We start from the raw sequence: 72089 nt of genomic DNA, 5'->3' as shown, positions 1-72089 counted from the left end.
AAAATCAAGATTCTAGGCATTCATAGTCTTAGGTCAGTATAAATATCCACAGTGACTTCAAAATAAAAATTAAATATTAGGCTATGCCTGGGTTTGAGTATTTGGATATTTGTTCATATTCTGAGCACCGAAATCAAAAAATTCAAAAGCAAGAACAAGTCTGAAAGATTGAATTAACATCTAGCCTTTTAAGATTTAGGCTTATCAAAATTTAGAGATGAGAAAAATGAGCGTCCTCTTTATTCTTTAATTCAAGAGCTCTACCACAGCTGTGTTACGACAGAATTTTGTGTAGAGCAGCAAGAAAGGAGCAAGAGAGATGCTTCTGTCCTTTAAAAGATTGCTCCTTCTGAAATCCAGTGACAGCAATTTATCTGCCATAACAGATTTTTCCAATCAAAAAGATGTACAGAGGCCTGGAGATTGTAGTTTTCAGGCCCAAAATACCTTTTTTTTTTTTTTTTTTTTTTTTTTTTTAAACCCTGATCTAAGTCCCTGTTTGAATCAAAAAATTAAAATGTATGTTCTGGATAGTAATTACATTTCAAAGCCTGTTATACTAGCTAATGCTTTGATAGAGGTTATTGATGTTTTAACTTACTTAAATGTATGATGTCTAATGTCATAGTATCATTTAGGAAGTGTATTTTATTTCTCAGAAGGTAGACGGGACTTTTTACAAATCAAGTTGCAGATGCTCATAACCTCTTTGATGTGTTTATTTTGAAATCTACTAGTGTTAATAAAGTGAAGTCTGCAGAAGAAGAGACGTCTTATACAATCATAAGAAGATAAAAAAATATATTTTTATAGCATGAGTGAGTGCTCTCAATTAAAACAAGTTATTTTTCACACCTTCTCTGCAGTTTATTTTCAGTCATGCTTCCACTCAGATATTCATGCAGGTTACCCATTTGCTGGTGAGTGGTTGGCCATGTTGTCATTTTTCACTTTGAAGAATTATGGCCATCATGTGTTGTCTATAGGTGTCCATAGTTGTTTTGAAATTACTCCTTAATTGAAAATGCAGAAGTCCAGTGACCTTCTAAGATCATACAATTAATTTTAAACCATATAATTTAAAAAAGTTTCCAGGTAATCATAAATGAGGAGAAATGGAGGTTGAACCATGAGGAGTTCTGATGGCTTTTTAAAGCAACACATAGGTTAATAATTGCACTAATTTATCACAGATTTACAGTATATAACATTAGAATTAACCTTGAATTTGACTTCCATTTTGTTACTATTATTCTTTTGTTTCTGCAGACTAATCATGCCATTCTTAATTCTCAGACTGAGCATCAAATGACAGCTGGAATGCTCTGGCATGTCTGTCCATTGTAATTACTTTCTTAAGGTGTTTGTTTTTTGTATGTGTGTGAGAGATAGGTTGACCTTGTTAGGTTCCAGCTGTCATGTCATAATATACACTGCGATGGAGTAATATGCACTGCAATGACCTTGATCTTCTCATATATTATTGTCCTTCCTAGATAGTTTTCAGTTACTGTTTTAAAATTAGGAAGTTGACGCTGAAACTCTGTCACTTCTTGCAAATGTAATGTCTGACCTTCGTAGCTGTATTGTGCTACTGGGCCTAATGATAAACAACTCATCTTGATGGCATTTTTATTCCAGTGGACAGATGTACACTCATGAGATCATCAGGTTGGAAGGCTCTCTATGAGCTTTAACAGTTTAGCTGCTAATTAGCAAAGCATTAAAAACAAAACAGAAACAAAAGAATCCCCAACCCCAACTTATTGCTGTATTCAGGATAGTGTTGACTGGTGTTAAGCACTAGAAAAGCGTCAGTCCACTCTGAGGTCTAGCCCCTCATGGAAGTAGTCTGTGGACCATTTATGACAGTTGCCTACTATAGATACTGGGCTGATATTTACTATTAGCTGTTTCAGCAAGATCTTCATGTCTTCCATGGCTGAATGTTGCCTCAAATCCGGATGTGGTGATGTATGAAGTTTGCGGCTGTGTACCTCTCCAAGAGGCTGTTACGAGTTTCAGTATTATTGAAACCTTTGGTTATAGTCAGGTTTGTTCGGTGGTTTTGTGTGATCAGCATTTGGCAAAGGTTTCTGTCTTCAGAGGATTCTGGGTTTTTAGAGACTGGATAATTTTATGACCAGTAATAATACTTGTAGGTATGGAAACAATATCTAGGAGTAATGTTTTCATCTAAGTTAGGAAGAGGATTTTACAGTCAGCCAAGCATAGTATTAGACTTTTTGCCTCCAGAAATTACTTTGCTTTCTCTGGTTAACTTCAAATGATGGATCTAAACCAGGTTTTATTGCAGAGTTTGTCATGCATCTGATGTCACTTGTTGCTGTCATACCTGTTGCAATAGAAACCTGATGTTACTTACTTAAAAAATGATACTGAGGATATACAGTTAGGATGTCTGCTTTCTAAATGTTTGATACTGGGATCTTTTAGTAGAATAATAAAGCACTGCTCTTTGGAAAGTGGGGTGGGGTGAAAGAGCTGCAGTCAGTTGCATTGCACTGGATGGCCAGTTATATGGTCCAATGGACAGAGTGGAAACTGAGGAGTAAGGAGATGCAGTTTCCTACGTTAGATTTGTTATTGTGGTGTTATTTTTTAGGCCTTAGCTCAGCCACTTTTTCAGCGGGAATGGCAATGCTTCAGAGTTTGGGGAGTGAGCTAATGCCTCTGAATGAACGCCCTTAGAAATAAATAATCAAAAATCCAAATTTGCTCTGACACTGATAAGGAAATTAGGAAAAAAGAAAGTATGATGTCTAAATAAGCATTTGTATCATTTATTATACTTTCAAAAGGTGTAAAACTACAGGGTGTAGTTTTGTTCTTGTACTATTGTGCATATAGGGTCATGAATGGACAGGAAGTCAGATGCAGTATTTTTCATTACATCCAAAAGAGTCCCTGAAGGTTATGAGAAGAAAAAAATTGCACAAATGAGAAAAAATATGTATTAAAGCATTTTCAAGTTTATAATCTGGAATGTGAAAAATGACTTCTGAATTCCAAAACATGTTATTTACCACGCTCAAACTGGAACTCATGGGAACTTCTGAGGATGCAGCGTTAAAAATATTATTCAAAAGAAACTGTAATAAAAAAAATTAAAAATTAAAAGTTAGTCACAAATTATCAAAAACAAGACTTCCCTCAAAGCATCGTATGCTTTAATAATTAACCACACTCACATTTGATCTTGACACTTAATTCAAATGCAGGATAGACTCAAGAGCCAAGCTGAAAGGAAATACTGATATTTTTCCCCTCTCATTTGCAAGATCTGTACTCAGTGCCATATTGCTTGTTTACTTCTCTATGATGCTCCATTTATCTAGCTATGTTCCGTAACACGCATTTTAATATTTGATCATGAAAGCTGGGCTCCTGAGCAAAGACAAGGCTTGATCTCTCAAGACAGCCTGGATCATAGGTTGAAGAACTAAGACAGATAAGTTTTCTTTTAACTTAAATGGGAATTAATACTCCAAATTTAACTTCAATATCAAGTATTTACTCTACTATAGCTGCATGTTTCCTTTCTTTGACATTTTTATTTGGTCAATAATCTTATTTCAAACTTCTCATTCCCTCAAAAGATCATTTACTTAAGTCTTCAGCAAACTGTGCCTCTGTTTCCTTTGCTTCATTCCTTCTTTTCAGTTATCATCACATCTTCTTCAGCAGTGCTTATTGAATATATCTCCCTTAGACTATCAGTTTATCAGTTTTGATTTCCTCACCTTCTCTCTTGTGTTCTTTCCTGCTATCCCCACTTTGGCTTCTCCAAAAATCATTCCATGTCCTGTCCACAATCACTCTTGTTTTTCTTTTCCAGTTCTGTGCAAGGCCGTTTCCTATTCTACTCCTCTCCCTTATGCTCCTTGAAAGTGACTTTTACAATGACTTCCTACTTGCCTTCTTCCACGTTCTGTTTTTAGAGGTGGTAAGACTGACAGTATTTCATTTGGAAATCTAATCTGCTTTTATACATATGTCCACTACTGTACGTATTTCTCCTCATTGTATCCTTTGGTTTTATCTCATTATTTCTCTGATTTTTTTGATCCCTTCTCTTTATGAATGGTCTCTTAGTTGAATTATATTTGATAATTACCGCTATTTCTACACCTGAAAATGTTCTCTATTGTCAAGCAACCTTTTCTTTCCCCTCTTCCTGCCCAAAATCTGTTCCATTTTAGTGCTGCCTCTTCATGAACGTCCAGCCATTAGTTCAAGTTCCAAAAAGGGGTGTATGTGTAGCCTTTATATACAAAATTACATCTATAAAACCTATATGCAAATTTATAAAACATATAAGATAAAAAAGGATGACAATCCTTCCTTTCTTTTGTATACTGAGGAAATTACATCCCATTTTTTGTCTCTGAAGGCAACTTTGCTTTCTTATTTAATGCAGACTTATAAAGGTTTGTCTTTGGGTATTATCATTGCCTGTCTTCTGTGTTAGAGCTGACTATTGCAGATTTTTCTGTTATTTCCAAGAGAGATGGTCTTTTCAATCCATTCACACAGCTCCTAGTTTTTCTGTGCTGTTTATTATAACATCTTCTGTCGGGCCATGGGAGTTGCAGTCTTGTTCCACTAAAATGTGCAGAAAAAGTTTTTTTCTTGGGCTATTGCTTAGATTTTGTCACTTCTTCAGCATATCAAATGCAAGCTACATTTTGCAGTTCCTTCCCAGCCTACCCAACTTCTCTCTTTCACTGTGAATATGCTAACGTCTTCCTCTGAGCTAACCTAAAAAGTCAGTTTGTATCATTCATTTAATTTTTCAAAAAATGTCACTATACTTTTTCTTTTCTTGCTACTAGCTTGTTTCCCTGTCCTCCTTCAAACCCTCCATCTTCGTTATGGCTTGATAACGGGTTGGTCGGTGCTGTGGTCAGTAAGGTAGTTGCTGACCAGCAGCATCTCTCTTCCTTGTACTACCCCGTCACGAGGCGAGGGCCCTTTCCGCTGACCTCTGTACAGCTGCCTAGTTTAGGGTGGTTGTCCATAGGTCCTCTCTCTAATCCATGGTAAGAGATAAGGATGATTCTTTCCTATCTGTGATGTGAACCTAAGACAGCTGAGCTAAATTTCTTGCCATTGATATAAAGGATGATTTTATGGCCATTTGACTGATGAATGCCTGTGTGACTTTATTTTATTCTTCTGTTACATTATAAATTTGGCATGGTAAGGCAAGAATAGTGATGTTTTTCTTTTCTTTCTTCCCCCCGGCCCCGCTTCCCTGTGGGATTCTATAATGCCCTGCTGCATAAAGGACTTCTGGTCCATGACCAAGTCTCCTATATGCTGTTGTAACGCAAATAGAGCAGCTGTGTCAGTTTATAGATTAAAACTTGGTGTATTTCTTGGGAAACTATCTTGTTCTATTCAAAATCCTGTACTGCTCTGTAAATTACAACTTTTTTTTTAACCACAAAAGAAAGCCCCAAAGTCTTTTTTTGACAATATCGATGAGCTTTTGGGTAAAATAGAAAAAAATACTTTTTTTCCACATGGAAAAAATGTAACCAATTCCACAGCCGTGAGGGATGTTGGCTGTTGGGGCCCAGGGGAGTGAGTGCTGGTAACTGGATTTTCGGAACTGAATGTTTCTTTCTCATCAGTTAATCCCAAATAAATGCTTAGAAAAGCTCACTGCTTATGCTGTGATTTGTATTGATCAGCTGTCCCACCCTTTGGCTGCGGCATATCAAAAAACGCTTTCACTATACACACTTTTTGTAATTTATGTAGCACTCTGACACTCAAAAAGCTATGAGGAAGTACTGAAGATCTGTTATGTATTGCGGTGCCTCTCACAAGAGACTCCTCTGCACTTCATGGAAAGCCTAAATAGGCTAGTGAAAGAGAGAAAATATCACAGTATACTTACTTAACATTGTATTTTATTTTTGTTTCCTATTCTGATCATATAATTTCACAGTACAAAAAAGTAAAAGACAGTATTGTCCAATAGATCAGTACTTTTTGATGATATCTGTAGTTCCCAGCCAGGACAGTCAACTGGAGCTTTCATCGTCTTTAATGAAGGACTGCTTAAGACTTAATTTCCTAGTGGGGAGGAGAATACTTGTAAAAGGAGGGAAGTAATAACTCTTTGTTAGTGGTGCTGATGGAGCTAGTAGAAGCAGATGTGCCTCCGGCTTTGCCTCTATCGGTGTGTGAAGTCAGGGTGCCTTGCTGCAGCCCTGAACCTAGCGAGCACCTCTCCAAGCCTCGCTTCCTTTAATAGCTTTGTAACATCATAGTTAAACACTGCCACCATCTTAAAAAACAAACGAAAAAAAAATCCTGTTCGCCAGCAGATGGCAGTCGGTGTAGGACTTTGAGCGTAACAGTTAAAAAATAAAAATAAAAGCAAAACAAAAACCTGCTACAGCTGTTTACAGGCTGCTGTGTACTCAGTCTCTTAGAGCTGTGAAGGGTTTATCAAAATATTTCTCCTTGATCTGCATAAGTTGATCCTCTCATTAGCACTTCCTGATCAATTGGCATGTTTTTTGAAAGTGTGTTTCTGACAATTGCTCTTTCTAGTGTGTGAAATGGTACCAACTTGGGTATTAGTGAAAATGAATGCTTATACGTTACAGTGGAAGTACTTTTTACATAACATTTCCCTAGCGACGTAGGAGCATTGAGCTGCTTTGAGCATTATTTACTTTTAAAAATGACCAAGTGAATATTTTTCTATCTGTAAGTTATTTTCTTAATCCTGCTTGTTATGATGCGTGATTTGAAAACGGCTTTTTCAAACTTTCCTAATGATAAATAATTCTACATTTATGAGGTGTAGCTTTATTGGAGGGGGATATAACAAGAAGCTGTAACCCTTTGCTTGCATAAGCTGATATAGGTCTTACTTCCATCTCATGTGATGTGATCCTGACTGCACAGCCTCTTCACGCTCCAATCAAGGCTGTCAGGTGCCTGTTTACACAACATGCTCTACTGAAGAGTCATGCCTATCAGAACAGAGGTGCCAAAAAGTAGGTATTTCAGTCTCAAATGGTAACTGCCTACTGAGCTGCTTTCTAAACCTGAAGATACCTGCACTCTAAGATTTTCTTGATTTTTTTTTAAACGTATTATTTAAAATGATAAAATTTTAAAATGATAAAATTGTATTCAGTGCAAGACCAGAATTGCCTTATTCATGGAAGTGCTAAGCATCCCATACCTTGCTTGTACCTGAGCCTGTTCAAGATTCAGAAAATCAAGTGTTTCTCTACTTTGTGTCCCTCGAAGGCCTCGATCCAATAGGTGAGGTGTGAGACCAACTAGCATATAGTGATGGAATGGGATACCTCACAAACTCAGCTATGGCTTCTGCTTTTCTTTTAAATGCAGTGAAGGGCTGATGTTGTGATGACTCTTTTTATATAACACCCTGTTTCTTAAATGCACCAGGTATTTCTCAAAAGCTCTTGAAGGCATCAGCTCAGCTTTATCACACCTGTGTGAAGGAATATGTCCTTCCCTGGAGATATTCAAAAGCTATCTGGACACAATGCTGGGTAATGTGCTCTAGGTGAACCTGCTTGAGCAGGGGGGTTGGACTAGATGATCTCCAGAGGTGCCTTCCAGCCTCAACTGTTCTGTGATTCTGTGGTGGAACCTGCTTCCTCATCAATGGAGGAAACAGAAATAGGTTGTCTCTAGAGGACAATTCTGGTCTTAGGAATGATGGAATGTCTCTTGGATGATCTTTCATTTCTGTTGTCTAGAGAAACCTAAAACAGCTAGTCTCTATCCTACTGTATCTAGCCTTTCACTGTAGGCTTTTTGGTCATTTGGCTAAATTTAGATGAAAGTAATCTCAACGATAGCCAGGAGTTTGAGTGAAGAAAAGCAACCTGCATTGTTGAGTAGTGGTCCTTCAGCCTTTTGGAGGTAACTTAGAAAGAGCTGATTTGGGAAGGGATTTGAAAGTCAGGCAGTGGCCTAAATAATTGGCTCAAGTGAGTTTTGCACAGAATTATCAGCATGGATGAAAATGTGAAAGTGTCTGAGAAATGGATTAAAGCAGATGAGCTTGTGCCTTTATCACCAACAGTGTGGAAGGACGCACAAGAGAAGAAAAGAATAAAACAGTGTGAGAGGCAAGATAGAGAAGACATTTAAATGAGGGAACCAGGAGTTCAGCAGATGGTTGGTGAAGTAAAGACTGAATGAGTGTGATCAAAAGTTTGCAGGAAGGATGATTTTAGGAGCTGGGAAAAATGTTTGGGTTCACTAGGAGTGAGATGGTGAGTGATGGATGTTATCAGTGCAGTCAGGTAGGAAGGTGCTGTGATAACTAGTATTCTCTTTCCTATCTGTAGAAGATGACATACGTTATACATTCTTCCTTCACATGCCTAGAAAATATCTTGAGTCTTTATCTGAAAGGAAAAAGGTACTTGAAAAATTTCATGCCACACATTGCAAATGCACATTTTTTCTGTGGTAAATCCAATGGTACTCCTGTTTTTTGACTGACCTGTAGTAAGTTTATAAATATAATACACTTGTTAATGTAATTAAATATGAGATAAAATGCTTTTGAGGGAGTCCACATTAGACATGACAACCCGAACTTTACTATCTTTTCTTTATCCCCTAAGTTTGTTTCTCATGACAGTTCACATTATTGTACTGCTATGTGGCCACAGGATTTAAGCTGAGGGCAACCCACAAAAGCAGTGTATCGAATTATTGATCACTGCACCTACTCGTTATTGGCACCTGAAACTTAGTAGCTGTGGTTCCTTCTATTGTTTTTTTATTTTTTTTTATTTTTAAGCTTTTATCATCAGAGAGGCAGCAAAAAGTACCAACTGCTACCAAGAAAAAAAAAAGTTTTAGACTTAAATTCAGGATCTTTGGAGGAATAGAATTCCCATTAAAATTTTTGTATTCATTTTCCCAGGCAGTGAGAGGAACAGCACCAAACAGTCTTATTGCTGACTATCTCTTATCAGCTAAGGTTGAGTGTATTATTGCTCATGTGTGGTGAAACACATATAGACTACTAGCCTTTCCAAAATATGAAATAATCTGAAGAGCTAGCTATTGAAATATTTCACTTAGGAGCTGTGTGAAGGAATTCTGTCTTCCATTTGATAGTCTGCAGGTCATTTTGCACTTTAAAATAATTGAAAATATGTAGCAAAATGAAGACTTGTCAAAGATGAAATCAGTTCTTAAACGGAAAAAATCATGCTCAAATGCAGATCATTATATGGTGGTGTTTGTACAGCACTGAGTACACCAGGGCTCTGGGATGGAGATAGGCAATATTATTGCAATACAAATAAAGATTGCTAACACTTTAATGATTTAACACAGTACTCGTAGGGCTGACGAACTGTATCAGTCAGTGCTTTCTGTAATTCACATGAATGGTTTTCAGTATTTGCCAGCATGATTATGAAGCTCCAATATTGTTTGCTTTGTTCTGTGCCTTTTAATTTTTGATGGCACTGCCATTTTGAGATGGAATTTATATAGTATATTACAGAGAAGGAGGTACATTATGCTTATGGTGAAAATATGTTCACTGCATGCAGGGAAAAGTAAAAATATGAGTATCATTTCTCATTCATGGGTTTTGCTCATGAACATGAGTTTTAATGGTGAATAAGAAAAAAGGAAGTGTAAGTTCTCCCGCAGAAGCACATTTGCACGCCTCACAAATCTGCAGATATCGTTACCCTCTATTCCAGTCAATAGAATAATGATGAAAAAATACGTAATTTTTGCTTTCAGAGTCTTGTTAGATTAAAATGATACATAAGATTCAAATCCAAATGAGGACAGGAGTAACATGGATGGAAGAGGTGGGTGGAACACGGAAGAATAGCAAAGTATCTGTCTGCTTTCATGGGTGCTGCATCTGCTGCCTTTGAGACCTGGTGAGGTCTTGCTCCAACACAGTGAAGAGACTGACGGGGCAGGAGACAGCTGATGCTTTGTGAGCACAGAGACTGGGGCAGGGAAGCAGTGAGAGGGAAAAATCTTTAAAGTTGATAAAAGCATTAGCAGCCTGTCTGTCAAAAGCACTGTAAAAAGGAGTGAGTGACATCCCAGATGAACGCAGATGTGCTCACAGCAGCAGGCAATGATGTTTCTATGAAAAGAAATACCATTACACCAGCAGAACAGGAGTGATGTCTGTGACCTGTACGGGGCCAACACAGTATGCAGTGATCCTCCGAAAGAGAAGCCAATTTCATTTCAAGGTGTTATGTAAAAATAAAATATCTGCAGATAACAGTTGAAATTGTGTGCTTGTAATTCTGTTACGTTAATTGTCTCGCTTTTTCCTCTCCTTCACAAATTGTGAGTGAAGCTGAGTGGACAAAGCATGTTGCTACGCACTTTGTCCTTGTATCATGTTGATAGAAACCAGCTTTTTTATGAATCCAGTGTTGATTTGGAATATAGTAAACACTACTAGAGTATGTTCTTTGTCATTACCAAAAATGCCATAACATTTCAAGATACTTGCTTCTGAAGATAGATTTATTTGATTGAAAAGTCTTGAAGAGAGCAGATGTGAACACTGAAACCAAATGAGAGGATATATTTCTCACATCTGTCCCTTTAATTTTCTGTATCTCTTTAGCTCTGTCTGGAATCTTGGGATGCTATATCTGTCATATGCCAACAGATGGCAACATTATAAGTTCATTTTTAAAGATAGTTAGAAACAACTGACCTCTCAGCTCCTCCGAATTTAGTTAGGAAAAAAAAAAAAGAGAAAAATTAATTGCATATTTCCTTGGATAAGTGCTTGGGATGTAAGATGTTTTTGTGTGCCAGTGAAAGACATGCAGTCCCAAGTACAATTATTTGTTCCTTCCTTCTCTTTCAGTAACTCTTCTGACACTTCCTGCATTTTTCTCTTACACACTTTACATTAAATTTAATATTCAGCATTGTTTGACCTGGTTTATGTTGCCCTTTCACTGACACATATGAAACCATGTTCAGTGATGTTTCCTAAGCCTTTTGAGGTCCCAGAAGTAATAAAATTTTAACAGAGATAGACATCTCAGGTGTTTTCTATTAGCTTCCTTAATGTGTTTGTATAATATTTTTGTGAGAAGCAGCAATAGCAACACAGAAGTCACAGGGTGAATTTCCATTGTTTCACATTATTTAGAAATCAGATTACACAAATCATTGATCCTGCTGGCTGAAACTATGACATTTTATATTAATACTGAATGAAATTTAGACCAAGCCTTTACAATTTATGAATAAAGCAATTTGGCTTGCTGCAGCTCACTCATATTGCTGGGCCACTGCTGTGCAAGGTGCATTGATTGACTGGATGGGAGGCTCAGGCCTGCTCAGCAACTCAACTAGTGACACCAGGAGGCAGATCAACAATGCGGAGTGATGAAATGGGGTGGAAAGTGAAGATGACTATGTTGACATAGAAGTGCAGCCTAAATGTGCAATCCTTAGAGGATCACCATCTCACTTGAAATAATGTCTCTGCTTCAGAGTTTACTGTTTTTGTTTGTTTTGTTTTGTTTTGTTTTTCCCCTGCATGTGTAAAGTTTATATATGTACTTTGCATACTCGATGGACCTGCTTTTTAGGGTAAACGATTTATCTAATTTAAATAAGAAATATGAATCTCTACTAAAGCAAAATCTTTATATATATATAGCTTTCACCTATTTTCTGGAATTTCTGTTCTTTGAAATTAAATCTATGAACAATCTGTCCTCAGGGATAATGTACATAAAATCAGAAGCAAGGACGTTCAGAGAAGAGAGCAGTATTGAGAGCAGGGATAGGCTGTGGGGGATCAGGAGTAGGAGCATCATTGGTGGACAGGTGGTAGCCTCCAGGCTACACTTCCTTGTGTGTTACCCTACGTGACATCCCTTTGTCTTCAGATGATATGCGCACAAGATAGGCTTGCAGGTTTGAAGTCAAATTTTACAAAGTGATTTTGAATATTTAAGGATGAAAATTTTTTTTATAAATATAGGTGATTATTGATATCATTGTGCCTACTATTACTGTGTGCATAGGTGTCGATACCTTCTTGCAACCCTACAGTACAGTATCATTGAACTGAACAGTTCAAAGAACGTAGTTCAAGCAGGACTCTTGATTTTGTTGTGAAGCAGAGCCTAATGACACCACTATAATTTGGCTTTAGGCCAAAATCTATTGCCTTTCATAATTAATTAGCTTGTGAAGAAGAACGCACATAGGTTGTATTATGTGATGTCAAGTCAATCTTACAAGCAGGTGACATGGTATAACTTAAGGGTCTGCTCTTGAACTGTCTGTCATTAGCAGACAAGTTAGTGTAAGAAGTATGGGGTTTTTTGATTACTCCAGAGTCTGAGACAGCAGCTCCCTTACTTCCCAATAAATTCGAAATCCTTCTTGCTTTAGATATGAATCGTTGACAGAGATACTGCCCAAACAGTGTAGAAGACTCTGTAAATTTTATTACACATAGTAGTTGAGTGGTTCACCCACAGTACCTGAGTATAAGCTATGGAAAGAAGCTCTCTGTGGTGTGCCCCACGCTCCTTTCGAGGTCTACATTCCTGTCGTGTCCCAGCAGTTGAGGCTGGGGTGATCCTCTCCTGTTCTACTCCTGTAGTCCAGGTCTTTCCCACTGGAGGAACCACCGGAGCATACTGCATTTCCCTCCCCTCCCCTGCATCTGGATTACATTTAAAGAGGTGGGGTGATGCCTAGTCTGGTCTGATCTGCCCATATGATTGAGGAGCAAGATGGGGACAGCTCCACAGACTGCTGTGCCAGTCTGAACCCAGGAAACAGGGATCCCCAGCTTTATGCAAATTGTTTTGCATGCACCCATTTCTGTACATTGGTTATGTTTCTAGCAGTTGGGGAAAAGTTACTGCCACTGCCTTTAATGAGAAAGCTCCTTCCCTTGCATATTTCATGAACTGTTCACCAGACTTTATTTAGAAGTGTCAAGTCAGAGGATAGGCTCTGCCATTACTAAGGCTTAAAGCTGCTGTGCTCCACTCAGGATCTAGCTGTGGCTGTTGGGCAGAAGCAGGGTAACTTCTGCTGGGCAGCATGAGAGCTGTGAAGTTAGAGCCTAAAGAAATAATGCACCCCTCAAAAAAAGGTCCAGAGGTAGCAGTAGCTCGTGTGCTTATTGGCCTCAATCTTATGCAACCAGTTGTTTAACTTCTTCAGGAAACTGCTTCTGAATTATTTCTGGGTGCAATGTATGGTCTATATTTTGGTCTATGAAACCTTGAAGCACTTGGCCTTTTTAGAAAATATCCTGATCTACTGCTATCAAGATGGGACTGGAGCTGGGTAAGCTAGCAATCTATGAAATGTATAGGACTGAAGGGCATTGGTTTATCCTGGTAGATCTCAGGCATGAAATCTATTATCCGTGGCAGCTTCCAAAAGGCCTCTGTCTCTGATGTTGGGAGACAGTGTGGGGAAAGGGTGCCTAGGAGTGAGTGAGCTTGGCTGAGAGCTGAGCTCTGTGGCATTTCACTTAGAAACTGTCTAGTAAAGTAATCCACCCCGCTCTGCGTGTTATAGGATGTTTTACTAATGTATTTTCTCTGGCAGTTTTGGTGGCTTTCTGGGCCCAAATACTGTGTGATCTGGATGATGGAGATGCGCAGCCACATTGCTACTATGTCCTGTAACACACTACTTGCCCATGGGCCATGCTATGAATGAGCTACTATAAATCTGTGATAAATACACCTGATATTTCAGTTGCAGCACAGACTGTTTCAGAGTCTGTGTCTGGAACAGCCTGAGTCAGTTTTCTGACCTTTGATCAAGGCACTTTTTCTTGCTAACTCTTTCTGATCCCACTTCCTAGCCCTTCACCCTTGACAGAAGGAAGGTGTTTTATCTCATCAAGGTGTCCTGATAAAACAATAGATAACACCAAAGTGCACCAATCGCCACATAAAAAGACCTGTAAGCCATGGTAGCAATGTCACCTCAACTTGCGGGATTCAGACTGTAGATTTATGCAAGTATTTAATAGGGGCTTGCCAAGAGAATCGGTACTCTTTTCAAAAGGAATCTTTCTTTGTGTCTTTTGATATTTAAAGAGCTGTAATTACAATGGCAAAGCTTTGAATTCTTTTTTTTTTCTGTCCTCTTTTACACATTAATTTATGGACCAATCCAACATTACAGACAAGCTAATGAAAGAACCACACACTCCCTTTATAATTTTTTCTTCTTTTTACAGTTTCACTTGTGTGGATGAATGCAAAGTAGTTAATGCTATAAATAAGTTTAATGATGTATCTCTTCTCTCAATTGCTGGTTGTTGATGCTGCAGTCCTGCATAATAGGAAAAGAAAAGAATTGAATTTAAATCTTTGTCTCTCTCTTTCTCTCTCATACTCCGAAAGGTTCCTCCAGCTACTAAATACAAGTATTGCTCTCTTAGTTCTATTCTATATATTTAAAGCCCTCAACACGATTCCCTCATCACCTCCCTTCCCCTCCCTTTTTGTATTTTTAGCTTTGTGAAAAGATCAAAATTACATAAGCCAATTGCAGTAGCTTCAGCAAAATCAGCAAAATTTGGCAACCTCCTATGAAACAGTCTTTTCCTTCAGTTGGTCAGGGTTGGTGGTGAACAGCAGCAGGTATAAAGAGAGGGGAAATTCCTGCTGTGAAATTCCTACTGCTGCCTTATACAGCATCCTGTGATATATCTAACCACATGTGGGAAGCCTAGAACTTGCACTCTTCAGGCCTGATAGCCTTGGAAGCGAAGGTCAGGGATCTTAATAGCAATCTGACTGTAACCTCCCTGAGGAAGTCTGCTTGGTCGTTTGCAGGTCTCTTACAGAGCTTATTAGTCTGAGTGCAATTCCCTGCTAACATGACTACGCAGCTTCCAGTTGTTGAATTTAGTCAGGTTGGAGCACAGACAAAACAAGCCTAAGTCCGTCTTGAAACAGAACAAATAGGACATCCACAGTTCTGAAGCGGTATGGAAAGCTATAAATTAGTTTCAAAAAATGTAAGTTAGCAACACTCACTTGTAGCGGTGTTGATGAGATGTGCTGTCTTCACAGGGAATGAAATGCCTTATTTTGAAAGCATAGAAGGCTAACAAAGCAGTTGATCTTATCCATCTCATGTTTTTTCCACAGGTTTGGGAACTTTCTGCCTCTGAAGGTCATAGCTATCATGTGAGCGGAGAGATATTATCCGCATAAGGAGCATCTACAGAGTGAAGGGTCTAATTGTGTTCTTTTATCTAAGGAGGCACCAAAAACATAAAATATATCCCAGCATATCTTTGAGAACAATTAGCTCTTTTCACAGAGGACTACTTTACTGAAAGAACTATAAAGGATACAGATGTCCCAGGGACCCATCTGTCCAAAGTGCTGATGCAGTGGTGTAGCAGCCTGTATCCTGGAGGGTCAAGAAGAGTGTAAGCTTGGGGTTGGAGCTACAAGACGCTATGGGACCAGCCTTTTGCCTCATGGCAAATGCAAAGTCCTTCACCGTTGCAGTTGGGAGTGCAGAAGCTAGGTTTGACAGAAATGATCTGTGTCCCTTAGAAAGGGACCACATTCAGTTCCCTTGAGATACAAGTGGTGAGTTCTTGTTAATCTCATAAGAGAGACTGAAAAATATCAGGGTACTTCGATTAGAGAAAATTTTCCTTCTGAAAACTAAGTAAAATGTTTAAACAAGAACAGTAAGTGAAACTCAGAACTCCTTCCCTTGTAGAGGTCCAGGTGTGCGTCCTGAAGACTGTTGCACTTGATCAGCCTTACTGTCTTTCCCTCATTCTGTTACTATTTAATTCCCAAAAGTGAATCTGGGACTGCTGATCTTGGGTGAAGGGAGATACCAACAAAATGGCTTCCTTTTTTACCTGAAAAGGTGCGTATGTTTACCAAATTCATATGAGATGCAGTTCTTGTAGTTTTTTCTGGATATTCTATCATTTTCTGTTGATTATTGCAATTGTGATACTTAAATCTTCTTGTAAGTCAGAAATATTTTGGAATTAATGAAAATATTTAATCATCCTTTTTGCTGAAAAAGCAACTTATGGTTTATTTGTATGAGACCCTTCATGCAAAATATAAACTAGGGAAAGTTTTCATTTCATCTGCATAACTCTTACATTAAATTGCACATTAATTTTTACCTGGTCGTGTTTAAAATACTCCTGCTGCAGCCAGGGAACAATGGGAGAGAAGATAATTAAACACCTGCAGATTTTCATAGATTTTTAATGGAAAAGTGTGTAGTCTGCTAGATAATGTGTCTCTTAAGTTGTATAAGTAGAATATTTTAAATACTGTTAAAGCAGTACTTTTATTGACATTTTGAAGACTTTTTACATCAGTGCCTTTACAGATTAATTATTTTCAATTTTCTTAAGTGCCAAAAAACCCACATTAATCTGCAGCAGCTCACATGTTGGAAAAAATAAAGCTCTGAAACATCTATGCTCCTAGAAAGGTATATTAAGATAAATTTTAAATATTTAATCTTACCTGATCTTAAATGTATTTAAAGTTATCTGTTAATTTTTCATTAGTTGGTCATATTTTTTAATAAAAAATGTGAAGATTGATGGATAGATATTCATCTAAACAATGTTTTCATGAATCATTTTCCATAAATTGCATTTCTGTTTCTTTAGATATTTTTTTTTGAATTTCATCTTCTCCATGTGGAGAAAGAAGATATACATTTCAGAGAACTTTCTGAAATGAAAGGAGGTTAATTTGGAATTTTTTCATAACTTTTTTTTTCTATTTAAGCAGCTCTAATATTTAATCGTAAGGTCTGGAATTTTCTACGTTTCTAAGGGAACTAAGTGCCAAAATTCTATTGAAATTCAATTACGTTTGGGAGTCTCATCCCTCTATAATCACTTTAACATACTAGTCAAAATTACATTGATCAGTTGCGATAGCTGTTATGGTAATTCAGGAGAATTTGCTACCAGTGCATGTTATTTTAGGATCTGTCCTCAAGTTTAAAAAAGAGGGAAGAAAAGACTTTTCAGAATATTCAGAAAAAAAATGAAAAAAATCTAGAGGTACGTAAAAATGTGTCCATACAGCCCAGATCTTATCTTTTTGTATATCAGAGCAGGGTTTGAAGGAAGTTTTGTACTGAATAGCATATGCATCATCATTTTTAAGAGCCTATAACGGAAGAAAATTTTGTTTGTTTGTTTGTTTTTCCTATACCAGTGACAAGCCAAGTTGTTGGTCAGTAGTACAAAGCTGCTTGGGCTGAACAGGAGAATAACCCTGCTAGACTCTGTGCATTTAGTGGTTTAGAGGAAATGAACTCTCAGTCCACTAAAATTGCTAGTGGATAGAGAAATATATATGCACTTAAAACCCCAGCCAAGCCTAAAGCAGTGCCTTGAAGACAAAAGTCACTGTGAAGTCACAAGGTTTCCTGCTTTCCCCCTTTTTATTATTGTGCACTTCCATGCTTGCGTTAGTAATTTCAGCAAGGAGGTTTCACGTGCCTTGCAAAAGTCTTATTTTGAATGTTGCCAGACCAGCCCAAACCGGGAGATACTGGAAACTGCAGTGAATGATGAGGGCCGCAGCCAGCTGGGCAGACTTACTGCTTTGGATGATGGCCTGAGAATTAGCAGACCTAAACCAGTTGTTTGTGCCTCATAAGGGTCCAGGTAACAAACTTCCCGCCTATGATCAACATCCCTCTCTGCACCCACCCAAGTTTTAAGGAAAGCTGAATTTGGCTTTGGCTTTGAATCTCATTTTTATGTCTTGACTGCTGTCTCTAATCCTTGCACCACAAGCTTGTGGCAAACTACAGGGCAGCCGAGACCTTTCTGAGTTTGCAGTGAAAGCACCCTGGGTCTCAGTGTGCAAAACCTATGTGCAGCTGTTTGAAGTCTGCAGAGAGGTGGGCAAACTTTCTAAAATCCAGGCTTCAAGTAGGCACATTGCACTAGAAGTAAACCGGAGCTGGTCTTCACCTATTTGAGAGCTCATATGCATGAGTTAAGGGATTTGATCAGAGCAGAAAACCTTTTTTTGTTAGGAGAAATGCCAGATTTTGGGAAGAGAACCAATGAATTATATTCTAATGCTGATTTTCTTTTCTGTTTTTCTGTTGTGATGTGCCACTAGAGTCTGAAGTCTGAACAGTGCTTGGCAGTACAGGATTTCTGGGTGGAACAATTGCAAAACTCGTGACAGTTGTTGGCTTCAATAGACCCTGGGATCCAACATCCTTTCCTACATTTATAGCTGCTTGTTCTGAATAGCAGGCATATGGCCCTGCTACATTTTCACCTTTCTTGGGGTTTGCCTTCTTATTCCTGTGAGTATGCAGCAACGGCTAAATTAATGAGAACTTGGCTCTTCTGTGCAGCACTCTCCCCTTTACATTTCCCCTAAAGTCCAGGTATTTGTTGTTGTCGCTGTTTCATTAGCAAAGTGCTCAGAAAGAGTTAAATAAATTGGGCAGTGTGCATGTGACCATGGAATTATGAAAAGCTCTGGCTCCTCGAACTCAGCAGCCAACAGGGGATTCGGTGGGTGTGGGGTTGCAGATGGCAACGCGTTATTACAGCCGCAGGATTGACGAGCATTTGCTGCAGAATTCTCCTGCCCTTGCCACAGAGATTGACCTTGAAATACTGCAGAATTCCTGGGATGGGTTTTTGTATACCTGTACCAAACGCCCGAGTTTGCTGGGAATGTGTGTTTGCTCTGTCCAGTGACTGAACAGGTTACCTTGTCTGCTTGGAACTGAGTTGCTGAAGTGGACTGTTGCAGACTATCTGAGCCCTCCCAGCGTTTCTGAGTTGTCTAAGGAATATATTTGATTGCATGAGTCCATTTTTAGCTGTGGCTGTTCATATGATAGCCTTTCTTTCCTATGCTTAATGCTGCTTTTATGCTTCTGATATCTGTTCCTAAACCCACTAAAAATGCAGGATATCTGAGAGAGTTAGCAAAGAAAGAGGGAAAATGAGAATACTTGTTTCTACCCACTAAAATGATCCCTTATTGCACTGTTTCCCTGCTCATAATCATTCCTATTGCACAATGATTGAAAATATTAAACCTAGTTTTGATACAGCATGAAAAATTAATAAGTTTTTCTTGCAAACCAGGATTTTTTTTTCTTTTTGTCCATTGTGAATGAAGCAGTAATGTTCCACACACCAAAAAAAAAAAAAAAAAGCCATATTTATCACTGGAAAAACATTATAACAAAGTCTTTAAAAAATTAGTCGGTATTTCTTGGTGATTTATGATGCCCTCCTGCTTATGCAACCTGAAGCAACCTACAGAGGTAAGGCAAGGACGACATTGTCAACACAGAAAACTAATTGGTAAGCTTTAAGAGAAAATAAGCGTCGAGAAAATGTTACTCAAGAGAGATAGCAGACCTTTAAAGAAGTTACACTGAGGCCACAAGTGAAAACTGACCAGGGAATGGAAGGCTAAACAGGAAAAAGCCAGCCTGGCCAAGTCAGGAGTATTTAAATGACCTTGAGCAAAAGAAAGACATATGCAGAAAAGGAAACCAGGTCAGGTTACTAAACACGAGTAACAACAATAAGATTGTGCTATTCATACTATGGATGACATCAAGATCGGAAGATCTGGAAATGTCCTGGAAGAGCGAATTAGAATTTGAAATGAGCTCGGGAGTAAAAGTAGGATACAATTCAATTCTGAAAATTCTACTTTTAGGGAAGCATAATCAACTGCTAAAATACAAGGTGAAGAACAAGTTCATCCACAGAAGAGGATCCACAGGATACAGTGGGTGCAAATTGCATGAGTCAGCAAGCTACCTACAGTTGCAAAAAATGTAGATGTTCTGGGATGTATAAATCTTGTCTGTTAGATGTGGTCTTGCAAGATGAATAATGTATTTTAGTTTTGGTCACTACATTTTAAAAAGGTGTGGATTGACAAGACAGAGCTTAAAATAGAGCAGGGAATATCTTCTCTAGAAAATGTCTATACTGATATCCGAGAATAATTTGGGATTCCTTTATGACTTCATATATTAAAAATACCTTCAGAAGAGGGACTAGGGTTCCACGTGGCCATTCTTATGTAAATAGATCAAGAAGTAATGATCTTAAATTACAGTAAGGGAAACTTTAAGTAGGACTCAAGAAAAAAAAAAGGATTAGTCAAATCAGGAAAAAACTTTCTTAAAACAACTTTAGAAGTTATCATAGGAAGTCTGTAAGAGACTGGAAAAATATCTATCAATCAGGATCAATATAGAAGTAGTAGGCTAAGGAATGAACCAGATAAACTCTGGAGGTCTCTTCCAGGCCTTTTCTTCTAAGATTTTGTTTGCTGTTTGAAGAATGAGGTGTTTAGATACAAAGGCGATTCTTAAGGTCGGGTCTTCCCTTCCACAGGGTAGTACTGCTAGAGAGGTCACACAGGCTTTTTCCCAGGAACTGTTCCATAGCTGTCCTGTTTGATCAGACTGAAGAAATGGCTCAGCTTTGCCTGTTAATGAAAATTAATAGTTTCAATTAACCCCGTTAATCTTGCTTTTTATTGAGTAGGATTCATTAGAATGAGCCTAAACTTGGGCACATGCTAATATCGGTGACACAAGCCTTTAGCATCAGGGGTTTGGTCCTGATGAAATTTATAGATTTCTACTTGTTTCCTATAAAATAAGACTGAAGTTCCTCTCTCCTCACTGTGTGGCAGGTATTGATTGTTACCTCCAATATGTTTACTATATTATAGCAGGAGTCAATAAATATTAGAGCTTCCCTTCTCTCATGCTACAGTAAGAATTTGGGGAGGAGGATGGATGATGCTTATGAGTAGGTGAATTTGCAATTACGCCTCTAAAATTTTCTTAGGAATGCTTTGGATCTATGATTTTATTAAAATAGCTTAATATCTACCATTGTTGTTGCTATGCTGACTTAAAGTAATTTGATAGAGATTGAGCCCATTAGCATGGCTCTGTTTACAGCCTAACAGTTCAGCTGTAAGATTTTGTAAAGACATTGTGGATTAGATGTTTCTTTGCCTTTTAGTTATAAATAATAGATAATTTCTTTGAAAAGTACATTGCTTCTAATTTAATAGAAAATACTGCAGTAATTGAACTGGCTCTTTGAATTGGGAGGCTTGGGGAAAACAGTAATAGACTCTTCAGATAAAATAAATAAAGGTACATGTATCCAGCACGATGATTTCTATTACTATTTTTATTAATAATACCACTACTCCCAAGAAATAGTACAAGAAGGACACTGTTTGCCACAGTCTGATATGACTCCTTTCTACAGTCTTTTTCATATCTTGAAAGATTGTCTTGCAGAATAACAGCCATAGGCTTTAAATTAGAGCCCAGTGAAAGTGGTTATGCTGGGAAGTTCTGAGAGACAGAGGTACTCATTTGCAGAAAGATAATTAAAGAAAATCTGCATACTTCATGTCAACAGGTGAAAAATGAAGGCAGGGACTCTGTCATCTTACGTGTTTGGCTTATGTGGTAGGGCATGTGGCCGGATATCGGAGCCCGGGCTTTCCCTTCTCTTCTACGTTGCTAATTTTTTTATATAGGCTCTGAATTTGGGGTTTTAGATACCTGTAAGAATAGGTAGCACACATGTGGAAGACTATGCAGGCTTATTTTTAGAGGTAATCACATTAAAGGGCAGTATTCTCTCTGATCCATTGCTGTGCAGATGGGCTTTTTCTGGCAGACAGAAAAGTTTGAGCCAGTGGAGTTGAATGCAATCTACTTTCATTTCTGTAAATATTTAGTAAGCATTCTGCCTATGCGTTTCCTCTCTCCTATCCTCATTTACATTTGATCCCCCTAGAGACGAGGAAGGGAAGATGGGAGGAGAATGGTTTCTTATTTTTGATTTTGCAAAATGCTAAGCTTCCTGCAGCAGTACTGAGATGGTCACCAGAAGCATCCCACAGAAGGCAGTGCTCAGCAGATCAAATAATCAGCAGAAAGTATTAATGTATCTTTAAACTGTATGTTTCTTACCTTCATATGCATCTACTGCTGTGACAGGTCTTATGCCTAACTTCTATGGTGAGCTATTCAGATAAAGTAAGTACATATGCATATCCTGAATGATTGTTGCCATGCTTCTGTTTAATATGCGGCCAGGAAATGCTGCAAAAAGCTACTTTCTCTCTGGTAATCAGTTTTTTATTGATGGTCACAGGGCAAGTTATTGAGAGGTTATGTGTGCATTAACTCCTTGCAGGTTGGTTCCCATATGGTTAATACCTGTCTATGAGCTGTTAATGCTTCTTTCACTGAGAGTAAATTACCTCATATGACCCACGTGGTAGAACACACATATGGCCAGTGAACAAGCAAAAACTGGCAGAGAGTAAGTTTACACAGTAATGCTAACTTGTTCATCATGTAGTATAGTACTCATAATGTAGATGTTTTTTCTCAACAGAGCAACAACTTCATATTAAAGGCTCACTGAAGTCAGAAGGAAAATCTATGTGCCATAGAAACACCGAGGGTATGTGTATTGCGTTTCCTTTCATCTCCTAATAAGATGTTAGAATGGGAGGTGGTTACACTGCATTTCTTTTTCTCTTGGCACCAAAAAGGCAAATATTAATTTCATTACTGAACTTAGTCCACCATTGCTGAGCTTCTCCACTGTTTAAGCTGGACCGATACAAAAAGCCATAGGCTCTTCATATTTAACACCTGCGCAGGAGCCAGATTATCTCATTTAATTACTCTAAGTGGTTGGATTCTTGATGGCCTTTTAAGAATAGTACTGCTCCCTGTATTTACTGTATATTATGCAGATAAAGTATCAGAACCCATTTCCTCTGGAGCATCTATGTTGCCATATACTTTAAGTCAGCAGTTCAGATAATTCAAGGGAAAGTTTGTGCGGAACTATCACAAATATTTCCTAAGAAAGTGTTGATTGTTGGGATTTACTGCATGTGAAGGTGGTGCTAAAGAGCACACAATAGCCTTCTGGTTAAAGTAGCCCACATGCAAGTCTCTCCTTGGCTTAAGGGAGACTCTTTCCAAAGAAGTATTTTAAAGGAGCTATTAACTGCTCTTGGTTGGAGGTTTTCTCTGTTCTTTTCATTGACACCAGGCCACTGGATAGTCACTGGCAAGCCAGAATTACAGGACTGACAGATGGAGATATGTGAACCATCTGACTCATCAGCCCAGCAGCTTGGGTTCTGGTCATGTCTCCAGGGATGATTTTGGGGGGTATGTCCACATCATAGAGTCTCTTCCACCACGTGTGAACCTACGGAGTGGATATGCAGGCTGTGAGTCTATGTTTGCCACAAATGCCTGTCTCAGGGCTACAGGAGAGCTCTGAGGCTAGAAGTAGGTAGGCTTTACCATTGCCTTGCCACACAGCAATTTCCATCGCCTGTTTAGGTGTTCCTGTATTCTGCATGCTGGCTTTGGTTGCGTTCCTCGAGTTGTGGACATAATTTCTAGGCATGGTTTTAACTGTGGTAATGCTTCAATCCTTGTGTCACTGTGAATTTCAAAGATTAGTGTTATGTAGAAGAATATTTAGGCTCCTGGAAAAGTGGATGATTCTTGTTATTGTGTGGTAATGACAAAAGTAAATAACTTTAAACCCCTACTTAATTCTCAAAAGAGAAGAATGCTGTCCCCATGATAATTTTGATCTCACTCCCATCCTAGAAAACTCCCAATTTAAAAAAGAGTATCAAGTAAGAAATATCAAAAAAATCAAAATGATGTGTAACACAATCCCCTTTCCCCCCTCACCCTTGGAATCTGAAACTGAAAATGTAGTTTAAGGGGAGCTGTCAAGGTAAAAGCACTGTCATCTACATTCTTCTGGGAAGATATGAATTTCTATACTAAAACTACAAAAATCAGAGAAAATAACTGATCTGTCTTTTCTTTCTTTCAGAGTTTTTAGTTATATGCATCTGTCTTCATTACATATGTAATGTAGTTTCATATTTTGTATCCACAAAGGCAATTTGGCCCTGAGCCTGCAAAGTCGTATCACTCATACCTTTCCTGAGTGAATTTCTTAAAACAATAGGAATGCAGCACTACTGACATGAGGACACTTATTTAGGAGAAGAATGCTGAATGTCCCCTGAAAATCTTGATATTGATTTAAAGTTGAAAGGAATGTGTCTGCATTAAGCAGATTTATTAGGTTAGAGGTTAAGGTTGCATTCAGTGACCTGTATTCATGCAAAAAAAGTTGGCTAATGTATTTTACTTTAGCATTTTAAAGTAGCTAACTTTTTGGTTTTGGTTAAGATAAATGAATACTAAACAATAGCAACTCAAATGTCAGGAATATTGAGAACAAGCACTGTATATCATTCTTTCTTCCTGTGCGGAATTTAATAATAAAGTATTATTTTATTTTCATTTGGATTCTTTCCTAATTTTGTCATTACATTGTAGTAAGGACATGAATGATAACACAGCTTTTGAAATTTAATATCAAATTTAATTTCCTAGCAAGACAATTGCTGAATCTAGTGATTTTCCATTTCGCTTTGAAAGAACCTTAGTTGTTGTTTTCTTTTAATTTTCCTCAGGCTTTCTGATGTTTTGAACGGTTGTTACTGAAGTGCTTTTGTGCTTGATTAATTCAAGGTTATTCCTTCCTTTTGGAGGGATCTGATTATTGACTCTTCTTTCTTGTTGGTCTATCAGGTGACTTGACACCAGCTATATGGTGGGACTGTCCCAAGGCATCACCTTAAGATGCAAACCTCTAGTGACATTTTAGTGACTCGAGGAAGAGAGCGGATTAACCTGGCTATAATCTGGCCTGAGGTTTTGCATTTACTGCAGACCTTCTGTAGGTAAAACATACAGACTATGTCACTGCAATGCTTAAAATATTTTAATCCTTTCTATGGTGCATTTCTTTTATATTTCTAGTTTTTTTTGATCCAAATTAATTGTTATTCTGTTGCATTTTCTATAATCGTTAACTTTTTCGCTAAATCACAAATTAGTTTGGGTTGATACTGTTTTGTTATTGCTCTATTGCCATTAAGGAACTACAGTAAACAGCCAGACTCTTTCTCATACTGACATGGTTTATATTTTGTTAGAAGACAACTCTTTGTAGTAAATCCTCATCCTGTTAAGCACTGATTAACTTGAATGGAAACAGTCTTTGTCCATCTATTACTTTTTATATTAATTAGTACCTTAAGGCCTTGTCTGAGATGGGGCCCTTAATGCTAGTCAGTCTACAAACTCTTGTAAGTGACTGTCGTTACCTCTAAGAATTCACAGTCTGGAGAGGCAGAGAGAAATACGGAAGAGGCAGAAGAGGGATGCAGGGATGAATGGACCCACAGCACCTCACTGCTACCACCAGGGGCAGTGCTAATTAAGTACCACCAGGGGAGTCCTAATTTCCTCTTCTTTACCCCCAAACTCCATTGCCTGGGATGCTGTTTTAGTGCAGTAAGTTTTCAAAACTGAAGAATGGCTGTAAGCAAGGAACTAGATGTTCAAATGATTCTGGGAAGCTCCAACATGCTCACAACATATTCAGTTTTGCCCAAGCCACATGTTAAAATTACTTCTGCAGATCTCCGATTATAGTCAAAATCTTTATGCTAGATTCTGCCCAGAGTCCTGGAACCCCCAATTTTCATCTTAAATTTTTCCCTTGAAAAATTCATTTAGCTGCTGTATTCTTCACTAGATCTTAGATCCGGGGGCCTAAAATACTATTTGTAATTGGAACTGAGTGAAAGTTATCAATATTTGTATCCAAATACGCAAATTCCTTATAATGTGCTGCTTTTGTTGCTCTTTGTCATTATTTTGCTTGGTAATGATAGTTTTTCAAGGGCAAAGAGGTAAAATTAGGCCATGAAATGTACAGGAGAAATTGTGCCGCATGAAAGAGGGAAGAAAAAAAAATCACAAAGCCCTGGGTTTGCGAAAACTGCTCTCAATATATGTAGAAACAGTAAAAAATCTGTGATAAAATAGAGCTGACAGAAATGTGATTTTCTTCTTCCAGGTGGCCACGTGAATTTTTCTATACAGCTTTGTCGTCTAATTTATCTGGTACCACCAGACTTCTTAACACTCTCAGTTCACTTGTGAGACTAAACAGTTCCTTCACTAGACAATGCTGTACTTTTTGTAAGGATCACATCATTCTCATTAATTTTAATGAGCATTTAATGCATCTCAAGTGTGTTATTTTTACATCCTGAAATTTGTGACTGTTGAAGGATTAGAAGCGTGAATTTTTATTATTATTATTTGGCCTATGCTGCACTGTAGGACTCGCTGTTCCCAGCTAAGTGCTGGAGCAATACTGCATAAGGTATATCTTTATTCTTTCTGAGTGAAGAATTAAACGTCTGGCACATATGTACCCTAATAGAGATTAATGAAACATACAATTTTAAGGCAGTCAGAAGGCTTTTGCAGTAGTGTTGTCTTCGGTTTAATAGAACATTAGAAATTCACAGGGAAACAAAGAAACTCAAGTTGTCAGAAGAGTATCACTGTCCTGTCAAAGCATCCAGTTCCATTGACATTGTCTTTCCATTATGCAATATTTGCCTGTATTTAGTTACTGTTATTTATTTATATTTCAGAAAGATGGGCATCTTTCTCTTATCTCATGTCAAAGAATTTTACTGACAACATCAGTCTTTTTCCAGGCAGTTGACCACTTAATCAGAAAAAGCTACTTCCGTAAATTATACAGCTGGACTTAGTATCTATATATTAGATTGTATCAACTTGATTAAATTTTGTGTTTATGTATTTATATTGGCAGAGCTTTCTGTGAACAGAATAAAGATGTTTTGAATTTGCCTCCTGCTTGATCAGGACATGCTGTTCTTCTCTCGCATTTCCCATCCTTCCCACTCTGGATCACAGTATAGCCTACCAAATTAGGAGTAGTGACAAGCCAGCCAAAACCTAAATCTAATTAGCGATGCGGAAATTTAAAGATTTAGAGTAGGGACCAATATCTGGGGAGGAAAGGGGAAATCTTCCCTTCTTGCCACTTACAGCTTAGGACTGAGGTTGAGTAATTGCTACCGCAGGGTAATTTAAAACTATTTTATTGACACTGACTTACATCTCAGAAAGGAATTTGGGGATCCAGGAGGACATCCATTTTCTGTGAAACATTGCCCCATTTAAGGAAATTAAACAGTAATCTACAATTTAATTGCAACAGCATAAGAGAATAAGGATGGACTAGCATTTGATCGTGGAATAAAAAATAAGAATTCATTAACCTGGCTTTTTACTATTTTTTGTCTTGTTGCTGTGCTAATTCAGCTATCCTGTAGTTTGGTTGGTACATGGCTCTTCTGCCATTCTTCACTTGCCTATGTACTTTGCATGTCCCAGGTTAGTGGGATGGGTGGAGAAGAAAGTTTGCCAAAGGTTGATTGCCCCAGGGATTCTGCTGTGCCGGTGGAGTGAACTATGGAAGGACTCTGTAACAAAAACCCTCATCTGATGCAATGCTGTGCAACTTGTGACTGCAGCATCCAGTAAGGCTGGAGTTCACTAATGCAAGTGTTGTTGCACTTATGTAAGCAATATCCGAGTTTGAATCTTGTATCCAGGCAGCCACCCAGCTAGCAAAGCAGAACAACAGGAATATTACATGGTTCCAAATCAGGGAAATGCAAGGATTTTTTTGTACTTGACTTTTTCATTTTCCACTGATAATAATGTATCACTGGCATAAGAGTTATTTCAAAGTGATAATGCTTCCCAGCCACCACACCTTGCGTATGTCTATAGCAGACAAGGTTCAAGGCTGTTTCATATGCAATAAAGAGGCACACAGTGTTAAATGTGTGAAGTGCTGAGATTTACTGTAGTATTTATGAACCATTCAGAAAGGTTTATTTAGGTTTAAATAGTTGTTTGGGAAAAAGTAGTGGTCACAGACAAATTCAGTGATATGTTTTTTTAGGTAACTGAGAACAATGGATTTGTCCCTCTAACATTTTTCTCCAAATGATCTAATAAACAGAATACCTTTGTTTGTGTGGCTGACACTCAGGTACAAATGACTATATGAAAAGAGAATTCCCAAGGTCCTGAAAACAGGAGTGACAGGCAAAGATTATAAGCAATCAATTGGCTGAATTAGGGTTGCAGAAAATATTTGTTGAATCGTGTCAGGTAACGAGCAGCCTTGCGAGAATTGAAGTCGCTCAGCATTGAGCAGTGGCTATGTTCATTCAGCTGGGTCCAGCTGGCTACCCTCCGAACCAGAGGACCTTTCCATATGTCTGAAATTCGTCCTCACCCCTGACCCCAAATTTCATGAGGTTCATGGGTCTGAAATAATTTCTTAGGGCTTATGTGAGAGCTATTACTGGAGGAAAAGATCAAGATCTAAATGGCACAGTGAGCAGCAGTATTTTTCAAAAAGCTTAGGGTCTCTGCTGTGGAGAAGGAGGACCCAGGAAGTGCTTTGGAAAGGAGGGAGCAGCTTTTCCCTGGGCAGCACGGCTGCTGGGAGGGAGGTGCACACGTGCCCCCGCCAGCCTCTGCGGCTGCCCTGCTCATGGGCACCAGCTCCGCAAGCAAGGGGGTGCCAGGAGGAAGCACGAGGGGGAGGTTTGCTGTGCCTTCTCTTCCCAGCATAAGGTAGCCTCAAATTCTTGTATGAAAACTGGACTGTGAGTTTAAACCGTGATTATAATCACGAGACCGGAGGCTGGATTAAGGATCTACCAAGCCCCCAGCATTCTCTCTCCAGCAGCAGATGAGAGCAGATGCTTAGAGAAGAGCACAGGAATACAAAGAGCAATCCTTCCCCTGCCAAACCTGCTCAGCAATCAGCAATTTAGGGATTTATGCAGTACAGCACTCTACTCAGCTAAAGAATAAAATATCTAGGAAGATCCCACATATTGGACATCTGCACAGTCTTTGTGGAAATGAAGTGATTAATTTTGTTCTATCAGAGGTCAGTTCAGGCAAAGCAATAGTTTGTCATGGTCGGGAGTAAGAGGACTCGACTGGGTAGTAAATAACTCACTACTGTTGAATATTTGCAATGCAGCAATGTGTAGATACTTCAAGCTGAGAAAGGGGCCTTCTATTTTGGGCTGTATGTACACAGCTAATGAGAAAGCTATCCCGATTTCCAGTGTGCCCTTGTTTAATATTCACAGAGTGTACATATCAGCAACTGATTGCTCTTCAGTCATTCACAACAGAAGATATGGAAAATCAGAGCATGGCCATTCAACAAAGGGCCCATCATAAGGCTGTCCTCTTTAGCAAAATGACAGGAGAAAGTTGAAGGGGAGCGATGCTTTTAGCATTCGTGATAGTCACAGGCTCTTGCAATAGCTACGATTCTGTGTTATACCTTTAAACATATAGAGAAAGCAGGATGCAAAGCATCCTTGCAGCTATCGTTCTGTAAGGTGCAATTGATATAGGATGTTACTGGACATGTGAATATTTAGTTTTCTGCTCCTTTGTTCTGTTTGTGTGCGCATGTGTGGGAAGTTAGGTGTTCTTCAGGTGCAGGGAGAAATGTCTGCATCATAGTCAATGAGAGTTAGATCCTGGTTTTATTGCAATGGTTAAATCTAGAATGTAAAAAGCTGGTTTGGAAAAAAAGAGCAGAAATCCAGTTTGAGATTTCTTTTTGCTAACCATGTGCAAATATAATTCTTCTGTTCAAAGTATCTTCATATCATGTCTAAAGCAAGAGACTACTGGGATAGATTCCCCCAGAGCTCTGTCAGAATTTTTCATCAGCTGAATTTTATCAGTCACTGACATGTTTCTCATCCAGAATTTTTCTTCACCAGAGTCTGATAATTATGCTGACTGGTTTGGTGATGACTTCCATGGGGAGCTAATCTAAGAACACTGATATTCTTCTCACTTACAATGGCAATATATTGAGAACCTGTAACGGAAATATTGGTGCATTAAACTAATACATCTGTAGAGGGGCTAGGAGGGGGACCCTGGGCCAAGACATCAACTTTTTCCAGGTTATTTGGAGTCCGGTGTCATGAGTGAATTGGAACAGTGCCCTGGGGCTTGGGATGCAGGATAGCATATTGGAAATGATCTCTTAACATCCTGCCTTGCTGAGCTAGGATAATGTTAAAGCAATATGGACTTGAAGGAGAAAAGGCAGTTACTTCACTTTTTGGGATGAGAGCTATCAAGTGTTTGCCGGCTTCTGCTTCTGGAGACTGACCTTCTAATGACATCTATGCAATTTGGGAAGGAGAGGAATTGGAACATCCTTAGGAAATAGCACTGCTGTGCTTGAACAAAATGAGAGACAATGATTTTAATATGAAGTTTTCCTTGAAATTTCTTGAATCTCCTTTTGAGATTACTGCCCTTAACATCCTTACTTAGGGATTTTGTTCTTCAGTATTTTGAGCTCCTTTATGACTCTGCTTTTTTAGCCAGGCATCTTATTTCTAAATAGCTGAGTATTAAGGGCTTCTAATTATTAGAGGCAGGCAGTACCATAAAACAATAGGAAAATTAATTGTAAGAAAACATAAAGTAATTCAGTTAAGCATAATAGCCTTAGGAAGAGTGAGCACTGAAGTGCTAGTGGACATGCAGTGATTCATCTGCCTGCTTTAACAGCTACTATTCAAATTGAATTTAAGTACTGTAAACAAAAGTATTTGCGTTGTGTGCTTGGAACTGTAGTACAGCTGCAAAGTTCCAGAGGAAAATGCTGCATTGCAGCTCTCCTTCTGCTTCGCAGCAAATCTCTGCTGGCATGTAACATACAGAGGAGGAGCTTCCACAGAAGCAGGCTGTTTTCAGCTTCGTTATGCAGATCAGCCGTCTCTATCATCCATATTATAAAAACATCTTTAACCTCCTTTGGGGATGGAGGGGAGAGAGAGAGTAAGGGAGGAACTGCAGGGGGAGAGGTCAGACGGCTTATACACTGATTTCCCCTGGTATTATTGGTCCAATGTCTCCCAAAGTGCAATATTTTTGCCTTTGTACACATACAACAGATTTTGACATCCACACTACTTGATTTGAGCAATTGCTTATCACTAGGATTTAGTATTAGACTTTGTGACTGTGTTTTGGGTGAGTCTGAAAGGAATATTCTGTAATGCTTTAGCCAACAGGCAGCAGCCCTTACTACACTAGATGTTGAGATTCATGCCAGTTGCTGACACTAGAGAAAGTGAAGACCTTCCAAATAACCTTGAGAACAGAGCTGATCAGCAGGCTCTCACAGGCTTTTAAATATGGGAGGAGGGGAAAAGAGAGGAGGGGATTTAGGAATGCCATATTTACAGCATGCATGTTTAGTAACTTGCCTCTCAAAGAAAATTCCCTGGCTGTCTGTGGTTTCTTGGAATCCTTTTACAAAAGAAGGAAAGTAAATTCTGCAGTAAGCACCAAACTATGAGGAGAGCAGCCCTTGAATTGTCCCGGAGAAAGGATTTGTGTAAATGGAATGATTTAGTGCTGTGTCATATGATGTGAAAAATGGGATTCAGGGGAGAGTTCTGCGACCCTGTCAGTGGGACCAGACAAAGTGTTAGGGAGAACACCAGCAACCTACAGGGCAAGAAGTCATGTGGGCACTCCCAAGGTCCCATCCTATCCAGCAGAGACTGAAGAAGATTATCCCTTCCAGCAAGACCAGATTGAAAATGAAAACAGGAGAGCTGCAATAAATCTTTTTGCCATTGACATGCTATAAGCTAACAGAGAATATTTTACTGTCTTCCAGAAAGCTCAGATACCCCAAAAAGATGCAGAAAGGTCCTTCTCTCTGGATTTTAACAAAGCAGGGAGTGCAGAATGGGTATCTTTAGTTCTTATTGGGAATGGAAAACTTAAAAAAAACCCAGATACATGAACAAGACTGTGTTATCACTATTTGCCAGCAATATTATCAACCTCATCATGTGTCTTCCCCTCCTCCAAAATCACCTCTCACATTGAAACAGAATTAGGAAGCCATGGTATCCTGAAAAAAATGGTTTTCTTGCAAAAAGGAAAAATTTGCAGCAAGAAACAGTCTTTAAAGGTGGGGGAAGGAGATTTCTCATAGAACTTTTGTTCTTACCTGCTTTGCAACCCAGGCCTTTTGCAGGCCTATGCAAGTTCAGCTCTTGCATTTGAAGCCTAATGCTGAATCCATTACAAGGCTCTGGTGAGCCTGCAATGAATTCTGGTTGTTCCTAGGAGGATGCTCATGACTCAGTTAACAAGGTTGAAGTTGCCTGGCCCCAGGCTATGTCTCCTACGTTGAGGGGTAAATAGTACAAAGGTTGAAATCACTTTTTTTCTTTGTCTGTCTCTTAACTTTTCATCAAGGATGTATCATTTTTGCTACACTATTAAAATATTCACAGAATTGTTGGAAAACAGAAGAAATATTCGGACAAAATATTCATAATCTTCCCCATTAGATTCCACATCCAAAACCGTTGATAGTAGTGCATTAATTAATTAAAGTACCTTTCCTATTGTTTTTTAAAGTATTTGTTGTTGCTGGAGTGCATCTGTTATTGAAGCAGTAGCTCTGAAAAAGAGAGCACAGTTGTATAATATGTGTATTGTTTTAAAATTAAAAATAGAGAAAGAAACTGAATTTTAGCACTTTTGAGGATCAGCCTGCATGCTATAATTTTGGTACCCAAACTAAATAATGCCTCTTCCCACCTAAGATAAATGAAGAACATGGATCCATCAAGCTTTTGGCATTTATCATGTAGAAGCAGTGTTTGTTATACTTGATCGTGAGTGGGACCTCTTGTCCAGGTAAAAACAAAACTCATTGTTAAAATAGGATCAGAATTACAAAGATATATGTACATTAAACACTTTCATGTGGAAACTCTGGAGCCTAGCAATAACACTGTTCGGTAAGTGAATGCAAGAGGCAGCAAACATGGTTAATGGCTGACTAGTGTTCAGGAAGGAAGCACGGAAAAAAGGATATACATTTTTGCCAGAGGGTGATGGACGTCTTTTGCTTGAGTAATTTGTTCACTGCAAATATAAGTGCAGATCAGCTGAAACTTTTCCTAAGTTTGTAACAAGCTTGTTGAAATCTTTTGGCCAAAAAATAAAGGAGAGAGAGAGAAAGAAAAAAAATCCGGAAAATGTTTGAAAAGTTTGTCATCTTTTTAAATAGTTTTCCATTTTCTAGGAATGACTTCACCATTTCTGCAAAACCTGAAACAACTTATTTTTCCATTCAAAATTTACCCAGGGAGCCAAATTATGAGCTTTTTCACATTGCTTTAATTGATCCCCATCTGGTAGCACCTGATCTTTGCCAGAAGAGAAGACTGTGAATACTGTAAAATCTACCTCTAGTCTTCATTCTGCAACACTCAGAGGTCACTTTTTATTTGAGACTCAGTTGTTTTTGTACAAAAAAGCACTGGATTTCTGAATTGTAAAAGGTAAGAGTAAAGTCATTCTCGTTCATTTTAATGGGAATTTCAAACATATTAAGGTTTAAAATAGATCATTTTCAGATACCTTTAACTGGTCTATGTTGAGAAAGGTTACTTCTTGCCAAACAATTCTCTCTTCAATATTATTCAGATGGACAGATAAATCTAGTTCATGATGATTAGTTCCCTAACGTTTTGAAAAGACTCCATGTATTGTCTAGCACTAAAAGTGCAGCAGGCAGGACTGAAGGGTGGTGCGACTGGGAATAACATCAGAACTTTGAACAGAGCTGATCTTTAAGGAGTGTTTTGCACCCTGAAGCATTATTTTCTGAGGAAGTGTGGGTCTTAACGTGTCACAACTTAAAGTGGTGGAAGTGACAGAAACAGAACTTAGAAGAAATAGATATGATGACTAGGCTGAATATTTTTGTAAATTGCAATGGAAAAAAGAACAAGTTCATTTTACCTGGTAAATGTATGAGATATATAGACAAATAATGCCAATTTGATATGTTTTCTGGAAGATCTAGATAGATCTGGGAAGTATTAAGTCACTAAAATTGTTCTAATGAAGATATCTCAGGAGGCTGATTGTTCTCAATTGCTATTGAAAGGTTAAGAAAACTAGGTGTTATATCTTCTAGAGAGCTGATAATTTACCTCAGAACAGTTGTTCATGTTCATATTTGTATTTAAACATATCAAGACTGCATTCTTCTGATTTCCTACAATCTATTCCCTATTGTAATTTTGGTGGTCAATTGTCTAATCACTATTAGTGTCGGAGTCTGGGATCAAGCAAACAGTCAAACAGTTGTTACCAGGCCTTGATCCTAAAACTTGGCTCCTTCTGGGCACCCAGATCACCAGAGAAGCAGCTTAGTTGAAAGAGGAGACTTCCAAATCTAGTCAGTCTTCACCAGAATCTGCTCACACTGAAGTCAGTGGTAGAATTGCCAGGAAAAGTCAATATTTGTGAGATAGATCAAAATTAAGTGCTATTTAAAATCTCTTCTCCTAACTCCAATCCCATAATAAACCCTGAAAATAAGAGTAAAGGACAGATCTGGGGAATGCATAGCTAGAACCAATACACTTTCTCTTCCCTAGCAAATTATTTACAGAAACACGAACAACTGAAGGGTCACTTTAGGTTCAGGAGCCCACCTCTTACAGACATTTGAAAAAGAAAATGAATTTGACTTACAGTAAAAACCTTTTCATGGAGTGCCCAAAAGAAAAATTAAAGAAATGCAAACCTATCATCATGTTTCATAACAACATTGCCTCAGTGCCTCAGCATAGCATAACTGTAGAATGAGATTGATTAGTCTTCAAGCTCGTAGTGCAAATTCCCTAAATATATGATACAATTGCCAAAAATTTAAAACAAATTTTAAAAGTAGCACTTGAATAAAGTAGGTGAGTAACATCTTAAAGAGATTGTTTCTTTTCATTGTATATCTGCAAAAGTATGATTTTGGAGTTCTCTCCAATTGTAGTAAATTCTCAGCTAAATTTTTTAGGGATAGAGCTTTTCTTCAACATCCTTATATTAGACAAATAAAAAAAAGTCTTAGATATTGGCTTTGGAATTGAGAATAATCTACTTATATTTTCATTAGTATAGCGAGCTCTGTGCTGGTTGCTGTGGAATATTAAATATTGGAAATCAATAGAGTAGCTCTATATGTGGAGTAAGCTTTAAGAGTAATTACTGATATCTTACTGCTTTGCATGTCTACCTTCACCTGAGCAAATAATGCTGATTTCAGTGTCGATAAATGTGTAATATGAACCAGCTGGCCTAATTAAAACTGTTGGGATGGAAAGATGAATACTATGTGATGTTCTACCCAGAATTAGGGATGATGGTTCTGTAGAAGTTGGTGCAGGCCAGCTCCCCCTCCTCGCACTGGCAGTGCCCCAGGCCCTCCATGGGGCTGGGACCAGGCTCCCAGCTGGGCAGGGGTGCAGAAAGGGAAGAGGGAAGCTGCCCAACATGTACTCTGCATTATTTGGGGAGGATACTACCAGGAGAAGTCAGCTGGCTGCTGCTGCCGAGGATGACTAAAGTTAAAGATGGAAAAATTTAATTTGGCCTGCACTACTAAGCAGCTTTGGACTTGTCCTCATTTGCCCTTGTCGTACTTGTGTCTGTTCTTTTTATATTCACAGTTGTCACAGCATCAAAGTGCTTCACAAGCATAAATGAATTTTCCCTTAGAGAAAAATATTTTTAGGGGACAGAGGCACATCAGGATGTACTGGAATGGCCCACAGTGGAATTTCATTGACTTCAAACTTACAAACATTCAAGCAGATTCTGAGTCACTGTTACATCCTCGACCTAAAACACACATGAAAACTGCGATAAAGCCAGTGACTGTACCAAGAACTCCCTGAATATATGTAATCTGGGCAAAACACACTGTTAAAGTATCTATTGCCAAATGAATCCATGGCCAATACACATGATGTGAATTTTGTTAGGTAGGACAATTTTGGTTGGGGAAAAGTAATATTACTTAATGGACTTATTATTGTATATCCAAAATTAAATAATTTAATGTTTCCATGAATAGTCCCTCTACTTTTTCATGTGAATATTTGTTAAAGTTTCATTTTTATAAACCTGTGAAGCACAAATGCGGTGAACTGTTGCCCTTATGCATCAAATGAAATATATCGTACCTAGTAAGGGTCAGGCTTCTAGGCACAGAATATAGAAGGGAGAAAAAAATAAAGAAAGCAAAAACAATTGTTTTCTTCCTTTCTTTGTTGCTAATGCTTCTTCTGATTATATTTTAAAAGATTCCCCATTCAGCGTGCTTCAGACTCATGTGCACCTTTATTAAATTATGAAGCTCATTCATTTTATTGGCATTAAAACAGGCACCACTCTTGTAAGTTTTGGTATTAGGACATGAAGTATTTTTATAGCTGGTCTCTGTAGACATTCAGTGTGCCAGAATATAATGTATAATAAAATGGATTTCCTCTACTATGTCCTCCCAGGCTACTATTTAAAATCTGCACGTCCACTGAATCTCAATACCATTGTAAAGAAAATGCTGGCCAGAAACTAGCAACCCTAGTTATGCTGAAGGAGAGGTGGCAATGTTCTTATGGAAAAAACTGACCCCTCATTGAAAAGAGGTCACTTAAATTAGCTGAAAATTTTATTTAAAATAATTGTCTGAAATAATAGTGGAAAAAAGAGGAAGCGTGTGGTACTTGGGGGTGCTGTAGACTGGGATGGTGTCCGAAGGCTTTTGTGTTGAGATCCTGCAGGGGAGGCATGTGCTGAGCTTGTTCTGAGCTAATGTTAATGATAGTTTTCACTCTGCCTCTGGCATTATCCTTTTGATAGACACCCTAGGTGTGGTACCATTTTTGCAAATGGGTCATCAGCATCCAATTTCCCAAGACCCAGGTGCTGATTTCCTTCTAGGCAGCACTGGAGATATATGGAGTTCATCAAAATTTTTGCCATAATTTTTCTCACTATTTTTTAAAGCACTTTGGAATTAAGTAATAATTTTCACAGGAAACTGTGACATTCTCACTTCTTATTCTGGTCTCATCTTATAGTGGGATCCATGTTATAGTGTTATCTGAACTTTTCAGTTGCTTTTAAACTTTATCAGAGGATCAATTATTTGGTTTCTACTTAGGAGAACAGTGGGCTTTACCTTGCAACTGGTTTTTGTCCAAAGCTACCTGTATTTGAATGGCTGAATTTGAATGGCATCAGCATTTGTAAAAGTTTCTTCTTTGCTAGCTATTGGCTAAAAACAGTATACTGCGGACATCCGCATTTTATTTCAACTCAGCTTGAAGACTGCAAAGCTAAGGTAAAAGACCAGCTGTGTATTTAAAATGGTTTTCAGGAAAAAAAAAAAAAGAAGGAAGATTGTACTGACATATAAGACACATACAACACATACAGACATACTAAATAGTCACAGCTGATAGAGAGTAGCCCATCAATCCCTAGAGTCCCTTTCTGGCAACTGCTTTGTCCTGTATCTCTATGGAGGTGTCCAGCTCAAACATCATGTGCTATTATTTTTGCCAGAATTTAAGAAAAAAAGTAACTCCTCTGCCAGAGTTTTTCAAAGAAGAATGTAAAGCACCAGAATGTATTCTGTTACAAAACAAGAGCTCCTAGCTCTCCTGCCTTCCTGAACAATCACTGCAGTTTTTAAACAAAAGATTACAGAAAAATGCAGTGTTTTATTGCATTATTCCATACAGCCACAAGAGGGGGTTTGAAGAACATGATCTGTTTTGGGACTTTCTCCTTTCGGTTGGTGCATGACATGTTAGCTGTATTGTGAAACCGGTCATTTCGTGAAATGACTGAAATTTTCAGTCATTTTGCAAAATGACTCTTTCACTCACTCATTTGGTAAAATGACTAAAAGTTTCACATGTTCTACGAAGCGACTGACATGCTGGGTATTCTGCTGCACTATTTGACTTTGTTTCATTTGGTAACAGGCATATTGTGAAAAGGAGGTTTGTTGGATAAGGATCCTTTGCTGGTTCTGCAGTCACTGCTGGAGGTGGCTCTGGATTCTGCAAGTAGCTTCAGCAAACAACTTCACAAGAAGCATGAGAAGTGCCCAAAGTACATGATACTCAAAGAAGAGTACTGTGCAACTCTTACTGAGATCAAAAAGGCAAGCCGAAATTCCCAGTCAAAGCCAAGACATGAATACTATCTGCTTGCAAAGTCAGTTTTAAAAAACTTTTTGAAGAACTTTTTTTTTTCCTCTTTCTGCTCTCATCATCATTTGTCTCTTTCTTTAGACATGGAGTTGCCAGTTAGTTCTTTTACATTTTCTCCACTGCTCATAGGGATGAAATTCTATAGCATGGCTACAGTGAAGTTAATCAAGAAACGTCAGACTGAAGAAGCATCTCCTATATACTATGTGAGCATTGAAGACAAACATGAAATCCCCAGAAGAGCACATGTTGCTACAGGCCATGGTGGTTGTGATTGTATTATAAAGCATTTAGTGTCTAAACATGAAAACATCACAAGAGAGGCTGTTGAGCTCTCTAAATCTTTCTGTCTTGGCTGTCAGAAGAAGAGAAAGAGGCCCATGGCTGAAGGTGTTGATGTAAAACCCCTCTAAAGCAACGAATTTTCATCATGAGGGCAAACTGACCTCACTGATACGCAAGCTTGATTTCAAAGCAATTTGAAGTGGTTAATGGTGTACTAAGACGATCTCACCAAATGTTGTGTTCTCTGAGCCCTTACCCCAGCGAGAGCACCAGAAGTGGCATTTCAGCTTTCTGATATCTGTATCCTACTTCGTGCTCCTGAAAGTGACAATAAAATTGAGTTTACTGCTAAAGTCATCCAAGAACTAAAGCTTTTGTGGTCTTAGCTTAGCTTGTTGCATGGAAAAGTAAGACATCCACAAATTCAGGACTGTTCCAAGTGTGATATGATATTAAGGATATGCTCCTAGTGTGGATGGCAGACAATAATTCATAGGTCTGGACACTGTGAATTTGCTTTGTGCTGTTCTTAAAGACAGCTAGCTGTCATTCTGGAATAAACTGCAATCCATAAGCAGCTCTGTTCAGTTTTGATCCCAGATGTGAACTTCCCTCAAACTCTCTACTACCAAGGTTCATCAGCCACCTCTGGAGCGAGCAAGATTTGCTTTCAATGCTCAGCACTCTTTTTAGTTTCTCTGCTGCATCAACACATCCAGAAGACACACTAGCCCCTACATCTTATGTGGCTACAGGTAGCCAAGCTGAAACTACTGCTGAAGTAAAGGTTAGATGTCTTCCTACATTCTAAGCTCTATCTAAAAGGTTTCATGCCGACCTTCCAGATTCCCCATCCGCCATGACCCCTGAGCCAAGTGACCCTTCACTTCTAGAGCACCATCCCAACCAAGCCCTGCAAAATCCTGGCCTAGATTCTGCCCTCCATCTTTATCCGCACAGCCTCTCTGACCAGCAGAAAGGACCCTGCAGGCAGAGCACCCAGTAAAATGCAGTCAGCTAGAACTCCAGGTGGATGAAAAGTAGAACAGATATAGTCTTTTTCGGCTTTGAGTAACAAGAGGTTGAATAACTTTTGAATTTGAGTAACAAGTTAGGCATGTTACATGGTGCCTCCCTACAATTTTCACCAGCTTCATTAAAGGCCTGAAACTTTGTTATTTTACAAAATGACTGAATGAAACAACCATTTTGTGAAATGACTGAAAATTTTAATCACTTCCCAAAATGACTAGTTTCACCATATGACTAACATATATAACTCTGGAGTCGCCCATTGCCTTTTCAGTAACGTATACTTCCCAGCAAGGCACGAGGAACAGAAATATTACCCATAGCTTTTTTTTATTCATGCAGTGCTGGGAGAAGAGAAGAGAAAAGGAAAAGAGGCACGTGTTTTAAACCCATTAAAGCATTTTGTGCTGAATCAAGTGAAAAATGTTCTCTAATGATACAATATAACATATCCTAAATTGGATTATAATATACAGCCTCCTTTAGAGCATACATTTAACTACAGCTTTTCTTTCTGGAAGGTATTGCCCGATTTCACTGCAGTGATATGATTTGGAATGAAATAAATCATCCAGGTTAGGGAGCTTTTTTCATGCGGTCCTATGTCTGCTGAAAGAATAGCTTTGATACATGTTTTTGCTGTGTGCTCCATCATAGGAGTGTAAATAACAGTTCCTTCACCTCTATCTTTTTTCCCCACATTCCCACCTTCTCGCTTTCTTGAAACAACCCGTGGGTCAGATGTGACTCTCACAGCTGTGATCTATTCCACTTTTTCACTGACATCCCGATTCCATTCCTTTTACCTTTCTTCTGTGCATTTTGTCTAGTTCTTTTAGCTTTTTATTAAATAACAAATTTGTAATTAAGAATACTAGCAGCTCACAGTCCCATTTCATCTGCTTTTCTTCTTCCTTTTTAGAGAAGTTAATTACTGCCTTTTTAACTTCCAGGTTAGAGCAGCAGGGCACAGGAGCGCAGTTCATCAAAACAACCGTACTGCTACTGGTGCATAAGCTGCCTAGCTTGGGATGCCGCAGAGTGACAAAGGTTCATTATTTCATTTGTATTTGACACATGACCTTGAAAAATGTAAATGTTATATCTATGGTAATTTGAGACTTCATCCTGTCATTTAATGTGCACAGTCCCCTTTCTCCTCCTTTTTTTCTTTTTCTTTTTTCCTGCAAAATTGCTATCCCCAAGGAAAAAAATAATAAAAAAAACAGGCTACAAGTTATCTGAATTTAATTACAACTGAAAGATGATACCTCAAAATGTTATGCTATGAAAATCTTATAAGCCTGGAGAACAGGTTGAAGGGAAAAGTACTGAAGTTGGTCATCATGGACTAGAATTTTCAGAAACGCCTAAGGATGTTGAACACCTTAGTTCTCAGCTATCCAGCTTGAGACATTCTCAGAGGGCCTGATTCTGAGACGCTGGGCTCTGTAAATAGATTCTTTACGGATGTCTGTCAAGGAAACATTGAAATTGTGATACCAAAAATAGTTACTTTTGAAATTCTTGGCCTTAGGCAAATGTTTCAAAACATCTCTCCTGTCTCCATGAATATTTTCTGAGTGCATCTGTTTCAGAAGAATGTTTCTGGGAAGGGAAAATATGGCTGTGCATTAATATTTGAATAAAAATATTTGATGGCCTTTTGAAGCTCTTTAGGAGTCACTCTGTGAGAGAGCAAAAGCCAGGCCAGGTGACTAGTGTGACTACAAATTATAGCACTAACATTTACCAGGCAGTAGGAACAATAAATGGATTGTGAGGCACCCAATGGCTACAGGATGTTTCCATAAACCATTTGCAGATTAATGTTTATTGACAAGTAAATATGAAAAACTTATATTCTTTCAGTGAGTTATTTTTAAAACAGAAGCAGCAGCTAAATATGTCCAACTATTTGGTAGAAATTTCATAATGTTAGCTGCTTAGCTGATCGTAAATTTCAAACGTAGTAACGTGTGAGTGACTTAAACCGGTTTAACTTTGAATTTCCTGAAATCATTTGTTTTGCTGAAGATTTGTCAGGAGACCATTTTGATAAATGTATCTGAAAGAGAGGTAAGTTAGCGTATTCAAAAAACTGTAGGAAGGAGAGTTGTAGCTGAAAAATCAGTTTGTATATTCAATGTGCTGAGTCATAGAATACCTTTAAATATCATAAAATTCAAAATATTTGCAAAATAGCATGCAGCATGCAAATGCAGAGTTGTTTCTTTTTCCAGCTAGAAGACTGCACATTGAGAGATCTAGAAGATAAAAAATAATTGTCACTGGACCATTCTGAAAAGTGGGCACTGGAAAGAAAATCGTCAATACGTTGCTCTCCACTTTTTGCAGTATGTGAACTAAGCTGTTAAGGAGCCGTAGCAGTGTCTACGTACCTTACCGATTTCATGTCACCTGCAAATCTTTTTTCCAGACTGAAACAGATGTGACGTCACACTGGTGAATGCAAACAGTCTTGGACCTTTCTCTTTATTACAGCTGTTTAGTACCTTAAGTACCGTAACTGTTACTTCTGCTTTGTATCTACACTTGGAAAATACTTTGTTTTACATTTCAACAGAGGGTCATAAAGGACTTGATGAAGAGAACATGCTAGATTAACAATAAATTTGAAAGGATCGTAGCCAAGAGTAAAGTAATTATTGTCAACTGAGTCCAAGGAATCCAGACATCTTAAGTATTGACCTTGATGTAAAAAACTAAGTGGAACAGGGCTAAGGAACAGTGTGTTTGTATGTATGTGTGTGTGTGTGTGTTTGTGTGACTGATTGGTTTTGTCCTGCCTCTTAATTTTTGAGTGGAGTCTGAGAGGTTAGTGAGCAATCCTTTAATTTCATTAACCAGGCACTTTGGACACTGAATAAAACCAGTTTAATTTCTTCTCACACCTAGAATATTTTGATATTCAGATACCTGGACATTTTTCTCTGCAGTAGCAATGATTATTTCATTATGACTTGCTATTTCATTCCAACTATTACCTCGATGCTTAAGCTTAGGTTGCGGTGCGATTTACATGTACACCCTGTAGACTGATTTCATTTGAAGCGTGACCCTGTGACATCTTCACTAGGTAGTGAGGGCATTCACAAACTAAGCTGGTTGCATTTGAAGGGATAGGACCCTCAGTTTTAACACCAGTTGTTTTATTTTTTTTCCAAAAGCCCTAAACATTTGTGATTGTGTAGATTTAAAAATACATCACTTGCACTTACTATTTGTAATTCAACAATGAACAGAAGTTGTATGTTGCATTTTGTTGTTATTGCTGCTGTAGAAACATCTGCAAGGATGTGGTAAATATCCTGAAGATCTTACTAACAGATCCAATCAGAAAATGGTGCTTCATTCCTGAGAAATTTTGTTTTGACAGGAAAAAAAAAAGATTTTGTCCAGTAGGTGTTCATATGTATAATGAAAGTTAACATCCCATGGAGAAAGCAAGAACTTTTCACATGAAAAAATAGCCAGAACATAACATTTTTACTGGTCTCTTAAGGCTTTTATTCTGTGTCTCATATTCGTACTGAGTCTTTACAAATTGTGACCTCTTCCCTATAAAATCATATGCATGCTTTTTTCTCATTTTTGGTTAAGGATTCCTTAATTTTCTGTTTCAGATTGCCTTTGTTTCACTCTGTATCTATGTCCTACAAGCATTATTTCAGCTAATGTCTATATGTTAATGATTCATAGAACTACATCTGTACTCTGTCCTTCAGTTTTCCTGTCCAGGCAATTTTGCCTCATCTTGTTAGTGTTCACATGAAGTAATCGCCTTCCTTCCTGCTTTTGTCACTATGGGAAACATTAAAGTCTTTCCTACTTTGTAGGCCTGGTTTTGTGTTGAGTTGAATTTAAGTTGTCTGTTCCAGCCTAATAGCTGGACTGTAAAGATTTCTTCTGCAGAAGATCTTTAAGTTACAACCTTTCTTGTCCATCTGCGTAAATTATACTCTCATCTAGACTCTGACAAATTAATTCCTGCAACACCTTTTTCCTTCAGTATCAGCAGCTGCCAGCTCGCCGCTCCCATATTCTTTTAGAGCCCTGCTGCCACTTTGCTCTTCCCACCCCCAAGAATATTCTTTTCCCACCAATTATTTGCTCTTTCTTGCACTTGTAGATGCTTTCACACCTTCTCTTTCTCATGCACTATCATCATGGTTTAGGAAGAGTGAGGTCTAAAACATCAATAAAGGGATGTCTGGATGACGCCTTTGGCTTTGGTTTTGAGGTCCCACCTACCACCTCTTCTTTTTTTTTTTTTTAGTGATTCTATGATTGAGATGTGAACTCCACCTCTGATCTTCCCATGGTGCATCCATAATCAATAGTCCATGCTCATTCTGGCATCATTTTAGTTTTTACCATGCTATCCCTTGCACTGGAGGGAACTCCTGCCCCTGGAAACCTTCCTCTTCCACTTACTTAACTCTTTCTGAACTGTCACAGATAAAACCCAGCACCTGCCCACGTAGCACCCATTAAAAACCGAGGCCATTCCCAACTATCCCATGCTGCTCCCACTCACCTGCGTTGTTGGTAGCCCACCCACAGCATCAGCACCCCAGCTGCGAGGCCTTTGCGGAATAGCGCTTTGCCCTGTGTTCCCAAAGCCCGGTGGGGATCTCATCTGTGATTCAGAGTCCTACATGCTGCCCTAAAACATATGGCGCCGAGCGCTGAAGAGCTGCCCCGCTCTGGCTGCATGTTAAGGATGGATTGTTGTTCTTGTCATGATTCCCTTTAGACAAAGTATGTGAATTTCTCCTTGCCTGGCTCTGTTCGGCCAGGTATTGCAGCCTCTGATGTTTATACTCTGTCGAGAATAATGCATTTTCTCCCTTCACACGGAAAGTCAGTACAAACCCTGGGTAACCTGCACAAGTTTCAAATGAGAGTGAAGAGAAGTACTTCAAGGTCTTTTTCTAATAAGGGGAACCCCCCTACATACTTTTGCAGACAAGTGGTATGTTCCTTGAAAATTCAACTAAAAGCAAAACAAAACAAAACCCTGGATCAAAATGGAGGCCCCACTGTTCCTGAAATGTAATGTTTCGCCATTGTTAAATATGTCAAGTGCAGTCAGTTGGTAAGCTGATTTCCACGGGGCATGTGGAGGCAGCACACTACATGTTCATTCTCATCTGATGACCCCAAACTGAAATGTGCTAGAAAAAAGAGCCAGAGGCAGTCTTCCTGCCTAAGGGCCCTTCAATTGCAGAGGAAACGCTTTAGTTCTCTTTCTTAGAAGACTTTGTGCTCTTTCATCACAGACAGAGGGGAACAGGTATTATGTGAGGATGAGGTTATTGATTGTGTCTGTTTAGAGTGCAGAAACGAAGCCCTGAGTAAACTCCTCTGTGCAGCCCACGAGACTCAGCAGGGAGGTGCTGGGGGCTTCTGGAGGGAGCACAGCCCTCTTACGCTGCCTCCATGGCACGAGCAATGACTGTACATGTTAAATGCCACTTTTCAGGGCCTTTGCTTGTGATTTATTATATTTACATCTAAGGGAAAGTAAAGAACAACCTGGAAAAGCTAAGTGGGGGATGTGTTATCTGCTAAGGGCATTTTCATTAAAGTTATCATGGTTCCCACCTATGGGCTGAAATAATGCTTATGGATGTTTTCAGGCTCAATTTATAGATTGTGTATAATATTCCGGGGCCTGAACCTGCCCATCTGCTCCTCAATACTGAGGTTGTTACTCCTGCCCCATAGGTGCAGCTGATATTAGAAGACTGTTAAAAACAAGTAGGCAAAAAACTCGAAAAGAAAACCAAACAAATAAAAAAACCACACACACACAAACCAAACCCCAGGCAGTGCTTGGTTAGGCTACAGTCAGACAAAGACCTGCATCAGCACAGCAAAGGGCTGGAAAGCTCTAGCAAGGGGCAGTATTGACTAGCTGGGGATAGAAATTAGAAATATCCTGAAGCAGATCTGTCACAACAGAGAAAGTTTCTGGCTTGTCAGGTTTCTAGCTTTGCATTTTCTCTCTCCTCGGCTTCAGCTGCTTGTTTCTCCCCTGTACCTGGTTGCATGCTGAAACAACACAGCGCTCTGCCAGCTGCCTGCTCTCAGAGGAGTCTTTCGACTCTAGTGGGAGTTCCCTCCTGCAGAAGCTCTGGGGAGAACAGCTTGCCCCCTGAGAACCTGCTTGCTACAAATTATATGACATCTTCAGAGTAATCTAAACTGTATTAGAGATGCCCAGTGTAGTGCTGGATTTTAAAGTCATGGAGGCAGCTCGAGAGATGAATAATCTCCTTTCTCCTTAAAGTACAAATTCCAGTCTATGCCTTTTAACATATGTCTCTACTGCTAGGCCAGCTGTGGGTCCAGCCCGACTTCTAAGACCAGACAAGTTCAATTCTTGTATTATTTAGAAGCAAGTTGTACACTCGGGCTAAGTTCCAGAGCTCTCCCTAGGGGGACACTCTGGAGCTGTCAGCACCTCACTGTGGGCCTTAATTCTCATTTATGCAATCTGAATTGATAACACTGGGTCAAATGTTACTCAAAACATCGACTGATATATGCTCTGAGCTTGGACCTCCCCTACAACAGTGTAAATACCTTGAGTGTCTTCTGACTGCGCTCTAGCAGGAGTTGAAGGAGTTTGGAAACTACACAGGTTCTGGAAGTCGGTGCTCATCAGTCCTCTGACAGACCTGCTCTAAGCTTAGCGTATGGGTATTCTCTTAGAGTGTGAGACAAGAATTAAGGTTATTCAACAGTTTGAACCTCATCACAGTCCTTCTTTGGCAAAAAGACATAATGTGATGTATCTGTTTCCTAACACGAGCTGAATTTGTAATTTGTAAATCCTTCACGTTTTTCTGCTTTTCTTTGATATAGATGCATATAATGCATGGATTTCAAAAGATAGATCTACAAATGTACAGTTTTTTGAAATCATATCCATTTTTTTCTTTATCTGGACAGTTCAGGCTATCTTGAATTAGTGTTTACTTCTTTTCTCCTTTCTTGATAGGTAGGAAGATAAGATAACCAGATCTTCTGTTTTAGGCTATTTATGTGCTTTAGTATCTGTCATGTTTTTCTTCTCTCACATGGCAGAGCAGGTAACACGAAGAGATTCCAGTGATCAGTTATTTGTTTTTTTATAACAAATCTAGTCCTTACCAAGGGAAATTTACATGAATAGCTACTCAGTCCAGCCGTAATTTGTCATTGAGCTGAAATTATGCAAAGTTCTCTTGGAAACTGTGGTCGGTTTTTGATCTGGGAAGCTCTTGGAAGTGCATTCATTCTCATCTGGCACAGTTGCATGTATTTTTTACAGACATTTACTATTAAAAGAATTATTTTGATATTAGTGCTTATGTCTTTGCTTTCCCCTACTACTATGTTCACGGAAAGGCTTTATGGTAGCTACAAAGCATGGAGGTAGTGTAAGGTGTATTCTCCTTGCTCCTGCTGGCCTTGCAAAAAACAGAAAGCATTTTGTAGGAAACCTTCAAACTTCTGCCCAAAGAAGCTCTGTGTAACCAGAATCCTCTGCCTACATTTCATGTTTCCTTCTAGCCTGTAAAAATTAAAAAAATAACTTTTGAAAGCCAATGTAGCTATCTGTGATTTCTGTAGTTACTGAAATGCTTAGCTGGTCTTGAAGTTTCCTGTGCCGTGACATGAACAGAAAATCTCAGGCTAATGTCCTGGCCTGTGATCTGTCTGCTTTTTCTGGCTATTTCATGCACTGAAGGTTTTCTGGGTGAATCCAGCTGAGATGATTCCTGGTAAGGCAAAATGGTAGGCAAAGTGCCCCCACCCTCCTCACTTCTAAATTTGATAAGTTTCCCTTCTTCTTCTTTGTTTTTCTCTTTAGGGGATAATCATAGAAAACTATATGATAGCCTATGACACCACAACTGTTTACAGTTCTTCTTATTTAAATTTATGCAAGTCTACTGAGACTCTGGCAAAAGGAGAATTTCATGGCCATTAAAAATTTCTCAGTGTGCGTTTGGTTTGCAAACCATTTATCTTTTCACAAGCTCTTTATTCTAGGACGGGTGGGAAGAGAAGTACAAAGTTAGAATTTTTTTGTGATTTGTAGTTAGTTCTGAGTAATGTCCCATAAAAAATGAAACTCCTAATATGAATGGAATAAAAGCAAAACTCTCAGTTTCTATTTGCACATAATTGATGCTCCCTTCATTAGCACCTATGGTGCCTAAGGCATTGGTCTTCAGCTGCTTTACCTCACTGCTAAAAGATATTTGCATATCATGAACTTTGTTCCAATACAGTTTCTCCGATTGGTTTCCTTTTAGGAAAAGAGTAGATCAAGAAAAAAAAGAACTGGTGGGAGGGAGAAAGCGTTACAAGGAGTGAAATACAAGTTCCAGGTAACTTTAGAGTAAAAATGCTGACCCTGCCCATGTCCTGGATATAAGCTGTTATTGTGTTTATTTTTTTTAAGGATGCGATGCAATGGGAATATATGCCCTTTCATTCTACCCTCACTTGAATCTTTTCTGTCTGGATTAAAGAATAATGCCTAAATCCTAGAGCTTAAAATCACAAAATCCATTTTCCTCCCAAATCACTTCAAAGTGCAATGAGCACAGCTCTTCAGTTCACAGTGGCTATTTTCTTGGCTAGATATTTTTAAAGTAAAGTTATGGAATTGTAGCTGAGCCTATTAAATGGCTCTAGCTGTCTGTCTGAAAAAAATATATGGTGATGCGCTATCGTGATGGAAAATTTCTTTACAAATTGTAGTATCTCAGGTATGATCTCCTCTGGCCTGTGGAAGCATTTTGACTGAGAAATAGAGCTATCTAATAGAGATAAACTGTTTTTAAAGTTCAGTAACAAATAAGGGGTATGACCATTCTCAGTGCATGAAAGGGTCAGCTGAGTACCTGTAACAGGTCAATCGCTCTTCCCTCCCACGGTGGACTTTACTGCTTAAGAGCAGCAACAGAGAACATTAGGAGTTATCTTACCTTGGGTGAAAAAAATAACTCAATTTACTTGTTAGGAATGAAATTAGGATGACAGTTCAGGAGCTGAAAGCTGTCTTCCAGAGGAAGATGAATGAACATCTTGCAGTATTTTTGTAGGAGGAGAATCAGTTAAATTAATTAGAGAAAATATCTGATAACTAGACTGGAAAGGTAGTACTTGACAGAGTCCTCCATTAAACTTCTAACACCTCATGCTTCCGAAAAGCATTCATTTTTTCAATTTAATTAAAAAAAAAAAAGGTGCAAGAATTCAAGCTTAAAAATATATCAGGGTAGTTTTTTCTAAACACACGGGCAGTATAGTTAATTTTCTGACTGGGCCTCTGCTGTGACCTGTGTGAGAGTTTGTATTTATTCTTTGCTCTGGGAAGAAAATGGGTTTGAATAGCCAACCACATGTCAAATATGTTCATATGCAATAATGAATGCAAGGCAAGAAGTTACATATTTTACTACAGCAACTCACATAGTTGGAAAAAAATAGACAAGCCCATAAGCCCTTCTTCAGGTCTGAAATAGAAGTAGTTATCTTCAAAGCTAAACACAAGCTGAGAACAATCATTCTAAGTTTAATTAGATTGTTAATCAGTTGGGCCATCTGAGGAAAAGTAAGTAGTTGGAAGAGCAGTTCTTTATGTGAAATTTCTGATCTTTATTTCTCATTAAATTGCTAAATCTTAAATAGGAAAAAGGGGAAGTGTGATGAATTTCTGTACTGTCGTTAGGCAAGATGTGCCTGACTTAATTCGTCTGTTTGTTTCTGGACTTATGAGCTAGACTAGAGGACCGTGGCCATTCAATATCAATTCCTTCTCCAGAATAGGCAAACAAGTGAAGAATTTTGATCACGAAAGCATATGTTAGTATAAATGAGCCATTAACATTCAGATGGAATTACATTAGCGATACCTAGAGGAGCAACGGTCGGATGTTACCTTCTAACAGGTAGCCTCTAAAGGAGACTAGATATGTGAAAGCAGTATAACTAGAACTGCAGATAAAGAACTGTGTTGTGACCTGTGAGCTGAGCTGTGCAGGGGGCAGAGGGACATCTGGATTTTTGGGAGAGAAGCAGCAGGGATGCTGCCAGCATGTACACACAACCTGGTGTTGCTTTAAATTTGTTTGGACCCACTGAAAGAGACAGCAGAGAAAATGAGGCACAAGGCCCTGAGAGTAGCAGAGCTTTGGGGGTTCTCCCTGGGAGAAAGTGGAAATTTTCGCATGGAAAAGCAGAAGTCCACAACATGTAGAACTGCATGCCGTGTGAAAGACCGAACAGAGACTGTGGACAGGTCTGACAGACTTGCGACAGATTAGAAGTAACTGTTGGACTCTGCTAACTCAATACTGTATGGATTTAATTCCATGCAATCTTTAATATACATATTCTCAAAGCACCTGTGTGAGGTCCGGATTATCCCCATTTTAAGGATGAAGAACTAAGAAGCATGGCGAGTCTCTTCCTTGAAGTAGATTTCGTGATGTTCTTATTTACTCAGAATCCTGATGTGTGCGCCATATGCCTCTGATGCTGTTTCCTCAACGAAGGGTTTTTTTCATTTTCGGTAAATGAAAGCTGAAATAGATGTAGTTGGCTGAATAAAATAATGCAGAGGACGGATTGCAAGGGAATACCCTTCAGTGGGAAGAAATCGGGCCCACAATGGACGAAGATTCCACCTTGTGAAGTCTGAAAAAGTAGAAAGGAAAAAATATCAGTCCTTATCCTTCTGTGCATCACTGTACAGCTTCCTACAATATGTTGTGAACACACACTGTGCTTCTCTTTCCATCATTGCTGCTCCTGTGAGACTTACTGCAGACTTGTTGAAGCAATAGCTTCGTCGTGCCTCCTGAAATCCGCTTTGGATTTCACTGAGTGCTCATGCATGTGAAAGTATGTCTCTAAGCCATAGTAAGTGCCCTCTATTCTTTCTTTCACTTGGCCTAAGTGCTCTCAGAAACATTTAGGAATGGGAATATAGGTCTAGTTCTCATTCTACTATCATTGCATTTGTGATCTCTACCAAACAAATTACTCTATTATTTCTACGCCTTATTTTCAATGTAGTTAACAAGTCACTGTTATGGCAAAATCTTTTAAATTCAATATTTAAAGAAATCTTGAAAAGCTAAGCAATTAAAGGAAGTAGTGTCACGCACAGTTGTTTTACTGCTGTTGTTCATATAATCTGTACTTGAAAATAACTTTTCCCTCTTCAAGGCAGTATCCAAGAGTCTAAATCCAACAGCTTCTCCCATGTGAAGATTTAACTTTAAGAGGCAAGATGCAGATAGTTTATTTTGTGGCATCTTAGCATTAGAGGTAAAGAAATAACTGGAACTATCTCAAATACTATATCCTCAGGCTTTGGCAGGGGGAAGGGAAAAGAAAAAACCCCAACAAAACCAAACTCCAGCATGTTTTCTATCTGGATCTGTGACCTTGGTAGACCTTACCGGTAGTTGCTGTTTAAGTCTGAGGAAGGAGAACACTTGTAGCATAGAAGCAGCAATTTTGCATTAGACATTTTGTTATCTGGTGAATGTTCTTGGCTCTAATATACTTTCCCTTTGTTTTATCACCGTATATCCTTCAAATCCACAAAGCAAACATACATCTGAAGGTGTCTTTAGAACAAACCCATCTTTATCTGAGTAAAACGATCATCAAGAAATATGTTTAGGTAGCAGGCAGCAGGCAGACTTACTTTTAAGTCTATCTTGTAACGTAACCAAAATTCAGTTAATCAAAATCATCACTGAGCTCTAATAAACCCTAAAGATAACTGAATTTGTTATTGTTTATAAAAATTTAGGAGAGCAAAGTGACCCACACTTAAACTTAGATCTTGTTTACCAAATTTCTGACCAGATCAACACCTACTGTAATTGTGTAATTTTGAAGCACATCACTATAATTAGTAAAATAAAACGTAAACAATGTGCTGAATAGTAAAAAAAACTCTGTAAATAATATTTTAAAGATAGAAAAATAAAACTAATGTTGCAATTGAGCTTAACGCTTAGAACACTGGAGTCACAGAGAAAATTGGTAGCCTTTGATTAAACTGAGGAGGTTTATTGTTAATTTCGTTGGACCAATGATTTTACAAGCAGTCTTCTTGCATCCTGGAAAGAAAAAATACTCTATAAGAACTTATTTTGATTTGAGACATTTTCAGAGGGCTATTTTAATTTAATTAATGAAAAATCATAGGTTAATTGCCTTCTACTTTAATGTGATAGTATTATGCATGCAGGCATATTTTATTTATATCTTGACTGTTTGATGTACACAATCAATTCAAAAAGGGATAATGAAGAAGTGTTCCATCCTGTGTAGAATAGTAATTAGGGACTCTGGTGCAGATTTTTTTTATTATTATTGTTATTAATTGTGCCGTTCTGTAAATGTTTGACATAATGCTGAGAAAAGCATTTGTCAAATTTTGCTATTCTCCGCTTATCCTCTTGCTTCTTCCTATCCCTCCTACTCGTACTCTTTCTCCCATTTAGTTGAAATGCATGGTACGGCGTTAACCTTCAGTGCCTCAGCAGCATTCTGACTTCACGTAACAGATGTATAACAATCAACAAGACATCAAGGAAAAGCTGCCCCTTGAATAGCCTATGACACGAGAATAGAAATGTCCAGAGTAAAAATGTTAAGGTTTGTGAATTTTGGATGAGTTTATGAAACGTGCTGAGTTATAATAAGGTGGTGTATCTTAAAACAGCAAGGATGCTTTGGGTAGAGATGTCACTGTGGCAACAGGAATTCCAGTTGCCTTGAGCACAGGTCTCTGCCATGTTCAAGTCACAAGGATGAGAGAGATCATGCAAGTGAAAACTCCTTGTTTCCATTTTATCAGTTTACAGCGTAGTCAACAAGGGCAGAGAATGACGCCATATTGTAGACAAGAGCATCTTCTCATGTATGGCATGTCCCTGATTCAATTACTGACTTTTTTTTTTTTAGAAAAAAGAAGAGATACCTAAATTATTAAACTGCACTAAGGCACTTCTGCCACTGTATTTCCTTGTCTGTTCTTTCCTTCTCTTTTCCTTCCCTTCTTGAATGTATATTACTTTGCATTGTTCAGCAATACTTCATTTTCTAGATAACTCAAAATTAGCATGTCCCATGGGGCATAAAGAAACTCTTCTACCTGTACGTGGTACCTCGTCCACGACAGCTCAACATCTCACAGAGGATAATAGTTTTCAGGAACCACCTGTGAAGTGCATCCCTAATCATTTTATGCTAGGCTAACTCATGGAGTAAGTAGATTTTGTTGCCTTCAGCTGAGACATAGGTTGTACACCTATACCGTATCCACCTCCCAAGCTCTGTACACGCCTGAGGTTACCTTAACAGAAGTTACTTGCCTCAGAATTAGTTTGGAAGGGATAGCCAGGAACCAAACCTATTCTATCTGCTCCCCTGATAGCAGATAGCAGTGCATCCCCTATTCTACCTGTAGAGTCATTTCCCCCTATAAAAGTAATCAAGGTAATACCATTAGTTTGCCTTCCTGAGTGAAATTCCTTAGTTCCTGCTATGATGAGCTTCGCCCTAACAGTCTTTGTTCATGCAGTTTGTAGAGACTACCCAACACTCTCTGTGCACATGGTAGGAATAACTCCTTTGGTAGAGGTACTTCCTTAGTACAATACTGGCAGTAGGCAGGATGATGTAAGGAAACTTGGCTGAGCATGTGCAGCCAGATAGGGATCATCTAGCTCTAGAGTGTTACAAGCTTAAGACTGTTTTTAAGTCGAATAGCAGCCAATATTTGGTCCACAATAATCTACCATGTTTACTCATGGCAAATCCTCTGTGGGATACCCGTAAAGCTTGATTTTTCTTGCAGAAGGCAAAATTTGCATTGACCAGATAAGACTGGTTGCCTTACCTTAAGAGTCCTCACTTTTTTTTTCTGACATGTTTTCAAAAGTATGAATGTATAGACAAAATCTAACGAGAAAAGGTGAAACACTGTCCAAGTCTCCACCTTTGTTGAATAAGGTGGTGAAGAAGGGGCTGACCATCTGAATTCTTCGCTCCCTCTGAGTGCTGGAGAATGGAAGATGGAAAGGCAAAGGGAGTTACAGAAGCACACACGCATACAGGCATGCGCACACCCTCCTTTTCCTTAGTAGCTGGGAAATATGACACCAGAAAGTCATGTCTGGTCTCTCCAGCTCTTTAGCGTTCTCCTTTTGAAAGCGTGAGGTAGAAGTATCACTCCAAGTATCAGAACAGCACTATAGTTGGATAGATGGAGAACTGAGGAACATTAGGAAAGATAATGATTACTTGGTTGGTACTGGCCTTCCCCGCTTCCCTGAAATCCTTGCTATTTAAGGGCTGAATTAACTGACATTGCTTTTAGGAAAGGCTGCCGCCAACCAGAGGCCTTTGTAGATTGGCGGTAACTGTGTTGCCATTACCCGAATACAAAGAGATGAAAATGTGAGTGATTCTGTAGTGATATATATGCACATTCTTTTAGTCACAGTCTCTTTTTCCTCATCAGGCAGGGGAAGAAACATAAATAATCTTAGGTTGTATCAGTTCCCCTGCTCAATAGACCCTCTCTAGCGGAAGCAGGCAGTCAAAGTATCTTATATAGCGAGGATACGGACTCTGAGATCACAAGTGATTTACAAACTGCTATTCTTTTCCCAACAGAAAAAATATGCATTGCTTGATTCTTGCATTTTGTTTCAACATAATATAATCGATTCCACATACATGACGAGCTTCTTTTAATACTCAGATCCCAGAGGAAGATCCTCTAGTTTCATTTGTCTTTTCTTAAAATAATCTTAGTCTTCACAATAAGGTAATAAAGTCTTATTAATTCATACTTACTAGGTTATTGTATTTGAAAGATTTCAGATGTCATAAATAAAAGCTTATCTTGGATTTTTAGCTTACTTTTATAAGGAAATTTCTAAAGCTTTTCACAAAGGAGTTGAAGCTTGAAAATCATTTGAAATAGAGTCATTCAAGGGCAAATCCACTGTTTTGTCCTGAGGATAAACAAATAAGACATGTTAAACAAACATTAATGGTGAGGAAATCTAAGGCTCTATTAATCTTATATTACCAATGCTGTTTTTTTTTTTAAGATGGAACGCGATCACCTGCTATTTTCCAACTATAGTTTAACAACAAACTGTGATTATATGGCTAAATCATCACATTAATCAGTGAGAATTCATGAGTAATAACGTCCATGCCTTCATTCAGATGAAAAGAGCAAAATATTCATCTAAATACATAGACAGTAAAAGCACTAAACAGAATTTCTCTGTATTTGTAGCTCTGTAATTTGAATCATGGGTTTCCTTTAAAAGCTCCACTAGTTACATTAAAGGAGGTTTAGTATCTGATGAACAATTATTTCAATAATCTAGATTTCAGCCTTTTGAATTCCTGTCTGTGCAAAGTTTACATGATCCTTGCAACTAACACTAGTCACCTATTGACTGGTATTCCAGTGATGTGAACAGGAATTTCAAAGCCGTCTCCTCATGTGTCTAATAATTTTGTTTAACAGGTTATGCATATCTCGAAAATTCTAGTCCTCCGTTGTGCCATCTGCAAAATTTTCAGAGTTCTAGTGAGGTCCAGCAGTGGACGTGAAGATAGATCAGTGTTGAGTACGAAAAGGCTACCCCCAAAGTACCTAAATTATTGCCTAGCCGGATATAAGATCATCTAATCTTCTGAAGTAGTACCAAATTGATTTCTGGTTCTACCAGCCATTGATTTCTGTATCAAATGCAATAACTTCTGATGGAGATATGGCGTCTATTTTCAGAAGATTTACTGAATTGATTTAAATATGTGACAGGGAAGCCAACACAAAACTAGGTCTCAGTGGTTGATTCCCTTCACAATTAAAATGATCTTAGATCTTACTCCAACACTACATTTGTTCAGCATAAGCACCACTCTCTGGCTTTTGATCTATTTTCATCTACTTAGGTAAATAAGTTTGCTAACATCTGAAATTTACAGCCTCTTTCAGTATTTACTTCATCATATCTCCTGAATTGTATACTGAACGGAGTATCTTTAACCTCTCACAGTAATCAGGTTTTCTAGTCATGAAATAATTCTAGTAGCGCTCTCTCTCTTGACTTTCTTACATATGACAAAACTTAGAGACAGTTACTGGTTAGAGGATTATGCTAATGATGTCACTGTGGCATAAACACCTCCCACATTTCCTTCATCACTCAGTAAAGGACCACATTTGCTCTCTTAGCTGCCACTAAGCAGGCACTGTGTCGATTCTCCTGGCCCCAAAGTCCTTTTCTGATCTTTCTCATAAACACAGCCTATAATCCTGATTCTTAGACTTGGTTTTATTAAAATGCATATTGGCGAAATAAGCCTGTTCCCTCTCTGGAACCGATCTATCCTTTTTAACAGGTCTATCAATTTTTGTGTCATCGGCAAACTCAGCCTTCAGTGATTTAAGATTTTCTTCTAAGATGTTGAAAAAAGTACTGGACTAAAAAAAGATTTCTGCCTAGAAATATCCCCAGTAGATGATATCTCCCTATTTTGAGATTTATAGGTTTACCAGTTTTCAATCCATTTAATGTGTTCTAGATGGAAGTGACCAGAATTTCAGAAAATAAACTACTTAACTGAAAGTCAGAAAGAGAACTACTAATTTGATCAGAGTGAAGCAAGACTAAGTCTGATCCTTTGCAGACGCTAAAGTATATCTATCCATAGAGCTATCTTGGACAGCCAAACTGGTAATCTCATCAAAAAATTCTGAACTTTGTCTGGCAGCACCTATTTTCCATCACAGATATGAGTGCATCGGCTAGCTGTTTTTTGCATAAATAGGTTTATCGAAGTCTTGTGCTATTTCTGCGTCATTACTGAAAATATTACTGTACTGGCATAGTATTATGCCCTATCTAGTGCTGTAACACAGACCTATACAATTGCAAATGTGATAGACTCCAATCGCAACAACCTGTGTATGCAAAAAGGATGACTGATTTTGGTAATTAGTGGAAGATGGGGGAAAATACTGGTGAAGAGGGCAGGAACACACAGAGCTGCATGGGAACAGATTGTGTTGCAAGTAGTTCAGTCTTAAAAGTAGAATAAGAAGGGAGAGAGTAAAAAAAAACAAAAAAAACTCCCCAATGCGTTTATTGCTGCCGGGGAAGACAAGAGAGCTACCCAGAACAAGGCTAGGAAAACTTTAAAATGCTGCTTTCTGGGGACAGAGCCTAGCAAAGGAAGAGCTGAAAAACCCGATGAGCTTGCTGGGCTTTACTTAGAGGGCTGTGGATTGATGGGGTTGTGAACTCCTCTGAGGGGTAGATGTCGTGAGCTGTCCCAGCTCTGGTAATTAGATAGGTTCGGCAGTCTTTATGAGTGGCTTACGTTTACTGATTAATGTTCCACTTGTGCACAGATGTGATTTAGCTTTCTGCTGAATAAACACAACATGGGGATGGAAAGGTGATAACTGCCATACTCAGCAAAAAAGAAGGAGCCTATAAATATGCCAGTGGGTCAATAGAAGTGATTTCATTCTGCCTTCACAAGACTGCTGATGAAGTCTGACAGGGAGCTCTACTTCATTAATGCATCACAATGGTGAAGAAAGCCTGAAGGGCAAAAAGAGCCACCTGCAGCAGATTGGAGCCTGGGCTGCAGCTGTCAGAGAACAGCCAGGGAGAAATGAAAAGGGCTGCAATAAGGAAATAAAGAGGATATCATAGGCAGATAGGGTATGTTTTCTCTCTTGCCTGAAACGGCTGATAGGGGAGGCGCAGCGCTCAGGGCACAGAGCGTAGATGAAGCTGTACTGCTGATTAGAAACAGTTCTGGGAGGAAGGCCTGACTGTGTGAAGAGAAGTTTTGGTTAACACACTGCTCTGAGCACTAAGTGCTGGGGATGGGTAAATGCAAACAAGTTTAATGATTCATTAAAAAATAGGAACATCTCCCCAAGAAAAATTGTCCACAGTGCAATAAAAAAAAAAAAAACTTATGAGGAAGTACTGGGAGAAGGATTAAATCGTCTATATATACTGAAGAAGTACTGTTACGCTTGTTCTGGTGCTGAAAGCCTTCCTGTAAGCTTCCACTAATGGCTTCTCTCTCTGCAGGTTTCCCAGCCTCCAGAAACTAAAATCCTTTTCTTGTTTGGGAGGAGCGTGTGATGGCATAACTGAACAAGTGCAGGGGATGAAAGAAGGCAAAACAGGGATGGATATGATGGCCATATACTAAAAATTAGCTTCCCAAAAGCCAGCCATGGAGCTGGTTGAGATTGCATGGTGGTGATCTGCCCTGCTGCGTAACAGCTTAGGGAGCAGAAAATAGCCCCCATGGTCAGTAGGAATCATTGGGCTTACTTGTAGAGTCATGGCTCAGCAGCCAAAGGGAGGCTGATGAAGAGACCATGTCGTTTTGTGGTGCCAGGGGTGGAAAACGCATAGGTGAACAGATAATGGCAGAGTTCAGTGAAGACCTCAGCAAAAATGCCTCATCTCTCTCTGATCCTTGGACCTCACTTATTCACATCCACTCTTATATTTCACATGGGCACAAATTCTGATCCCTGCATAACCCTACAGAATCTTTGAAACTTACTGGCTTTCCTGAGATCAGATATATATCCACATTAAATCTACCTCCATACTCATCTCCCATTCTTTGTAGCTTGATCTAGTCTCTAACCACTGGCCTTATCTGGATCAGAAGAGAGTCACCTGTGCTCTGCTTGTTAGATGTCTGCTTTATTTTATTTATTTTTTATTTACTTTTTATTTATTTCCCTACTGTGTTCCCATCCTGTATGCACAGCGGCAGGAAGGAGATATGGCCAGATTGCTTACTGATCTTTTCAAATGCTTTCAGAAAATCCCAGGATTTCTTATTCTACTTTTACCCTGCTGGGCTGTTTTTCTCCATCACTATGGTTTCTGTATAGATAATTATTACTTACAGGCAGAAGTAAATTACTTACTTTCACTAACTGAAAAGATCTGAACTTTCAGAAATGTGTTTCAAAATGGTTTTGTTCTGTTTCCAACATTTGTAACCAGACAGAGGCAAAAGCTGAATCTATCAGATGTGGTACTTCCAATTTCCCACAGAAAAATGCCACTGTTGTTGCTATACTAGATTTGAAATGAGATGGTCTGCCACAAAGCTGACTTCTTGAGGTGAAAGAAAAAATGCTTATTATAAAGATATTTCACTAGACAGGAGGCCATTGAATATATTTTTGTACAAGCTACAGCTTGGGAGATTAAAATTAGAGGCACTTGGAAAAATATTCATAATCTACTGAGGGCAGAGATCAGTATTATATAGCCTTGAATCCTCCCCAGCTGACTATTCCTCTCTCGACTATTCAGTGACTAATGACATATTCAGATGACACAGCTTGAGCTGCAAACACTTATGAGGATGATGAAGTCAAGAAAAGGAACTTAGAAAAGCTAAAAACAGACCAAGAGCAGTCACCAGGCGTGAAGATCTGCGATTTCCTTTGTAGGAGGGAGGAAATAATTCTCTTTACCGCAGTGTCACTCCCTACTGCACTGTGGGGTTGGGACTTTGTAAGGAAAAGGGTTACCTTTCCTTACAGAGGAACCTGCAAGGAAACCTTCAGAGTGAGCAGACTCCTATGCATTACATGTAAATGAGGCTACTGGACCACTAAAGAGTTACTGTGGAAGAGTTTCCTATGGTCTCTAGCCCACCAGAAAAAATTCACAGCAGCTCCAGCCATGTCACTGCCTTTCCTTGAGGTCCCTGAGCTCAGAAGAAGGACTGAGTCCACTCTCTGAGTGGTTCTTGTTCCCTGTTCTCTTTTTCTTTTGGGCTTTCATATGGCTGTGCTGATCTAGGCATGTGATAACTCCTGCAGATGTGGATGGTACACTTGGGCATACAATGAGTGCCCATCCCATTATATGATGAAGAGGCAAAGTGGCAAACTACATGTGAGTGGTTACGGGCTCTATGGGTTCTTCCAGATGAGCTGGCAGATCAGTGCTCAAGGGAAGGTGCCTTTCCCACAAGGACCCTTCTGCTTCTCTCGCAGGACAGTCCTGGGGCTGGGGTGAGTAGACCGGTCCTTGGCAGCATGGATCAGCATAGTTAAGATTCGTATTGACATTAATGGACTTTAAACATCTGGCTGGCAGCTTCAGTCTTCTTTATCAGCCTTCAAAATAAATCTTTCAGACTGCACACCAACTAGATGAAACAGGAGTAAACTCGGTTAAGTTAAAGAAGCCATAAATGGTCAAGTAATGTTACAAGCCTGACATCTGACTTAAGCACGTGCCATACAAGACCTACTGTAATTGAGCTGAAATCTGAACAGCCATTCTGCTCTCGGCTTGTGCACAGAAACAATAACCTAAATCCTGGATCCCACCAGCTGCCAAAGTGACCAGGCTTTCCAAACAGGCAAGTATCTTGTGTGCAGGGCAAGAAGCAGCATTCCTGTTACTTTGCCTCTGAGGATGAAGTATTACTTGCCTGTGTCTATACAACTACATATTTCTGACCTTGACATGCTGCATCTTTTCAAGTCCCCTCCCTCCTCAAAATTAGAGAATTCTACAGACTTGGCTGGAATAAACATAGTACCTGTGTAGCATCTGGAAACTGATTTCCTAAAATACAAACTACACCCACTGACATAAATTGGCCCCTTATGAGAAGAGAAAAAAACCCAAGAGACTGTTCTGGAGACTCAGTGCATTGTATCTGCATTCCCAATGGTGATTTGAGCTCATAGCTCCCAGGAGCACCAAGTCAATAATCTAAAGTAGGTGCATTAGAGTTAAGTGCCATGTTGGCTGCTGCTGAAAAGCCCCATATAAATATTACACCTCACTCTGCAAGGCACAAAACGTTTGGTTTCTGAGTCTATTAATATATAATGAGGATATGGTATAATTAATACAGTTTTGATTCTCCTATAAATTCACACTAATAATAAGAATGCAAAGCAATTACTCAAAAAAGCTTTTCAACAAATGGCAGTTTTTACTGATGAAAAGTGGAGTTTGTGCTTTAAGTGTTACGTACTGGTTTTCTGAAATTAATAATTATTAGATTATTGAGCTACAAGGTGATTAAGAAAAGTCTTTTTACTTAAACACACATGTCAGAAGCTGCATGAGGGAATTTAGATGTGTCTGATTTGTTTAATACCTTATAGAAACCTTATATCCCTGTTGCAAAGTGGAAAATGAAAGGTTTTTTTCAGTAAAAAAAAAAAAAAATTCCGGAAGATTATTCTATGCTTTCGGGTCAGGAACTAGATACCACTAGAATCTAAATTCTTTTGAAATCTGGAACACATATTTTCATTCAATCAGTAGAGAATTAAAAGTTGATATATTCAGAAAATGAAGTTAAATGTCTTGGCCAAATTTTGCATGTGAATATTGATGCTAACCTATTCATTGCTGATTTAGAACCATCTTAAAATTTTTAATTTTAGCCTTCACAAATGTATATGTAAACTGGTACACAAAAAAGCTGCAATTAAGTTGGACGCATTCTTCGTATTGTTTTATTTCTAAAGAACCCAGTTCAGTTGCTCATACCTGCTTTTTTTGAAATTGCTTAATCAACGATATTTTGGTCCTAAACCTGAAAGGGAAATCCTTCTTTAAGAAGGTTCTTCTTAAACCTCTTGTGCAAGCTTTTTTCAAACTCTGAAGCAGTAGAAGGTGTCCCAGAATGATCAAGCACCAATTTGTCCAAAAGAGAGCTGTTAATTCCTTGAAGTACGTTTTGTGATTGGTGTGGGAAAAAGACTGTAATATTGGATTCTTTTTTATTTATTATGATATGTATCTCTCGTTGTTCTACCCCAGTTTATAATAGCTTTGAGCCTGGAGCCGTGTGCATGAGGAAGTGCTTTGTGTTTGTATCCCACATGCAGCAGCTATGCAGTATCCAGAACTTAGAGAATCTTCTCTGCAGGGCAACTTCATCACACAAAAATCTAGTGGGTGGTATAACTTCTGTTACACGTTTCTGGAAAATTCAGAGTCCTTCATTGGCACACTTCAGTCAAAGAGAATTAATGGAATCCTATGAAAACAATTTGTGTTTCCAGTACATTTCAGTAAGAGGGAAGAGTGCCTTAGTGTGGAGCACTGGAAGTGTGTGAAGAAGTGATATCAAAGCTGGTCCTGTTGAATTAAAAGTCCAAGTATTAAGCTTACAGGTAAGAGAATTCCTCCTTCGGTTCCCATAACCCTTAGCTCAGTGACTGCTTGGCAGTGGTGCTGGTACACTGGTGACCATGGCTGGTCTCTGAAATGCCTCTTTTCACTTGATACTGAGGCAATGAAGCACTTTCCCCTGACTAGAGTTAATAAATGTGTTGGCAAGAAGCTGAAGACATCTGAGGTGAAACTGTTATTTATTTATCTCTTATCTCAGAGAGCAGTCAATACGATATGATCACGTTTTCCTCATTAAGTGCTTTCTCATTTACAGCATATTGGTTTCCTATCCAATCTTAGAGCCAACCAGTATCAAATACCAAATGATCTAGAAGTTTACAATTAAGTAGAGTGAAAATGCTGGAAATGGGAAGACCCTCAATAATTCCATGGCATCAGAAAATTAAATTTCTGCAATAACAAATTACGATATAATGAGGTCACATTAGAGGAATAAGAGGCCCAGATGCCTCAATGATTTAATCCATCTCTTCCTGTAGGCCTGCACCTAATTTTAATGAATATTTTGATAGATAAGATATTTGGTTCAAAACGGGTCTTTAAGTAAGTTGTGAGAGTATTATATTTTAAAGATGCTATGATAGAAATTCTTTTCATTAACTGGCTGATAAGAAAAAATCACTCTGCAAACGTACTGGTATCAGACATACTATTATGACCCATCTGCTCTTATTGAGTAAAGTGACAGTAATATATCTTTATTGGTCTGTTCCTTGAATGCTGTAGAGTCTCATTTTCCTTGCCTAATGAAAAGCCAAGTGACACTAATGAAACAGGTACTGTATATGCCTCAACTTCAGGATAGGAAGCAGAACATCAAGTAAAAACCTCTGTAAATAATTGTCGGGTACGAATATATAAGTGAGTCCACAAAAGAGAAAAATAAATCCAAAACTAAAACAAGAGAGTTGTTTTATATATTTCTATTAATCATATATATTTTCTGCCTAATAGCAAAGACTGTAAGAAACTCTAAAACAGAGATTTATCATCCTTTTGAGATGAGCTGGAGGAGGTAGTTCTCAGCTTGAAGGAAACACAATCTTGTTTACAATTTATTTATTTATATCAAGGTTCTGAAGCCTTTCTCTAGCCACAATGAGATATCTTCTCATCAGCTACAATGAGATCTCTTCTGAATGGTTTCAGATGAGGCTTCATAGCCCCTTTCTTCCTTAACTTGGGTCATATATTTCATTCTTGTCTGATCTTTTCAATCCTGCTTTGTGGAGACATTGCTTATCTCTCTGGTATTCAACTTGTTGTTGTGTAACAATCATACCATTTACAAATTCCATAATTTTTCTGATGGTGCAGATTAACTACATACTTTCAAATGCACTTGTTTTTAACAGAAGTCATAATGATGTAGCAGTTTTGCACACAAACTGAATCAAGGTAGTTCTATAAAAGTCTGCACGCCTTTTGAAGGAATGCATTTCTGACTTTTCAGCTATCTGCTACATGCCTGTTTCTATGCAAATGATCATGGCATTCTCCACAAGAAAATCCAGAAGAGGCCAAGGGCTCCCAACAGTGAAGGCTTTTTTTAAGAATAAATTTTGGTGCAGTCTATTAAAGTCTTTGAAAATAAGCACTGAGCCTTGACCTGACTTCAGGGAGGAGCTAGTGGAACAGACAGAATGGGTGTTATATCATTTGGACACCTTGTCTTCTTGGGACCTCATGGTTCTGAACTATGCAATGGTTGTACTTAAGACTAAGACCTTCTAACCCATATATAGTGACTTGCATTCATTCAGCCTATAGGACATAAGACCAGAGAAGGGTACCGTGAAAAAAGAAGAGCATAATCTCCCAGAAAAGTAGGTGGCCAGGCTGTGTTTTCCATAGCTGATATTTGATAATCTAGAAAATTTGTTCCTCTGAATGTTCTCTTAACCTGGATAATTTGAGGATTAGTTTGACTGCAAATGAATTTTAGAATTTTTAGAATTCCTTAGAACTTTTTTCTTTTCCTAGACTCATACGGCTCAGATTCAGTTCCTCATTCAGGTAACGGGGATAGACAGAGCTAGCGCATAGCTGTCTATGTGGAAACTTCGGATATTTTCAAGTATATATAAGTTTATAAACAAAATATAAAACCTGCCCTGAAAGAATGATTAAGTTTCATAGCCATGAAGCACCAGAGTTAAAATTATTTTACCATCTCTCATCTCTGAATTGTGCTTATGCATTACGATAAAGTCTTTAGTCCACATGATCGACAACAGTTTTTCTTCTCCCTCTTCTGATGATTGGTCTCATGCATTATTTAATGCTTAACAACCAAAAGCTGCACTGAACACAAATTTATTCACTTTTCATACTCTTTTTTTCTGAGTTTCATCACTATGTCTTCTCCCTTTGCAGATATTACTGAATTTGTTTATACAACACACCAGCAAAGTAACAGGATAGTATCTCTATCTTTCACAAATTAAGAGCAGAGACACAGAGGCTAAAGCCCTATGTCAGCTCATTTTTGGAGGATAATTTACAGGTCTGGAGCTTAGTTTTTCTCGGCATTCTACTGCTTTTATGCATTCAGAGCATAGTTCATATCAAACTTTTGCAATTATAAGGGTTTGATACTCCAGCTCTTTCGGACTGGGCACTCGGAAAATGAAACAGCAGTGATCAGAGAGAAAGGATTTGCTTAAATGATCAGTACCACACAGAAACTGTATGACCTAGACAGAGAAAAAATTCAGAACCTCAGGACAATAGTCAAGGGACTTAATCGAGAAGCCAACCTCTTTTCTGCAAATTTTCATCCTTTTTCAATGCATATTTCCCTCTTTCAGCAACCAGCCAGACATGGGAGGCCTTCGCAAAACTGCCCTTTGATTCATCCTTAGGATGTCCTTTAAACTGAGTGAGGCAGGACTGTTGCAAATAAATATGATATACCATGTTTATCATATAATTTAAGTCATGCAATTAAATAGACTCTCATAATGTATGTGTGCCATGGGCAGGCTGCATGTTACCTACAGACATAGCTTGAGGCCTTTCTTAATTTTGAGTTCTTCACCTTGCAAACTTAACATGCAAGTAGTATTTTTTTCTAAATAACACCTTCCAAAGTAAAAAAAAAAAAGAAAAACCAAAAACACCCTCTTATGCAATCACATCAAGCCCACTTTTCCTTTCCCTCTCTCTGAATCAGCAGGAGGTTCAGATAACAAAGTACAATTGTCTTCAAGCATTGAACTATCAGAGTCATTTAGTAGCCCTAGAGTGCTAATTTAAAGGCAAACCTTTCAGTTTCTTCCCCTTCCCCCATTCTCAGCTGTAGCTGGGAGACCTCTTAATTTGATTCAAAGTCCACTACCTACATCTAAAATGTGTCAGCCAGCAGAAGCAATGTGAAATAGAGTTGAAAGAAAGGAAATAGTAGGAGGAACTTCCTCGAGGAGCTAATTTTAAAAGGCTGTTCTGACAAGAAACCTGCACCCACTTTGATCCTTGCAGCACCTTGAACAGGCACATGATTTTGCAATTTGTAGTGGCAGCAGACATACGGCAGCTTGTGTCAAAGACTGTAAGCCTAATTCTGTCTTTTCTCATTATCGGCTTACAAAACCTAATAAAAAATTCAATATTTGAACACTAATGGCGGCACTGAAACAAGTTTATGATCACACGCTTGTCTCCCGTTATTGCCAGTGCCTGAAACAAAATTCGTGTTCATTAAGATGGAGGCTGCAGCTGGCAGCATGCTTTCAGTATAGCAGGCATTGTGGCTCAGCATGTGAGCTTCTTGGCCCCCAAACTTTTTGAGAAAAAGGAATAACTTTCCTTAAAGTTGTTATTCTAATATTTTCATGCCTCTTTGATAATGATTCCAATGCGTACATACCTGACACTGTTCCCTCTTCTCATCGACATTGTTTCTGATAACAATCTTTCCTTCATGTTTCATTATAAACTTAATTTACTTTGAAGATGCCAGCTTTGATGCTTGTGAGACTTGTCATTCATATGTTAATGCTATAAGATGAAGTTTGCAGAAGAATTATACATATTTGGATATCTGTCTGAGAGTGTGCTGTTTATTTGCCCTAATAGCATCTTGCTTAGTTAGTAAATCTGCCTGTCCTGCTACCTGCCTGGTATCTGTTCTTTGGTTCTTGCCTTTGAGATGTCTTGAGGGAAGACTCTTTCTCGCTAAACGCTCTTTTGACGCCACATAACCCACTCTGGAGCTCCCAATACTTGAGGCTACTGTCCCCTCTGTTCTCCTCCTTCCTTACAGTAAATGGTATCCGATCTGTTCAACTACTCATCTGCATTTTGGTGCATGTATGACTGCATTTGCAGCCGCTTGCACAGATAGTATAACTACGTTCCATTTCTTTGAACCTGAGACAGAGTATATCCCTTTAAAGAGAGCCTGAAACTGCACTTCTTAAGCCGGAAGAGCCATGCTTTAATCTGAGGTCTGATCATTACCTTTTAACTGTACTGTTCAGAAGGGTAAGAGGCAGCAATGATATGAACAGCCAAAACACCAGTATCAGCCTAGTAATATGTGACAGCTCCTATCTGCGATCCCTCACTGCAGTGTGGGAATAGAAGCACACATTCATCCAGTGCACATATTGGATATTAACTGAGGAGATACTTTCTGAACAAAAACAGCATTCCTGGTATGCGTTTGCAACTCATTACATCTAAGAACAAAGCTGCATATCTCATGAAAGCCACAACTGCTACAAAACACACCAGCTTGTCAGCTTACTGGTTGCTGTATGTACTTCAGCTTGGTGATATCCTGACAGAGCTGGACTGAGCTTAGAGTCTTGGCCTTGTCTGCTCCTCCATAGGATGAACAAGAGCTGCATGGAGATTGTCTCTTTCTGCTTCTCCAACTAGTACTTTTGGGGAAATTACTGGATTGGGATATTCAAATTGGGAAAGAAAACCAAGGACACCTGAAAAAGACTTTTGTTTTAGAAGGAGAATGAGATCATTAGTACACAAAGGAAGAATTTTCTCTGAACAGATGGATCACAGCCCTGGCTGTGGTGCACTGTGGCCTCCTCCCAACAGAAGTTAAGGCAGAGAGGGTGCAGGAAAGAGAGGGTAGTGTGTGATCAGATCTTGACTGGGGCAAGATGGAGGATTCCCTGTCCCAGCTTGTTACCAGAACTGGGATTCTGGAAGAGCCAGGGTTAGAGGTAGCTAAGTTCCAGCTCCAGTTCCTGTGACCTTTCCTCCCAGAAGGCAGAGGATGATTCCTGACCCCACCACTGATCAGCCACAGAATCACACAGTGGTTAAGGTTGGAAAGCGATCATTTAGCCCAACACCCCTGCTCAAAGCAGGAACAGCTAGAGCAGGTTGCTTGCATTGTCTAGCTGGGTTTTGAATATCTCCAAGGATGGAGACTCCACAGTCTCTCTGGATAACCTTTTCCAGTGTTTGATCACCCCCAAAGTTTCTGTATTTCAGTTTGTACCCATTGCTTCTTGTCATTTCAATGGATACTACTGAGAAGAGTTTGGCTCTGTCTTCTTTAATCCTCTCCAGCAGGAATTTATATACGTTAATAAGCTCCCTTCCAAACCTTCTCTTCTCAAGACTGAACAGTCTCAACTTTCTCAGCATCTGCTTAAAAGTCAGATGCTCCAATGCCTTAATCATTTTAGTGGCCCTTTGCTGGACTATCCGCAGGAAATCCATCTCTCTCTTGTCCTGGGGAATGCAGAACTGGACATACCACTCCAGATGTGTTTCACTAATGCCAAACAGAGGAGAAGAATCACTACCCTCTACCTTCTAGCAACAGTTTTTCAGAAGCAGCCCAGGAGACTGTTGGCTGTCTGGGTCCATTGCTGGCTCATGTACAACTTGTTGCTGCCAGGACCCCCAGGTCTTTTCCTGCCAACTTGCTTTCCAGTCAGTCAGCCTCCAGCTTGTACTGGTGCATGGCACCATTCCTCCCCAGGGATAGGACTTTGCATACCCCTTGTTGAACTTCTTGAGATTCCTCTCTGCCCATTTCTTTAGCCTGTTGAGGTCCGTCTGAGAGGCAGCACAAGCATCTGGTGTATCATCCACTCCTCTTGGTTTGTATCATCTGCAACCTTGCTGAATGTGCACTCTGTCCCATCAACCAGGTTATTAATGAAGATGTTAAACAGGATTGGACCAAGTGTTGACCCCTGGGATGCACCATTAGTGAATGGCCTCCAACAGACTTCATCCTTCTCATCACAACCCTCTGAGCCTGGCAGTTCAGTCAGTTTTCAGTCCACCTCACTGACCTTTTGTCTAGTCTGTACTTCATCAGTTTGGCCAACTTGTTGGAAAAGATGCTTTACCTAACTTGGTCAAGTGGACTGCATCTCTTCCTGGCAGTCTTTAATACTCAAAGAGAGTCTCAAGGTTGTAAAAGTTGAAAACTTGTTGTTAACACCAGCTGCGCAAACATTTGTCGACCCACCACTCCTCTCTAAGCCTTTCTCCCTCACTGGCAGGACTGAGGGGACACCACCTGGATCCACATGCCGTTGGTCCTTGCCCCCAGAGCCACACAGTCACACTTGATATGCCCCAGGTCTCCCCTGTACATCTTGTGGGTGCCTACGTGGAAAAGCAGCAGGAGGTAATAATCTGAGGGCCAGACGAGCCTCGGCAGCCTCTCTGCAATGTTGTGGATCCAACAAACAGCACACCTCTCCAGACAGCAGGTCGGGTTGGCAAAGGGGGCCTCCATCCCACACAGCAGGGGCTCTCTTGCTGCTATCCCTCATTGCTTCCTCGGGGTGCTGCTGCGGGGCTCAGGCTCAGCTGGCTCTGACACTTTGTCTGATAAAGCTCCCAGCCCCATCTGCTGCCAGGGCTCTGACCCTGCTCTGCTGTCACAGGTCTGCTGGCAGAGCAGGAGCTCACTTGCCTGCTGCCAGAAGTCACCGCCTTCCAGCTTTCACCACCATAGGAGACTCCCTTTCCCAGCCCAGTGAGCTGGGAGACTCATCCACGAGACTCTGCCTGCCCCTCCATTGGTGCTGCCGGGGGCTCGGGCTGCAGGACTTAGAGAAGATCTGGTCGATCTCTCTCTTGTCATCTCTGATGCTGGGCAGTCTGCTGACCTCCTCCTGCAGCTCCTTTTCGTGATGCAGACCCTCTGCCAGTGCTCACCTCCTGCAGGTGGGAAGTACATCTCCCATGCCCCAGCCTTGGCTATGTGCCCAGGCTCTTCCTGCAGCCCCAGTCCTGGAGAGCCGCATCCTCCCTCGGAAGCGCAGGCTGAGTGAAGACAACTGAAGATTGTGTCTTCATACGTCCTTATACCAGATTTAAGAGCTCAGCCATCTTTTATATACACCATATATATGCTAGCAGATGCATCATTTTAAAAAATAAAGCCCTTTCTTCTACGAACAGATAGGGAGGAAAGGAGGACATTGTTTATCCCTTATATGTAACTACCAGACGAACTCAAACAATTGGGAATATGCAATTTATCTAAATAGACAAATTTGTTTTATCTTGACAGAATTAATGTATTAGCTAGCTTTAACTCTTAGTGCGTAACACTGCAAACGGTACTGTGGATTAGAGGTCTTTTCTGACAGATGTGTGTTTTTATTCAGGCATGTTTATTAGAATGCTTAACTGTTTTGATTGGCCTACTGTAAGATATAACATGGAAATAAACTTTTCAAAATATTTCCACAAAGCAGGATGTTATAAAAAACTGTCAGAAAGAGAGTTGGCATTGTACTGATTTTTGAGTGTAAGCATTTATTTTGAAGGGGATGGAATATGGAAGGATCAGAGATACTGTTTCATTCTCCTCTGAAAACCTCCTTCCAGATTTTTAAGCCTCTCACAAAGCAGATGTCATTTCGAAGATGCAAAATTGAAAAACACTAAAGATCAGCATTCTTCAAGAACGCTGCTGTGCTTTATCCCCATTTGCCAGTAGAAAGCATGTGTCTTGAATAACAATTATGTATCATTTTACGAAGGCATAGGACTGCATGAGACAGCTATGGAGCAAACTCCAAAACAGTACCATGAGATAACCTCATTGGTTCCAGAGGCTGATGTTTTTCTGTAATCTCTTGATACAACTGCAGCTGCTATTTAACCCTCAGAAGTTTTAAAGGCACATAAAAGCCTTAGGAATAAGGCTCAGCTCAACAAAACTCAGTAGTTTAGTCTTAATGGTAAAACTGTCAGTATAACCCCTAGGAGCATGGAACTCCTCAGTCTCTGAACCTCAGTGTGGGGAAAGTGAAGAAATCTAGTCCAATCATTAAACGAGAAACTTTGATGTCCCTCATCAGCGTTTGAACTGGTGTCCACTAAAGAAGTATTTTTACTGACTTGATAAGACGTTAAAAAGACTTAAGTGGAAAATGCAGGAGAACAGCAGGATAGTTTCCCATGATTCACTCTAGAACGATGGCTTTCCACAGTCTCCTTCTATTTTTAAAACAAGTAACTGTTTGTGTAATTGCTCTGAAAAAAAAGTGGCACGACGGCCAAGTTTTACCAAGAGACCACACTAATCCCTTAAAACTAAGGATTGACATTATTAATATTTCTATGCCTACAAGTAAGCAAAGAAATGCATATCCCCTCTATTTTTAGGCCCTTTTGTACAAGCTATTAAAGAAGCAAGGAAAAGTACAGGTTCTTTAACAATCCAGTGTATGTTCCTCTCCAAGATGATAGATGTCTGGTTATATTGCTGAGTAATAGACTGGAATCACGAAGGGGAAGTATCCTTCCATCTGTGAAATAGATTCACAAGGAAGTTGTGGAGCCTCTTAAAGCTAGATGATATTGAGTTAAGGCATGATTAATGAGTTGCGTTTTCCTGTTTATAGCTCCTGCCTCAGATAACCCACATGTTTTTTAAAAATACTAGCAGCTGTAGAAGAGCCATCAGGTTAACCCACACCCATTGCTAGTGATACCTGTGGGGAGCTGGAGGGAGCTGCAGAGCTCAGGCTCAGGCCAGCATGCTAGGGGGAAAAGCCCATGAGAGGAAAGTACGGGGCAGGTGGGGACCCATGAGGAGGGGGAGGTGTGGAAATATCACCCACAAACACGTGGTGTGCGTTATCCCCCTGAAAAACAACATTGTCTTCTCAGATAATTCAGAGTTTATACAGATGAAATTACGATAAATGTCTGGCAGTTGTGGGTGTAGTTAAGTACACATACTCCTCAGGCTGGAGTACAGAACGGTCCCATAAAAACACTTCACTGAAGTGTGTAGGAGCCCTGATTAGATAAGAAAGTTGGAAGCAACTTTATATGAAGTTAGCTTGCATCATCCTACTGTTCCTCTTTCTCCCCATAGCAAGCATCAATTTTCTGCATGGTAGTACTAGGTGTCAGCTGAATTTTGCTGATATAGAGCTGCTTCTTCACTTCTTGTACTCTTCTAGAAGGTGAAGATCAGTGAAACTCAGACCTCTGAAAGTCAGGAAGTTGGCTGCTGTTTCATTACTGCCATCTTTAAGCTATACCCAATACACTTGTAACATACTTTATTCAGCTAGTATAGAGCACTGAGATTACAGGTGCCTCCTCTTACTGAGACAAAACTTAAAAAACCAAAAGATTAGGTGCACCAAGGAAGTCGTAGGTTTCTCTACCATAGCCGCAAACAGACTGTGCTGGAAAACACCATTCTGCTGCTTTATGGTGCCTCCCTCCTTCCCTTTTCAAAATCCCCAAATGACAAAATATGTCATTTAACAGTAGACTTCCTCCCATCCATCAAAAAAACCACAGACATTCCCAGAGTCCACTGGTACTAACAATTCCCTTGCTAAGGAGAAACAGCTGTTAATATAGCTCCAGATCTCACCAGTGAAATAAGCTTTGCTGAATGTCTTTCTGTACATACCAAGTACGTGCACAGGGAAGAGATGATGAAACCTCTGGCCTGCAGAGCAGGGTTTCTTTAACTTTGTATGTCAGTTGTAGGTTTGACAAACTTCTCTAGCTCCCCCCACTTAACATAGCAAATGCAGCTGGAATAAAAAAGATCATTCGCAGAGGCTCTTGCCCACAGCACACAGTTAAGGTTAAACAGCTTGCATCTTAATTTAGTTTTCAAAGGCTTCATGTTTCTCAAAGTCAGCATTGTGCAAGAGCAAGGTGCATCACCAGGAACACTTACTGCTGGATTTATTAAGTTTTTAGTGTTGAATCCTGT

General features: G+C 39.1%; 1 long non-coding RNA gene across 1 annotated transcript; it reads left to right on the top strand.

Moving 5' to 3' along the window:
• Window positions 1-39240: 39240 nt before the first annotated feature.
• Window positions 39241-42214, top strand: LOC138066035 (uncharacterized). The gene is made up of 3 exons (XR_011139206.1): window positions 39241-39321; window positions 40520-40616; window positions 41810-42214. It is a non-coding gene; the product is annotated as an uncharacterized lncRNA (long non-coding RNA).
• Window positions 42215-72089: the final 29875 nt, after the last annotated feature.

This window comes from Struthio camelus, chromosome 2, assembly GCF_040807025.1.
Source record: "Struthio camelus isolate bStrCam1 chromosome 2, bStrCam1.hap1, whole genome shotgun sequence".
In the NCBI taxonomy this organism is placed as follows: domain Eukaryota; kingdom Metazoa; phylum Chordata; class Aves; order Struthioniformes; family Struthionidae; genus Struthio; species Struthio camelus.
This window is presented reverse-complemented; position numbering and strand designations above follow the sequence as displayed.